This window comes from Humulus lupulus, chromosome 9 (genome assembly GCF_963169125.1).
Source record: "Humulus lupulus chromosome 9, drHumLupu1.1, whole genome shotgun sequence".
In the NCBI taxonomy this organism is placed as follows: Eukaryota; Viridiplantae; Streptophyta; class Magnoliopsida; order Rosales; family Cannabaceae; genus Humulus; species Humulus lupulus.
In genome coordinates, this window is record NC_084801.1 from 152351773 (window position 1) to 152423861 (window position 72089).

Consider the following 72089-nt stretch of genomic DNA (forward strand, 5'->3'; position numbering starts at 1 on the left):
CAGAGCGAGTTTCTCGCCATGGGATGCTCCAGTATTTTTCGTTAAGAAGAAGGATGGATCCCTTAGGATGTGTATTGATTACAGGGAACTAAACAAGTTAACCATTAAGAACAAGTATCCACTACCTAGGATCGACGATTTATTTGATCAGCTACAGGGAAGAACAGTGTTTTCCAAGATAGATCTTCGATCAGGTTACCATCAGTTAAGGATTAAAGAGGAGGACATACCAATGACCGCTTTCCGAACAAGGTATGGACACTATGAATTCCTGGTTATGTCCTTTGGATTAACCAATGCCCCAGCAGCCTTCATGGACATGATGAATAGAGTTTTCAAGGATTATCTGGACAAGTTTGTGCTTGTATTCATCGACTACATCCTAGTGTACTCTCAGTTAGAGATAGAGCACGAGCAGCATCTACGGTTGGTTCTACAGCGGTTGAGGGAGCATAAGTTATATGCTAAATTCAGTAAGTGTGAGTTCTGGTTACCACAAGCTACATTTATGGGCTATATTGTCAATAAGGAGGGGATTCTGGTTGACCCAAGTAAGATTGAGGCGGTCAGAGATTGGCCTAGACCAAGCAATGTTCCTAAAGTGATAAGCTTTCTGGGTTTTGCAGGGTATTATCGGCGGTTTGTTGAAGGGTTCTCCAGAATAGCTACACCATTGACAGAACTGGCAAAGATGAAGACAAGGTATGGCTGGACGGACAGATGTGAGAACAGTTTCAAGGAGTTGAAGCGGCGACAGATCACCGCGCCAGTGTTAAGCTTGCCGACAGATAATGAAAATTTTGTGGTTTACTGTGATGCATCCAGAGAGGGTTTGGGGTAAGTGCTGATGCAAGCTGGTAAGGTAATAGCCTATGCATTGAGGCAACTAAAGGAGTATGAGCAGAGATATCCCACGCATGATTTGGAATTGGCAACGGTGGTGTTTGCACTTATGATTTGGAGACATTATCTTTATGGTGAGAAGTGCGAGATATACACCGACCATAAGAGCTTAAAGTATTTCTTTACTCAAAAGGACCTGAATATGTGCCAGAGGCGGTGGCTGGAGTTGGTTAAGGATTATGATTGCGATATCCTATACCATCCTGGGAAGGCTAATGTAGTGGCTGATGCATTGAGTCGGAAAGGCCCAGGACAGTTGTTTAGTTCGAGGCAGATATTTGACAAGTTAGCTGAGGAGATGACCAGAGCAGGTATAGAGTTGGTGGTTGGTCAGTTGGCCAACATCACTCTTTAGTCTACACTCCTTGCGAGGATCAAGGAGGCGCAGGGGAAAGATTCCCAGTTGAGAGGTCACAGGGAGAGTGTCTTAGTCGGAGCGACTAAGGACTTTTCTATATCAGAGATGGGATTACTGAAGTACAAGGGTCAGATCTGCATTCAAATGGATTCTGATATCCGGCGAGAGATCTTAGATGAATCGCATACCACTCCCTATTCTTTGCACCCGGGTACGACGAAGATCAACCAGGACTTAAGAGCTCTATATTGGTGGTCGAGCATGTAGCACTACACCAAATACCCATTTCCATAACACATGAATATAATAGAAATGAAAAAGTATTATGGTAAATGTTATATATGTAGCAAATGAAAAAGGCGGTAATATTTTGGGAGCCCGCCACTTATACATTTTTTTTCAGAAAAAATCACACCAATTTTGGACTCACCATTTTCTTCTTCGGCTAAGCAAAGTCCGAACTCTATCTTCGGTTTCATCATCCCTGCTTCAAATCCGAGCTCACATCTCCTCCATCCCTCAAATCTCAGCCTCCTTCCCTCATATCTCCTCCATCTCTCTCTCGTCTCTCTCTATCTCTCTGTCAGTAGGGTTCCATTCGTTTGGTTGTTTCACTCCTCTTCGGTCTTGGCAAGCCAGGTAAGGATATATATTTTTAGGTGTATTGATCTGGGTCATTGGTTTTTTATGCTAATCGAGCTTAATTTGGGAATAAATCTAATGGGGTTGTTTGATTTTCTGTTTCCATTGTTTTGGTCAATTTAAGGGTGTGTTTTTTGTTTTAATTTTGAAAAGGGTGTTTTTCATTTTTTTTAACAATCTCAATCTCATTGAGATTGTTGTGTATTTGGTGAAAGCATTGAGATTTATGTTTGTTGCTTCAGTGCGCATAGGGGACTCGAGTAAATTTGTTGCTTTTACTAGTAGGCAGAAGTTAGGCCATGTAGATATTGTTGGGGGCTGCTATTTGGTCAGAAGGCACAAACAATGTTTCAATCCGTTGGTGACCCATAGTAGAAAGAATCGTTTCCCCATGGTCAGTAATTAGAGGAGTTCAGATAGTGGCGCCAGTTCATCTGAGATTGATGAAAGATTGGTTTTTAAAGATGAGAGTTCTCTTGATGGTGGAGGCAATGGTGCTTCGTAAGACTACTACTTGATGTATTATATGTTTTTGCTTTTATGAAATTTTCAAGTCTTCTGCATTTTATACACATTTTCTTGACTCATCAATGGTTCTCGTCTCTTTATGATAGTGAATTGGCAGAAGTTCCTAGCGTTGTAATACATTCCCCGGATGTCAAGCGTGAGATAATGATGCTTTCTATACCTGCTATTGCGGGGCAAGCACTTGATCCTTTAGCACAACTTATGGAGACTGCTTACATTGGTAGATTAGGTATGATTCATTGATTCGTTTAAGATTCTTACTACCTCTAGATTGCCTAAGATTTTGATTTCGTCTGACGGTTTTTCTTCTCCTCTATGGTTTTGAAATTTTGTTCTAAATTATTTGTAGTAATATTCTGAATGCTTTTAGTCTCAAGACTGAATTTATAGATATCCTTAGGTCTACTCTAGGTGATATCTTGACTATTCCTTATGTTCTACATTTTCCTTTTTTCTTAGGCTCTCTGGAGTTGGGTTCAGCTGGTGTTTCTGTGAACATCTTTAACTACATTTCAAAGCTATTTAATATTCCTCTTCTCAGTGTTGCCACTTCTTTTGTTGCTGAAGACATTTCAAGAAGTGAAAATAATTCTTCTGCTTCAAGTAAATTTAATGCCCTTGTAATTTATTATTGTATAGAAAAGTATTGTTCCAAATTAAAGATTGAGATAGAAATTACTATCCTTCTATTTTTTGAACTGATTGTTGTGTAGAGATGCACTTTCTAAACAACAGTAGCAATGGTAGTAGACCTTTTGCTATAATAGCAGAAAGAAAACAATTACCATCCGTGTCCACAGCTTTACTGCTAGCTGTTATGATTGGTACTTTTGAGGCTTTAGCCTTGTCTTTGGGATCTAGCTTGTTTCTAAATATCATGGGAATATCATAAGTAAGGCCCTAAACACTCAGCATACTTGGCATATCGTCTAATAATCTAGTTTCTTTTATCTCTACATGAAGAAATGCGCATAAATGCCTATTTGTTAGTATTATTAGGTACTCCATATACTTTTGGTTGTCGTAATATACTTGTATTTTGTTTAATTGGGTAATGTCATTCTTGTAACGGCGGGGATAATTTTGCTTGTTTTTTGGAGGCCTTTTAGGCATTTTTTAGTTTTCTTTTTTCAAGTATATAAATCTCAATTTAAGAATAGTTGTAGTTCTAAAAATCAGTTTCTTAACAGGATTCACCCGTGCGGGCTCCTGCTCGGCGTTTTCTTTCACTAAGGGCTCTCGGTGCTCCTGTTGTTGTAGTGTCTTTGGCTCTTCAAGGAGTTTTCCGTGGGTTTAAGGATACAATAACTCCTGTTTTATGTCTAGGCAAGTGTTATTGTAATTACACGCAAGTGATATATGTCACTATTATGTCTTCAATTTGTTGTCCTTGCGTTCTTTTCCATTTCTTCAAAGTCGAAGCACTCTTCATGTCAGTTCATGTGGGCTGTGTATGCAGGTATTGGGAATCTTTTAGCTGTGATTTTGTTTCCCATACTTATGTATTCTTTCCAAATGGGTGCAACTGGTGTAGCAATTTCCACAGTTGTGTCTCAGTACGTGTTCTTTGACTAGCATTGCAAATTTTCTTTAGTTTTTGCTGTGATAATCCCTTGACATAAGATCTTGCTCAAATGTTTGTATTTCAGATATGTTGTCACCTTCTTAATGCTATGGTTTCTAAATAAGAGAGCAATACTACTGCCTCCAAAGATGGGATCATTACAATTTGGAGGATACATAAAATCTGGTAAATTTGGTTTTGTTTTTCATTTTTTTCTTAAAATATTAAAAACTAAAAATAATCCTTATGTTATTGAACTTCCCTATTTTGTATGAAGATGCTTTCTTGTCTTACAATTTGACTAAAGCATAACTAGTCAATTGATATATAGTATGTTCTGTTTTTTAGTTTACTTTTCTTTAGCAAAAATATTACATGTTTCTCTGTTTCAGACATGTTGACCTTTTTTTTTGCCTGTTATAACTAAGGTCTTATATTTTTATTTGATTCTTTCATATATTTTGGAATTTTATAGGTGGTTTTCTTCTTGGAAGAACTCTTGTTGTTCTAACAACCAAGACTTTGGGGACATCAATGGCTGCTCGTCAAGGCCCGGTTGCAATGGCTGCTCATCAGATATGCATACAAGTATGGTTGGCTGTTTCGCTTCTGGTTGATGCCCTGGGTGCATCTGCACAGGTATTATCTCTTTCTTTGACTTATATTGCTTGCTATAATGTTTTGATCCTACTAAAGTTGCCCTTGTTTTGGACCACTAGTTTTGGCAAAGTTCTGCTTATTATTTATTTATTTTTATTTTTTTGCTCATACTGGTCAATAATAGAGGGATACTTTAGTTTTAAATCTGTTGAAATTTCTCTCTGCATAGTCAGTGTCTGCACATGATTTGTCTCTGTTGATTTATGAGTTGTTTACTTGTAGGCTTTGACTGCAAGTTATGAAATGAAATGAAATCAGTTTTTGGTTTTCACTTTGGCTTATATAATTTTATGTATGAATATTTATATACATATATTATATATGTATCCAATAATGATTTTTCTATGGTTACTTGCGAAGTGGGAAATGAGTCAAACTAAATTGAAAGAAGAAGAAAATTTTGGTGGTTATATGAACTAGCAAAGTAATTTGTCTCCCTATTTTAATATATATATATATAAATTTGAAGATTTTTATTTTTTTATTAATGGGTTTTTAGTACACATCACGTATTACATTTCTATTTTTATTTCTTTCTTTATTTTTCTCCTCTTCTTCATTTTCCTTACAATTGTTATGAATTACTTTTGGTTTGTGCACATGCTCCTTTTGATGGTTTATGTATTTGGCATAAGTAAAATAATAATAGTTAGTGGTAGTTTATTTTTGGAAATTGGTGAGAAGATGTGTTTATTAAAAATCGATTAAGTCATGGAGCTTTATTGGGTCAAAACATGATAGGTCTGTTTCCTATTCTATTACTAAGAATGGTAAAGTTGATATTGATTGATAGTAAGATTTTCTTCTATGATTTTTTGTCTCATATGCATTCTGATTTTGTTGGTTAATTGGTTATGGTCATTCTTACTAATCAACTGAGTTGAGGATGTTAAACTTTCAGGGATCAAAGAATCAGAAAGAAAAAAACATATAAAACTCTGCAGCAACAATCTACTGCAGTAATCTTGTTATTCACTTTAAAGTTAAGACTTCATTTTTTTATTATCTTTTCTCTAGTCCATTATCCCTTTTACTAGATTTCATGGGAATATTCATATGTTAAAGATTCTCTATTTTCTGTTTCTAGTTTGTTAGTTTTGTTAGCTTCAGTTGTATTCAGTTATACTGTTACAAATTCCATCTATTTTGAGTTTTTAGATTTTTCAACTTTTTTTTTTTTGATCGAAAAAAGGAGTATATTAAAAACACAGAAAGAAATTACAACTGCCAGATTTGAAACACCACCAAACTTACAACAAACTCAAAACAGAGACTAAAATACAAGCCAAATCATAAACTCCTAACCAACTCTGCAATTGATCTATTCTTAGCCAAACACTATTGACTCAAACAGCCAAAAAATCTAGCTTTCAAACTCAAACTTATCATTTTAACTAAACAAAGAGGAGTGCTGGAGCAAAGAGAAAAATAACATGCATTTCTATTGCACCAGATGCCATAAACCGCAGCAGCCAATTTTTGGACTTCCCTTCTAACCACAGCTTCCATTGAACAAAATTCTTGGGCCAAATGGCAGTGCCTAACCATTCTTTAGTCAGCTCCCAAACCTGATGAGAAAAGCTACAGTCAAAAAACAAGTGTTGATGAACTGTTCTTGAGTTCATTTATCAACTTTACCAGTTTATTTTGAGTTTTTATTTGGGCATTTACCAGTTTATGTTTAAAGATCATATTTTGATTGCTATTTTGAACTGTTCTTGAGACAAGATACTTTGATTGATTTTTGGCTCTGAAATATACTGGTATAAATGTTGGGAATGCCAAGTTTCATTAAAATCTCATTCTTTCCTTACCAAAACTACTGTGACAAGCTAGGGTGAGATGGGGGGCCAATGTTTTAGAATGGTGCCACTACAGAAGAAAAGCATGTCTGTTAAAAAAAACCATTTGGGGTTGTAATAAGATAGTTTTATTTTTGAAAAATAATTTGACTTAAAAGAAGAAAAAGCTGAATGGAGAATAAAAGAACATCAACCATCCAAGAATGAAAACATATACAAGTTAAGCTAAAAATATTCAGTCCCCTAAGGTAAATTATTAAAGTTGTTATGGTTTTAAATTTTCATTTTAGAAGAACAAATACACAAACTAATATATTATCTTTAAAATAAATTGTGTAGAGTATTGCACTAGAAAAAAGACATAACTTTACAGAAGGGAAGAATGCTTGCTACTTGCTTGACTGGGCAGATGTAATTATTGCTGAAGGTCGTTGGGATTCTAGTGATCCAAAGATAACTGTACATGGAAAGCCTCTTGGACCAGAATTTATGCGAGTATGAGTTGATGTTGATATTCTACCAGAATCTTACTTATTTCTTCCTAATCATGCGATGCTTACAATACAAGAAGCAGTTGGTTCCACAGTTGCATGGCCTTCTAAAAAAGTTATTCCAAGAGGTACATTTTCATACTCAAAAAATAACCAATGTCTTATAATTTAGTGTTTGGTTTCTTTGTTTGCTTTGGTGTAGTTGTGAAGTCATTATTTTGTATGTGGTGTCCTTTCTTGGATATAATTTCCATAGAATTTTTCTTGAAGTAATCAATGATGCTAGATAATAACAATAAAATATTTCTTTGTTTATTTTGCAGATGTGACAAGCGAAGTAGAAAAGGATACTTAAGACTCCTTGAAAGTAGTAACTTTATTTATTTCTTTGTGTTGAAAGTAGTAACTTTTAACTATGTTGAATATTTAAGACTCCTTGAATACTTAAAGAACATTTTGTTGTTGATGACAGTGTTGAATGTTTTAAACTAATTTGTGGATTGTTAATACAATGTTGAATGTTCTTACTTTTTGTTATTTGAAAATCAAGTTCATTTGATGATACTAGTATAACAAATAATGCGTTATACTAAAGTCTAGTATAACACAAAAAATGTGTTATACTAAACTATAGTATAACACAAAAAATGTGTTATACTAAAGTGAAGTATAACACAAAAAAGTGTTATACTAAAGTATAGTATAACACAAAAAAAGTGTTATACTAAAGTGTAGTATAACACAAATTTATAAGTATTGAAATGTGTTATATAATCGACTATAAATAACATAATATAACACTTATCTATATATTAAAATAACACAAAAACTGTGTTATCATTGATAGTATAATAACACATATGTATAACAATGATAACGTGTTATGTAAAGTACCCTGACCTACGATAACATAGTCGGTCTTAACACATCAAAAAGTGTTATGGTATGTTTTGATAACACATTTTTGGTGTTATTAAAAGCATTTTTTCTTGTAGTGAAGAGGGATGTGGTGGATTATGTGGCCAAGTGCTTAACCTGCCAGCAGGTTAAGGATGAGCATCAGAGGCCAGCAAGGTTGATGCAGCCTTTGGGGATCCCAGAATGGAAGTGGGAAGATATCACTATGGATTTTGTGGTTGGTTTGCCGAGGACTGTAGGACAGCATGACTCGTTGTGGGTGATTGTGGATAGGTATTCCAAGTCCGCCCAGTTTTTGCCTGTTAGGACAACTTATACTGTGGAGCAATATGCTGAGTTGTATGTGAAAGAGATTGTTCGACTCCACGGGGCTCTGAGGTCAATAGTATCCGAAAGAGACCCCACCTTCACTTCCAAATTTTGGGAGAGTCTGCAAAAGGCTATGGGCACGTAGTTACGGTTTAGTACCACTTATCATCCTCAGACGGATGGATAGTATGAGAGGATGATTCAGATATTGGAGGATATGTTGCGAGCTTGTGTGCTAGATTTTGGGGGATCGTGGAGTAAGTATCTCCCTTTCATCGAGTTCTCGTACAACAACAGTTATCAGGCGACCATCGGAGTCGCTCCGTACGAGATGCTTTATGGAAGGAAGTGTAGATCACCTATTCATTGGGATGAGACAGATGAGAGGAGATATCTGGGTCCAGAGATGGTTCAAAGGACCAATGAGGCGATTGAGAAGATTACAGCACGTATGCTCGCCTCCCAGAGTCGACAGAAAAGTTATTTAGACCTGAAACGCAGGAGCGTGGAATTTAAGGTTGGTGACCATGTGTTCCTTAGGGTTTCACCCATGAGGGGTGTGAAACGGTTTGATGTTCGGGGCAAGCTGAGCCCTAGGTTTTTTGGCCCCTTCAAGATTCTGGAACGAGTTGGTGAGGTAGCTTACAGACTAGCGATGCTTCCAGCTTTATCAGGGGTTCATGATGTTTTCCATGTATCCATGCTCCGGAAGTATATGTCAGATTCGATGCATGTTCTAAGTTTTGAGTATCTGGAGCTTGATAAGGATTTGTCCTATGAGGAGAACCCGGTTCAGGTTCTTGACTGCAAAGATAAAGTCTTGCGAAGCAAGAACATCGCCTTGGTGAAAGTGTTGTGGAGAAATAGCAAGGTTGAGGAGGCGACTTGGGAACTTGAGTCAGAGATGAGGGAGCGGTATCCCGAGTTGTTCAGGTAATTTCGAGGACGAAATTTCTGTAAGGAGGGGATAGTTGTAACGACCCGAATTTTCTAATAGGGCTTAGGGCCTTGATTAGTGTGCCTAGAGGGCAATAAATGAATTAATATGTTAATATATGAATTAATGTGAATATATGATAATGATGCATGTTTAGTTGAGTTAAATGTGCATGTGGGCCCCGTCTGGATATTACGGGTATATATGCGATATATATGTGATATATCTGTGCAGCACGATCAGAGACAGTCTTGGGGAGCAGTTAGCCAGAAAGTCACAGCAGGGTTGAGAATCCGACTCGGGGCGAGTCGAGGGGTAATTTGGGCATTAGTTATTATATGGGGTTATCGAGTTACGAAAATAAATATTTGGAGATATATTTGAGGATCGAATGTCTAGGAGGGAATATTGGGGAAATTTACCATTTTGCCCTCAGGGACGTTTTGGTACCCCGAGCCTTGAGGTAACCACATAGATTAAGTTAAATAAAACAAAGGGAAGAATCATTTAGAGGCTTGTAGAAACCAACACCCACTTTCCTCTCCAGCTGAAGATAGGTTCTCATCTCTCTCTCTTTCACTCTCTAAGGCATATCAAAGGAGAATTTTGTTGGAAGCTAGTTAAAACCAGGAATTGGGCTGGGAAAACCTTGGGAGCTAAAAGCTTGAGGATTAAGGATCAAATTCAGAGACTAAACTAAGCAAAGGTAAGCTCTAACCATGGGAATTAAGCTTGAATTTCTGCTATTTTTTTCAGGATATGCATGTGAATGGAACTTGATCTGTTCTTGAGTATTTTAGTTGAGTTTTGGAGCAGGTTTTGATAGGTTTTGATGTTGATATTGAGCTAGAACATTTGTATTGTTTCTCTGGGATTGTTAGCTAAGTTTTGGGTGAATTGGCTTGATGTAAATGTAGACAAATGATGAAGATTTCTGGGATGGTGGTGAGGGCTGCAACCCTAGGATGGGCATGCCGCGACCCGTGTACGCACGCGAACATGGGAGGCCGAGAAGCTTCATGCGAACTGCGGCCCGTGTGGGTGACAATGAGGTGGTAGCCTCTGTTTCAAGGCTAGTCGTGGCGCCTGTTGGTAGGACCGTAGCTCTTAGTGCCAGTTTGTGTTTTTAAGGGTGTTTAGGTTTGGGAACTCAATGGTTAAGGCTCGGGATGGATTTTATCACCCGGATTGATAGAATTCATGGTCCCGGAGGTTAGAGATATGGCTCAAAGTTATTTAATGGATTAGAACTTGATGGATGGATATTGTTAATGTGTTGTGACTAGGGTTTCGGCGAGACTCAAGTTAGAGGACTGTGCTCGGGACATCAGTGCTTAGAAAGCTCGGGACTCAGGTAAGAAAACCCTTGTTCCCATAGAGCTTGTATGCAGGGTTGAGCCCAATATGTCTGAATTGCAGGGCGTAGCCTTTTGATTGAATTTGCTAGTATTCTGTACTTGTTTATTATGCTATGAATGCAATTATGTGAACGATCGGTAAGAGCTGGGAATGGTGTAGGCTGAGGTCGGCAGGGGCCGGGAATGGTAAAGGGCCGGAAACGGCGTTAGGCACATTGAGTGCAAGGTCGAGTACGGCAAGGGGCCAGGAGCAGTGTTGAGCATGTGGAGTGCAAGTTTCCAGGGCGAGTCCCTAAAGGATACCTGGGATATCCTCACAGTGTAGACCACGAACCTAGGGCCTAGTAAAGTGCCTGGGACAGCTTGGCCGTATGTGTTTAGCCTATTGATGGCCTGTTTAAATGATATGTGTTGATTTTTGCATATGTTATCTGTTATGGGTTTTCTTGCTGGGCTTCGACTCACAGATGCTCTGTGGTGCTGGTAAGGGCAAGGAGAAAGCCAACCAACCATGAGAGTAGCAGGCATGAAGCGGCGTGTACATGTTTGGCTAGCCTGGCTGCCACAGCCAGTGGATTTTTGGAGATGTTTGTAAATAAACATAGATTTTGTCGTTTAGTCGACTTGGTTCAATTTATATATTGTAAATTTTTCTAAACTGTATTTTGGGATCCCAGGTGTTAAACATTTATGATTTTCAATGAAATGGAATTATTTCTAAACGTTTCCACTGGTTATGGCTTAATTACACTATTTAACCTAAAACCTCGATTAGCGAGTTGTATGCACATTTTTAAACTCACTTAGTAACGGCTCTAAGGAAGTAGGGCGTTACACCCGCGAGGTATTAGCTTGCTCCATTATTTTTACATTATAGAAAAAACACACTTCGGATTTGAAGATTACTATGAGATTTTGAGGATGAATGTAAGCCTGCCATTTTGCTCTGCAGATCTCAAGGCAAGTGCCAAGCCCCCTTCTTGACCATTGATCAAGCATCGAATCCAATGGCTAAGATGAGCTTATGGTTCTTATAAATAGACCTTCATCTCAAGCCTAATATTTACTTTTTATCTTCTTCGCTTGGTGGTTTTAGTGTCTTCACCTCCTCCAAGAGGTAAGGGGTTCGACTCCTCACAAACTCCATTTTGGTTGTCCTTTCCTTTTATTATTTGAATTCATTTCTCTTATGCAACATCCATATAGATGATTAGACACTAAAAATCCTCTCGACTTCATTTTTCTAGACGCATATCTTCGACCCTTTGCATTTGTTCGATCGCGGTGGTGCTTTTGACCCTTGTCCTCCTTTCGATCGTGATGGTACTTTCGACCTTTGGCCTCCTTTCGACCGTGATGGTATTTTCGACCCTTGGCCTCCTTTCGACCATGAAAGTGCCCAATTTTTCTTTCTTAAGGTATACCTTCTTTCTTTCTTATTTCATTGTGTCTAAATTAGCACTACTTGGGATGGGTTGCCTTGGCCGGAGCTCTTTATGAGCTAATCCACACACATGTCCTTTCTTGTACCCTGTAGTTGGTCATTTAGAGCGCTTGTGTCTAGAGGTTTTGAGCCTATTCCTTTGTGTTCTGTAGCACTCCCTACACCTACACGTGCACACTTATTACCTATGAGATGAGGTTGCGTGGCATGTGAGGGATCATCTGGCGTTCCTCCGGGGGTTAAGTTTGTAGACTTATCTTTAGACTCGGAGTTCCCCGAAAATAACTCTCACCAAGACTATGACACTTTCAGGCAAGCCGGTATGCGTCACCTTGAGCACATGGCTAAACTTAGGCGTAAACTCTCAGTGGTGGAGAGAGATATAGATTCGGTTTTAAGGGGTGATGGAGTTCCTTTATCTTTTGACCCTAGTGACCACCTTACAAACCATAGGGTGAGCCATTTTTATCTACATATGGAGTTGGAGTTCATGGAGGAAAACCTCCCACCTGAACCTCCTGCCCCGTTCTCCCCTTATAGTTGTCATGAGGTCACTCCGGATTCCCCTCAACCCATGTTTTTTATTCACCCTTGCTGAGCGCTTCCACTCTCAGCGACCCGATGGAAAACTCTTGCTAGAAAGAAAAAATGGAGGGTAAAGTGCCCTGTTTCTACCTCACCTTTTCCCTTTGGTTTTGTAGATATGGAAAAGAGAGTGCAGTGCCAAGTGGCTCCCGAGGGGCCAGATTCTGGTCCTCTATTTGCGTCTTCTATTGTGTCCAATGTGTTGGAGAATCAGTTGTTGGAGCTATCCGCTAAATAGCATATTGGCAAGGAGTACAAGCTGTATGTTCCTTCCAATAACTGTCAGGCCGATAATCCCCCCCAGGGGTATGTGGCCATGAGTGAGCATGTCCTGAAGGTCGGTGGGACTATTCCTTTACACCCGTTTTTCGTCATGGTCCTTATCCATTTCAACCTTGCCCTGCTCCAACTGGCACCTAACAGCTGGCTGACCTTAAGCTGCCTATACATGGCATTTATCGAGCTTAACCACCATGCTCCTAAGGCTCGAGAGGTGCACTTTATGTATAACCTCATGCCAACCCCTAAATCCAAAGGCTTTTATTTCTTGTAGAAATCCAATTCCCAGGTTTCCCTCATAGAGGGCTTTGTATCCAACTCGGGGTCCTAGAAGCAGGACTTTTTCTTCATGAAAGGTCCCCTTTTTGTACATGAACACTTTCGCTGGTCCCTAAGTAAGTACTTCAAGCTTGTCTTCCTTTTACTTTGAATTTGTTATTTTGGAACTTGTGCCCATATTGGTAATTGTGTTGATTGTGCAGAGGATTTTGGTAACCCTAACCTTCCTGAGTCGGAGGCAGCACCAGTTGACACCTTCCTCGATGCCGACCCCGCTAAGAAAATGGTCGCCCGCCTCTTCACCGTGGCAAACCTAAACCGCTACGGCTTATCCATGGTTTTGGATCCTGATGTGTTGTGGCATATTTCTGAACGAAGGAAGAAGGCAACTTTAGTCGAGCCTCATTCGGACAGGGGTGACGCGGAGTGGGTGCCTGAGGAGGTTGCCCTAGAACCCAGACGCCCACCCCGGTCATCTTCGTCTCCCAAGGGGATCCCTCATTTGGTCCCTATGGACCGTGACATGGCCTCTCACTCCCGCGGTCCGCAGGCCAAGCCAGGGTGCTTCGTCATGCCTTTTTCTGAGGAATACGATGCTCTTTCTCATGCTCCCAGCATTCTTGGTCTGCCGGGGCCCCATTTTTCCGATGTTCCTATGTCCCCTCCTCCTTCGGTGAGTGGGTCATCTGTCCCTGCTCAGTCGGACACCCCTGATTCAGAGGGGACACCCTAGGTGGGTCATATGGCGGCCTCTTATGGGCAAAGGTATACCTAGGTAGCCAAGGGTATTCCTGAGACCGAGTGGAAAGGTCTTGGGAATTTTTCCATGTCGAAGCTTGGGGAGACTCTTGTGCGCTCCACAACTTGGGTGAGTTCATGCGTCTCACATTGTTCTTACTGTTACCTCTTTTTTTTTGGGGGGGTTCTTTGTTTGCTCATCATCATCACTTTTTTTTTTTTGCAGGCTTCTCTGGTGGCTGAACGCTTCGCCGACTCAGCGCAGGACTTCTCTTTGTTGAACGCTGAAAGGGATCGTCTAACGGTCAAGGTTCAGGAGCTTGAGAGGGAACTCACTGACACCAATCTTAAGCATGCAAAGGCCCTAGCGAATGCCTCTTCGTCGTCAAAAAAGAAGAGGAGAGCAGAAGCCAAGGCCGTGATGTTGGAGGAGAAGGTCACTCGCCTGGAAGCCAATCTTGAGGGAGTAGAAGCGAAGGTTGCAACGTTGCAGGAGATGGTCACTCTCCTAGAGGCGAATTTGGGTGAGATTGAATACAAATCCATTGAGCACACCCTCTATGGAATGTGGATGCAAAATCCTAACTTCGATTTCTCCTCCTTTGGTAAGCATGTCGTCACCAAGGTGGGCGAGAGGAATGCACGTGACGGGAAACCTTGAGATTTTTCTTCTGCAATTTTTAGGCTGATAGACATGTGGAGGAAAAATCCTAACTTCCATCCTTCAGGTTTCTTTTCCCCTTCACCTGTTGGTTCACTCTCTTCTACTTCTCCCTCCTCATGGGGTCGATGTGCAAACTCAACTATAAAATCTACAAGCACCTACCCGTTGATTGAGGTTCTTGGGGTGTAGGTGATGACAAACTGACTTAACTTAATTGACCATTTTAACAACCTTCTCGAAGTCTCCGGTTTATGCTAGACTTGACACAAAGGAGTGTTGGTGAGCACTTCAATAGCATGAGCGTGAAAATAGGGCCTTACCTTTCGCGAACCCACTATCAAGGCATATGCTAACTTTTCTATTTCTGGGTACCGGGTTTTTGCGTCTACCAATCGTTTTTTTACATAGTATACGGGCTGCTGATGCTTCTTTTCTCCTTTGACCAGGGCGGCGCTTATAGCATATTCTGATATGGCTAAGTACAGGTATAGTTTTTCCCCTTTTTCTTGCTAAGCCAAAAGAGGTGGTTTTCCAAGGTGTTCCTTTAGCTTAGGGAAGGCTTCCTGACAATCTTCATCCCAAGTGAAATTTTTTATACCTTTTAGGATGTTGAAGAAAGGGAGGCATTTTTCGGTGGATCTAGAGATGAACCTATTAAGGGCTACTACTCTCCCTGTTAAGCATTGCACCTCCTTCTTGCTTTGTGGTGGGCTCATCTCCAATAATGCCTTGATTTTGTCAGGATTGGCCTCAATACCTCGAGAATTCACCATAAAACCCAGGAACTTTCCTGATGAAACTCCAAATGTGCACTTGAGCGGGTTCAGCTTCATTCTGAATTTTTGGAGGGTGTCAAACATCTCACTGAGGTCGTTTGTGAGATCTTCTTCCTTCTTTGTCTTTACCAACATATCATCTACATATACTTCCATGTTTCTTCCTATCTGATTCGCAAACATTCTGTTCACCAACCTTTTATAAGTAGCACCTGTGTTCTTTAACCCAAAAGGCATCACTTTGTAGCAATAAAGCACCTTGTTTGTTATAAATGAAGTGTGCTCCTCGTCGGTCGAGTTCATGGGTATTTGATTGTACCTTGAATATGCATCCATGAAGCTAAGTAGCTCGTGTCCCGCCGTGGCTTCTACTAACTGATTTATCCTAGGAAGCAGGAAGCTGTCCTTAGGGCAGGCTTTATTGAGGTTAGTAAAATCCACGCAAGTCCTCCACTTTCCATTGGGCTTTAGGACTAAAACTTGGTTGGATACCCATACTGGGTAGAATGCTTCTCCGATGAACCCATTTGCCTTCAACTTGTCAACCTCTTCTTTTAGGGCCGTGTATCTTTCTGGGTCTAGCGCTCTCCTTTTCTACCTCACAAGTCTTGCTTTTGGGTCGATGTTTAAGTGATGGCACATGATTGATGGGTCTATCCGCACCATATCCTCGTGACTATAGGCGAATACATCGAGGTTGACTTTCAGAAATTCTACCAGCTCTTCCTTCACGATACCCAGAAGGTTTCTTCCTACCTTAAACTTCTTCAATGACTCATTCATGACTGTGACTTCTTCCAACTCCTCTACTAGCTCGGCCCTGGGTTCCTCCGGGACTCGCGAGTCCAATTCGTGCGGGTTTGTGCTTCCATGCACCACCATTGCCATAGGCACTGATGAATTTATGGCCGTGCGGAGCGATGTGTTATAACGTTCCCTCGCTTCCTTCTGCTCTCCTTTCATGCTTACTATTCCCCAGGAGTCGGGAATTTCATGGCTAAGTGGTACACTGAAGTTATTGCCTTAAATTCTCTTAGGGAGGGTCTCCCTAATACCGCATTGAAGGCTGAGGCACAGTCTACCACGACAAAGTTTGCCATCATGGTGGTTTGTCTGGGTTGTTCCCCCATTGTGAGGGCCAACTCAATTGCGCCTATGGGTTGTATTGAATCTCATGTAAATCCATATAGGGAGGTATTGCAAGGCTTTAGGTTCCTGATGTTCAGTTACATCTTCTCAAAAGCGGGATGATACAGGATGTCAACGGAGCTTCCATTATCCACCAAGACCCGATGCACCCTCATGTTAGCAAGCTGGACAGTCAACACCAAGGGATCATTATGAGGCAAATTCACGCCCCGTGCGTCTTCTTCAGTGAAGGTTATCAAGTCGTTAATCCCCTTAAAACTCTTCGGGGGGCGCTGCTCCAAACTTAAGATGCATGGCAGTGGACTTCGCCTGGCTTCCCTAGCATGTTTGTCTCGCCCCTTCCTTGATTCTCCTCCGCACCCAGGCCCTCCAAAGATGGTCCTAACTTCTCCTTGCACCTCTGGGCCTACCTCCCGTACCCGTGGTGAGGATGTTCCTTCTTCTGGCCTTTGGTTTTCTTTGCAGACGTATCTGCCCAAATGTCCCCTGCGTATAAACTCTTCGATTTCTATTTTCAAATGAGTGCATTCTACGGTGGTGTGGCCAATATCTTTATGATACTGACAATATTTATTGGGGTCTCTTTTTTATTGGTCTTTTTTCATTGGTGGGGGCCTCCTGAAAGGAACCTGATTTTCATTCGTGACGAAGATATGTTCCCTAACGTGTGTGAGTTCAGTATAAAAGGTGTAGGGGGCCTGTTTGTGCTCATCAATGCGTTGGGGCTTCTGAGGCCGATCATCTCTTGACCCTTTGTAGACCCTCTTCTTCTTTGCGCTACCTTGACCTTCCTGGATTAAGGATTTTGGAGGGGACCTGCTTTCCCGGCCTTAAGGCTCTCGTGACCATCCTCAACACGAATATATTTATGTGCCCGTTCGTAGCATTCGTCCAAGTCAGTGACCTCCCTCTTAAGCATGTTATCCCACAGCTTACTACCCGGGCGTACTCTGGCCGCAGGCCATTTTTAATTCCCCACAAGTCAAGCTTCCTACTTTTGTTGCCTCCATATTGAACCTATGGATATAGCTTTTTAGACTCTCATTTTCACATTTTTTTCACGTTAACGAGGCTGGTGCCTGACATTGTGTAATCATGCATGGTGTGATGTTGTTGGAGAAATTCATCAGAAAATTGTTACCAAGACTTGATGGACCCTGGCCAGAGTCTTTTGAACCATTTGTATGCAGGTCCCTTCAACATGACAGCAAAGCAATGGCATCTGGCCCTATTACTAATTCCCCTTAATTTCATCAGGGTGTTAAATGCGTCCAGATGATATTTGGGATCTGTATTTCCTTCATATGGGGTCATGTGAGGCTTCTTGAAGTTGGTTGGGAGCCGAACGGCTTGGATTTCCTTAGTGAATGGAAATTCATAATCGAACTCGTCATCGACGGCTTGCCCTCCAAATGCGGTGATTATCTTTCTCCGGAGTCTCCTCATTTCTGTGTCTAGGTCTTGTCTCCTTTTGTTCAAGGAGTCTCTTAAGGTGGACGTGTTAGCCTTTCCCTTTCCTTTGTCTTCTCTGGGAGCCATAGGAGGTGTAGTCCTTTTGAACATCCTTTTCTTATTGAGCTCTTCCTTTAAGTCTGAGGGTGTTTTCCTTGAAGTAACTTCGACTTCGTTACGAGGGTTAGCGTTGATCTTCTGCTCTGGCCTCTAAGACTGTTTCGGTGGTCCAGGATGTTCATGCTGCTTCGTCCAGGGGGTATTACTAGTGGAGAGTCAAGTCCTCCCATTGTCCATCGAGACTGTGGTTTCTGCCCCTTCTTGGCCTATCTCTTTTCTCCTAGGAAGAGATATGCTTGATTTCCCCTGTAGCAGGCCATTCAACACCTCTTGCATATTCTCTAAGGTGGTTTCTAGCCTTTGGTTCTTCCAGTGTAATTTGCGTGTCTCCTCATCGTAAAATCGAGACCTAGAGCTTGAGCTTATGGAATGGAGTCGGGGATCCTCGTCAGACTTGCGCATCAATGGGCCTGGATACTGCCGGTCGGAGTTCAGCAACTGTGGTGGCTTTGGGGGCAAGAACTCTCCGGCATCTCTCGCAGGAGCAGCTACTGATCTCGGACGGTTCTCATCAGGTGGGAGTGTCGGGGACGAAGCCTCCCTTTCATCCTCAGGAACCCCGGGCTCCTTTGGTGTGTTCACATTTTTGGGTGGCGGAGGATTCATCATTGAGGCCTTTAGCTGATCTCCATCGAGGTGGACCTCAACCTCCCGTGGTTCTCTCAACCGCTTAGAGCGTCTCGGCATCTTTTCTACCGGAATTAATGGAAGAACAGTGGCTTGGCACTTATCCTTCCCATAGACGGCGCCAAACTATTGACGGCGGAAACTCATTAACAAGATATAGATGGAAAACTCAAAGAATTAATCAGAACTTAATGAATGCAAAATAACTTATAGAAATTTGGGAGAAAATTGTAAGTGAACAGTATAAGAAAAACTCGTATATGGCTCTCAGAATAGTCTCATATTGCAAGAATTTTCCAACCAGTTAGATGGAGAGGAGAATATCCATTTATAGTGGGGCTCTATTGGCTCCTGATACATCGTGGTCCCAGGGGACAAGATTGTACGTATGTACATTGTCAGGGTCGTGGCACAGGTCATAGTGGAGCAGAAGGTTATCATGTCAGCTTCAGTACATGGTCAGAGTCGGTGGGATCGCCTCCACTTTATTACTAGAATGTGCCTCCACTACTTGCTTAGTATGAGTGTCAGAGATTGGTTGGTGCAGACCACAACAGGTACCTCACTCATACGACCACTACTTTTCTAGCGTGTATATTAGGATCAGACATCCAGGGTCTTAAGGGTCGTACCCCGTACATGCTTCGTACCTGTATGATTTGTTTAAGTTAAACTTAGGATTTTACCTTTCTATACTAAAGTCTTTATGGGTCCTCTTAGGATACATGCTCTCAAGGTGCACGATGCGAGGGTGTCTCGTGTGGGTGCAGCGTGCGAGACCGTGGGCTGCGCGCGAGGGTGTCTCTCATGGAGAGCCCGTGGGCGTCTCGCGAGGTGATGCATGCGACAGGGTCGCGAAGGGCGTCTCGCATGGGTGCAGCACACGAGACTGTGGGCTACGCATGAGGGCATCTCGCGTGGAGAGACCTTATGCCCCTCACGAGGTGGTGCGCATGACAGGGTTGCAAGGGGCATCACGCATGGGTGCAGCGCGCGAGACCGTGGGCTGATGGCACGCGTGGGCATCTCGTGTGGCGAGACTTTTTGTGCCTCGTGAGGTGGTGCTCGCGACAAGTTCGTGAGGGGCGTCTCTCATGGGAGCAACCTGCAAGACCATGGGCTAATGGCGCGCGTGGGCGTCTCGTGTGGCGAGATAATGTGTGCCTCGCGAGGTGGTGCGCGCGATAGGATTGCGAGGGGCATCTCGCATGGGTGCAGCGCCCGAGACCGTGGGCTGATGGCTCGAGGCACCTAGATGCGCAGCTGGTGGCGTGAGGCACCTAGGTGCACGGCTCCTGGGCACGAGTCTTTAGGATCTTCAGTGAGGCAGGCGAGGCGAAGTGTGCCTGGGCCTCACGTAGGGCGAGACGGGTCAACCTCCCAAAGGCCTTGCATGAAGCATGGGTCTTTTAGGATCATATTTAATTTTTGGTGTTTACACTTGCCCCCCAGTCTACGAAAGAGTGTAGACTTCAAGGTGCGATGCATTTGGGATGCCCGCGAGGTATTAGCTTGTTTCTTTATTTTGACATTATAAAAAAACACACTTTGGAGTTGAAGACTACTATGAGATTTTGAGGATGAATGTTAGCCTAACATTTTGCTTTGCGGATCCCAAGGCAAGTGTCAAGCCCCCTTCTTGACCATTGATCATGCATCGAATCCAATGGCTAAGATGAGCTTATGCTTCTTACAAATAGACCTTCATCTCAAGCCTAATATTTACTTTTTATCTTCTTAGCTTGGTGGTTTTAGTGTCTTCACCTCCTCCAAGAGGTAAGGGGTTCGACTCCTCACAAACTCCATTTCGGTTGTCCTTCCCTTTTATTATTTGAATTCATTTCTATTATGCCAACATCCATATAGATGCTTGGAGACTAAAACTCCTCTCTCCTTCATTTTTTCAGACGCATATCTTCGACCCTTCGCTTTTGTTCGATCAGGGCGGTGCTTTTGACCCTTGTCCTCCTTTCGACTGTGACGGTACTTTTGACCTTTGGCCTCCTTTCGACCGTGATGGTATTTTCGACCCTTGGCCTCCTTTAGACCGTGACAGTGCCCAATTTTTCTTACTTAAGGTATACCTTCTTTCTTTCTTATTTCATTAGCAGTACTTGGGATGGGTTGCCTTGGCCGGAGCTCCTTATGAGCTAATCCACACACATGTCCTTGCTTGTACCTTGTAGTTGGTCAATTGGAGCTCTTGTGTCTAGAGATTTAGAGCCTATTCCTTTGTATTTTGTAGCACTTTCTTCACCTACACGTGCACCCTTATTACCTACGAGACGAGGTTCCATGGCATGTGGGGTCGAGTTTGTTGACTTATCTTCAGACTCGGATTCCCCCAAAAACAACTCTCACCAAGACTTTTACACTTTGAGGCAAGCCTGTATGTGTCTCCTTGAGCACATGGCTGAACTTAGGCATAAAATCTAGGTGGTGGAGAGCGAAATAGATTCAGTTATAGCGTTGATGGAGTTCCTTTATCTTTTGACCCTAGTGACCATCTTGCAAACCTTAGGGTGAGCCTTTTTGATCTACAGATGGAGTTGGAGTTCATGGAGGGAAACCTCCCACCTGAACCTCCTGCCCCGTTCTCCCCTTATAGTTGTCATGAGATCATTCCGGGTTCCCCTCAACCCTTGTCTTCAATTCACCCTTGCTCAGCGCTTCCACTCTCAGCGACCCAGTGGAAAAGTCTTGCTAGATAGAAAAAATGGATGGTAAAGTGTCCTGTTTCTACCTCCCCTTTTTCTTTTGGTTTTGCAGATATGGCAAAGAGAGTGTCGCGACAAGTGGCTCCCGAGGGGCCAGATTCTGGTCCTCTGTTGACGTCTTCTATTGTGTTGCTCGTTGTCATCTCTTTTATCTGTCATCTACAACATATAAATCAATTAGTATTATTTTAAATTAATGCATTGCACAAATAAATAATCACAAGTATTAAGTGATTGCACAAATAAATAAACATAGGTATTATATAACTTACTGAACATGTTTTCTTCCCTTTTTTATTTTCTTTTTGGTCGATTCACAATCGATCCATATTCCTTCTTCGATGTCGTTTCTAAGATAATCACGATTATCTATATCGCTATCGCTATCGTTATCATTATCCTGAATATTCTCAACTTTTTCATGTATTGGTTGTCCAACAATGAAATAGTCATGATATAAATCATCATTTTAATCGTCATCTTCTTTTTCTGAGAACTTCCTCTAGGAAACTGATCAAATGACCATTTATCATTAACTGGATCACTTTTATAAAACACTTATTTTGCTTGGGCAATCTTGATAATAGGATCGTTCTTGCTTCCCTTCTTACTTGAGTCAACCAAGTGAATCCAAGTTCGTCAGTTGTAACTCTAGTATTGTTGTCTACCCAGGAACATTTAAGAAGAGGAATATGAAATAATGAATAATCTAGCTCCCATATTTTTTCAACAATCTCGTAGTATGTCATTGTGCCTGAAATTGGGTTATTATCTTTTGCAATGGCAAAATGTATAGCTTTTGCAACTATACTTACTTCACTACTTTGAACCAGTCGAGCATCATCTCTTGACTTAGTATGTTATCGTTTCCCCCTGACAATGTAAGCTTGGTGATTTATTACATCAATTCTTGCTCCAAGAGATATTATCTTCAACTCAGTTGACACTCCATGATTTTTTTCTCCTAACTTCATCAAAATTGTATTCTTCTGCCACCGACAAAACGTTTTATTATGCTCATCTATAACCCATTTCTGTTTATTTTAACCTTGTTTGGAATCATCGACTGTAATAACTCCATGTGATCACTAAAACATAAAAAAGAGTACAAACAAGTTTAAACAACAAAAAGAAAATCACTACTCTAATATATATGATTGAAATATATTCTCTACTTACATTATATATGATTGAATCTCAGGATTATTTTGCATCACAATTAATTGAGCTTTATCTAATTATGCCCTAGATACAGTGATCATTGTTCTGTTCCCCCGTAGTCCTTTATCAACCCATTTGAGTTATTCCCTGGTTTGCTGATTCTGATTACCTCAACCCCACTCGTATATTCTGAGCAAAATTCTACTACCTCTTTCGATATACAACATTCAACCATACTAGCTTCAGGATGATACATCCATCTCGCCCAAACTGATCCACACAACTTGGCTTCACTTACTAGATGAATCATTAAATGTATCATAATGTCAAAGAAGGATGGCAGAAAAAACATTTCAAGGTTGCATAGAGTTTTCACTACTATACAATGCAATACATCCAATTTTTTCATTTCTAATTCTTTTCCGCATAAATGATTGAAGAATATGCAAACATTTTTCCAAAAATCTCGAACTTTTTTTAGTAAGACTTACCAGATAGCAATCGAAAGTAATTGTTGCATTGACATATGACAATCATGCGATTTCATACCCATCAACTTCAAATCCCCCATGGATACCAAGTTTTGAATGTTGGATTAATAGCCATCAGGCACTTTCATTTCTACAAATGATTTACATACAATTTTTTTCTCTTCTTTGTACAACATGAAACAAGAAGGAGGTAAATATGTGTGTTCAACTTTCTCTTCAGGTGTTAAATCAGTTTGTATACCCATTTCAACAAGATCTAAACGACTAGTTAAACCATCCTTAGTTTTACCAGAAATATCAAGTAATGTACTTTCGCACGCATTTTTTTCTATATGCATGACTTCCAAACAATGTCGAACAAGTAAACCTTTCCAGTAAGGAAGACAAAAAAAAATTGAATTCCTTTGGCAACATCCATTTACTTTCTTATTTTTCTTCATTTTTCCAAACTTGAAATTAATTTTCTCTACTTCTTTAAGAATTTGTTGCCCCGAAAGTGGTGAAGGAGCAACACCTTGTTCTTTATCACCATCAAATGCTTTTTTTTTCCTATAACGTTGATTTAGGGGCAAGTATCGTCTATGACCCATATAACACATTCTGTGCTCATTCGACAGACGAAGAGCCCTTGTGTTAGTGCAACATATTGGACATCCCTGGTAACCTTTTGTGCTTACCCTGATAGATTACCATAAGTCGAGAAATCATTCATAGTCCACAACAAAACAGCTTTTAAGTTGAAGACTTCTTTCTTAAAACTGTCATATGCCTCAACACCATTCTCATACAAATCTTCAATTAATGGTGCCAAATAAACATCTATATCATATCTCGGTTGTTTAGGGCCTAAAATCATTAATGTGAGCATCAAACACTTTCTTCTCATCACTAACCACGGGAAGATTGTACATAACAAGGAAGACATGCCACGAACTATGTCTACTACTTAGAGATTTGTGTGGATTTACACCATCAGCAGCTAGACCTAGAAGAAGATGTCTTGCTTCAGTTTTAAATTCTGGATTTAAGTTATTAATTTTTTTCCAGGCCTGCTAATCTGCAAATTGTTGGAGCTTACCATCTTTCACTCGCCTAGTTTCATGTCATATTAATTTTTCATAGTGTTCTACACTTCGATATACCCGCTTAAGCCGCGGAATCAAAGGCAAGTACCACATCACATTTCGAGGAATAAGTTTCCTAATCTCCTTACTCTTGTTAGGTTTGTAGCGGGGTAAATGAGATTCTGGGCAAGTGTCCATGTCTGCATACTCTTTACAATATAACATACAATCATTCGACATGCATGGATCTTCTCATACTTCAACCCTATGCAATTTAAAGTTTTCTTCACTTCATACGTAGACTCGGGGAAGCAATTATCTGATGGCAAAATCTCCTTAAACACATCTAAAAATTGACTAAAACATTTATCGCTAACTCCATTTTCTACTTTTATGTTTTAAAATTTCATCTTCATTGGTATTCTTTGTTTCAGACAACTATTGAATAATGGTTTATCTGCATCTATAACCAATTTATCAAAATTTGAAGGATCATCAACAAACTCTTCTTGTGCTTCATCGTGCAATTCCATAGGATGATCATCAAAATCACTATAACCCAAATCACCAACCCCTCGCCTCCCATATGGATATGGATTGTTATTATTCAATGATTCTCCATGCCAATACCATGTACGATAACTTGTATCAAATCGCCAACAGAATATATGATTCTTTATCATGGTAATATTTCCTTTTAATCTGTTACCACAATCTATACAGGGACAATGAATTATTTCTGGATCACTACAATTTGTTTGGAAAAAATCTAAAATTTGGTTAATCCGTCTTGAAATTGTTATGTTTCTCTATTCTCAGGAATCCATGATTTATCCATAATGATCATATCTACCTAATTCCTAAGTCAATAATGAAAAGAAAATTAATATTGTTATTGAACAAAAACATGTTCAATTAATAAATTCTAAAATGAAATGGGTAGAGTTTCATCTATTTCTATAACATATCCAAAATTCATATGTATTTACAATTACATATATTAACCTATAAAACATGTTAAATTAATATATTAATCTTAAAAAAAACTGGGTTGAGTTTCTTTTGTTTCTATAGCATATCCAAAATTATTAGTATCTATAAATTCAATTCAAACAAAAAATACAACAAACAACATGCATGTTCTCAACCATAAGCCACTACAGCATACAGAATTCGCAGAACCTAATTCACTAAGACACACATGTTCTCAACCTTCTGTTATCTCTGCAACACACAATTTTATCTCAAAACCTACTTCATTACGGATGAATATCTAATATATTCAAACTCCTCTAAGAATAGTTTGTAAATAGAAAAAATAAAAATTATGTAGTAATTATTACTCACCTTCAAAATTAATCTTCAACAATTTAAACACACCTCAAATTCAAACAAATATTTCCTACAATAAAATTTTAAACATTGGTTAGTAAATATATGGTAATTGAATTGATCCTAAAATAATATAATTAACAAAAATAAACTTAATAAAAATTCATTATGTAAATAATATAAGAAATTATGTAAGAAATAATATTATAATATAAAAATTAAGTAAATAACAATATTATAATATACAAAATTATGTAAAATACAATATATTTTAAAGATTTAACATAATTAATAGTAATTTTATTTAAAAAACCAATAAATTAGGTAAATAAAATAAAAAATACCCAAAAACCGAAATATATATTTAAAAGAAAATCAAGTTTTAGTGATCAAAACATGTTTTGAACAATGAAAATGTCTTCTAATCCCAATAAACTTTCAAAAACATTAGAAAAAAAGCTTAAAATCCACCCTATAAACATACATTGAAACCCCATTAAACTCACTCAATTTTTCTTCATTTTTTCCCTAAAACTTCAAAATAAATCAATGGTGAAAATGAAAGAAAATGAAAAAAATAAAGTGAAATGGTGAAAATTTAACTTACCTGTGGTTGGGAACGAAGGTGAAGCCATGCGTTCTCTCTTCTTTCTCGTGTGCAAATGGAAAATGAGGGGAATAGGATCTCGAGTTAGTTTTGCAAGGAAAATGGACTTTTCTCCGCGGTTCTGTAGCAAAACCGCGGAGAAAATTCCGCGGAGAAAAGTCGTACACTTTCTCTGTGGTTTTTTTTTTAAGAAATCGTGGAGAAAAGTCACCGCCTCCTCACACTTCAAACTTTAGACTGTGTTTTTTTAAAACCGCAATAGAATAGTACGTGACTATTAAATGTGATATTTTAGACTCATTGAAACTGTTTCTCTGCGCTTTTTCTTTAAGGTTGAAAAAAAAGCACAGAGAAAGCCTATATTTGTAGTAGTGTCATGAACTATAAATCATATCCCTAACCATTCTTTCACCTCATTTTTACTACACAAAACCATCACATAGCATATAAATCCAAAATCAACAACCTAACATGCTAGAAAAATTGCAAAAAAAAAAAATAATTTTCATATTTTATAAAGCGCGCTCATCTTGATCGTTATTCATTCACACGACACCCTACATCACACATGCCTAGACGTCGGAACCTCCCACATCACTGTGTGTGCCAAGAATAATCGTATTACCTACCTGAAAGGGAGGAAGTAAGAGGGTGACCTAAAAGCCCAGTAAGGAAGTACCAACAATACAACAATATTCAAGAAAAAGCACAAGGAAAAACATATTTGTATCATAAACTCATGGCGAAACATATCACATTCATACTCATAAATCATAGTCATAATCATACATCATGTGACCATGGCATCCCTATTGTCCATGTCACATCATGAGGTAACCAATAATAACATAAGCTGGCAAGACCTCCTCTATAAGGTAAATAAGATCTCAGGTCCTTGAATAACCTCGGCGGGTCCACCCTATGAGTTACGTCATATCCTTAGTAACTCACTTGTGTTGTCACTTTCAGTACGCTAACAACCTATTGCTTTTACATACAACATACAAGCAAGCATAACAACAATTCATAACATAATTTAATAACTCAGACTTTTCATAAGTCTTGGCTTATCATAACATATGCTTTCCATAACACTTTAACTATTGCAACATAACAAGTTATACCTTTCATAACATAATTCATAGAAAATTCTAACTAACTTCCTTACCTCAAGTCTAAGAAAAAGGTAAAGTGCGGGTACGTCACAACGAGCCTAAAATCATAATCAAACGTTCGTTTTTAAAATCACGTAAGAATACACATGCCCAACATACATACCCCAAGTGTGCATGGGACATGCACACGTGGCACAAGTTGAACTACAACTCTATCCACACAACAATGTCACATAAAATTATAGAGAACAATGCCAATACTAACAATTAATCCTCCATGGTTACAAAACAAAAATCATACATTTGAATAATAGGCGTATGTTTGAACGTAAAAATGAACTTGCATATAACATGCATACATGAGAGTGCTCTTAAAAGTAACATTTAAGTTGATAATTCTACTTGTTCATTTTATATCCATTTTCTAAAAAATCAGCAAGTATAAAATATTTGCCACTTAAATTATTACTTCACTATTCCTTTAAATCACATATTTGTCATTCATAAACTTTATTTCAAATATTTATTTTACTAAATAATTCATTAGCTTTAATTTCGCACAAAATAATAATCTCATTTATCATTTAATAACAATTAAAATAATCGCTCCTGTGTTGTCACAAAACAACACAAACAGCTTATTCATTTCTGGAATAACACCAAGATCTTAATAGAACTTCTTTAGCTAGACTATTTCCTTAGCTGCTTTTGACGCAGCTATGTATTCAGCCTCCATGGTGGAATCTAAGATCGCAAACTGCTTTATGCCTCTCCATATCACAGCTCCACCCCCAAGAGTAAACACCATTCCAGAAGTAGACTTCCTATCATCGACATCAATCTGAAAATCTGAATTGATGTAGCCTACAGGGTTCATAACACCACCACTACAAGAAATCTGATCTTTACCTACCAATATATATTGGTAGGGAAAGTAATGTTTTGCCTACCAATATTTATTGGTAGATAATATTAGTAGGTAAATGCTAGTCCATTATATTATATTTCTGAACAGAGCTTTACCTACCAATAATATCAGTAGGTAATGATCTTTACCTACGTATATTATGGAGGGAAATTTTTTAACCATTCCCGCTCAATTTTCCCCCCGTTTTTTATTTTCATTATATTATTTTATTATTATAAATGCTTATTTGGAAGCTTATGTGGAGTAAATAAGCTGACATTTACCTACCAATTTCTTACCTACATATATATATTGGTAGGTAAAAATATATTTTTCCCACTAATATTTATTGGTAGCGAATATTGGTAAGTAATTACGTGTCATTAGTATATTAACTCAGAAATGTTATTTCCTACCAATATGGAGACTTTACCTACATTTATTTTTCAGGGAAAAAGTTTACAATTCCCGCTCAATTTTTCCTCCCATTTTTGCTTACTTTTTATTTTATATTTTTATAAATGCTTATGTGTAAGCTGATGTGTTATAATAATGATGATGTGTTAAATTTGTTGTAATATGTGTCTGCCATGTGGCCTGTTTTTTTTTTTATCAAATTAACAAATACATTATATGTTATATATTATATTTTATAACCCTTTCACGCACCCTTTTCTTTCCTGCTTCCGTTCCTTGTTCTCTCACAGCCCTGTTCTCCACAGCCATTCCGTTCCGTTCTCACAGCCGTTCTATTCCTTGTTCTCTCACAGCCGCACGCCGCACCCTTTCCCTGTTCTCTCACAGCCAAACCCTTATCACAGCCGCACGCCGCCTCTTCCAGTTCTTCCTCAAGACCTGTATATCTGCAACTCCTAGGTAACAAGGTATCACCCACGACTATATTTCAAATTTTTTTCATTTTCAGTTTTTTCTTATTTCAGATCAAAGAAAATAGTTTTGAATTTAAAAGCAAGAACAGCTTCTTGTCTACATCTTGAATCGACAACGATCCAGTCGTGTATCGAATGTTTTGAGGCAGTCTCTTCATTTGCGATAGTGAAATGATATTCTAGATGCTGGAGAATGTCTAGCTCACTCGCCCATAAATTTACTTCCAAGTTTTCCTCTTGACTGTGGGACTTTTATGGGTTTGAATTATATATAGACATATAGACTTTTATGGGTTTGAATTGTATATAGACATATAGACATAGGCCTACAACACATTCAGATTTAAATTTATATAATTGCAAATGAAAAAAAGTCAAATATTCAACACTTTTTAATATATATAATCGCCCATAAATTTACTTCCAAGTTTTCCTGTTGACTGTGGGACTTTTATGGGTTTGAATTATATATAGACATATAGACTTTTATGGGTTTGAATTATATATAGACATATAGACATACCTACAACACGTTCACATTTAAATTTATATAATTGCAAATGAAAAAAAGTCAAATATTCAACACTTTTTAAATTTATATAATTGTAAATGAAAAAAGTCAAATATTCAACACTTTTTAAATTTATATAATTGCAAATGAAAAAAGACAAATATTCAACACGTCCTGTGAACTTTATTTTTTTTGTCTGTTTAATCAAATTATAATATATTAAACACTATTAAACCATAAAAATATATGAAAATCGTTGTGAATATTTTGGTATATTTTGTATTCTGACTATACTAGTATACATACACTCGATTTGTTGCTTCTTCTATGTGCAGGTTCAACAAGCTTTTTCAAACCTGGAGAGGTAATTTCAGTGCTTTTTTGGGTACAGGAATCTTGTAAACATGCTAGTGTTATTCTTTAATGGGTGTTTACATTAGTTCAAACCTTCGCAGTGGAAATTACCAACATATGTAATATCTAACTAAGTTATATATTGTATTAGTTTATAATAAAAATGGCTGCTTTAAGAAGTCATTGGCAGCCAACATATTTGATTATGCATGTATTTGTTTGCTCTTAAATTGTAGCAGTAGCATCCTTTGGCTAAAAAGCTGTTTTCTCAAACTCTTGATTCTTTACTGCTGTTGTTGTTTGCAGGGAGCGTGGTTATCTTGTTACTGATGAAGAGTTTGAGGTAATTTTTAACTTAGTTGCTTTCGATGAAAGCCAAGTTGTAATTGTATGTTGACTAGTGATTGGTGGTGGCACTTATTTGTCCAGTACTTGTAGCTACTGGTATGAGAGTTATTATTAGCTCATGTTCTCTCTCTCACTCTCTCTTTCTCTCTCGATTTTCGTGTTGTTAATTTCCTATTCTCAATTGCTGCTAAATATTGGTTGCAGGCATTGGTAAAAATTAGATTCTCGTTGGACTCTCCTGCTTTTTACACTGTCTGTGAGGTAAATCATTTACTTGCACTTCATGGATGGATTCTAAATTTTCTTAAGAAGCAGTTGAAATGATCTATTTTTCACTTGTGGTACATGGAAAAAAGTTGATGCATGTGCAAGAATTTGGATGATTTTTTAGTGCGGATTTTCTTAAAGAGATCAGTAGATGCTATAGATTTACTTGGGATTTTCTAATGATGTTTATACATAATAAGTTTATGGCTGTCATAGCTCATTCTTTTATAATTTGTGCAGAGTTTTGATCAAAAGAAGAATGGAAGATTCAGATTAGATGATTTCATATCTCTTTGTATATTTTTGCAGTCAGCTCGGTAAGTTTCATATCTCACAGGAAAAGTCTTCTTCTTTTGGACTATGAAACAGTTTTGCTTGATGGGATTCGATTTGGTTTTTTTTTTCGTTTTTATTTTGGTTACTACCCTTTGAATACATGTATTCACTGGTGCTATTTCTTGTAATTGCCAAGATTTTTCCTCTGTTTATTATAAATAAAATGGAAAGAAAAAATCTCAACTTTTTTATTTTTATTTCTAGACTCTCCAGTCAAAATGAATTTCTGAAAAATCCCCATTGATTTGATTTCATTGAGTGTGAACCCAATCCCAACGACCAACTTTTAAGTAACTTAATATTCTGACCCAATGTATGTTCATTTCAACAACATTTTAAAAGAAAAAGCTCTTCTTTTTTCTTTTCTACTTGCATTGCCATTCAAAGTTAAAAAATTGAGACAAATGCAAAAATTGGGTATGAACCTGTATATGTAATTGAGTTGGTTGGATTCTTGAATACTTGAATTGGGTCAAATAGAGGAGTACTATACTAGTATACATATGTATGCAGCAAAAATAATGTATGTTGTGGAATATCAAACTTGGAGTTGTTTATTTCTCTATCGATTCCTATATTGATTCTTTATATTTGTTTGCAAGTTATGTTTTCTAAAAAATTTGTATAACTTTCAGATCTGATTTTATTTTAGTTTTGATTGATTTTGAATGTGTAAATATGAACATGATTGAATTCTTGTTGTTTTTATTGTTTATCATTATTTTCAATCAGAATTTAATTGTAATATGAATTTCTTGTAGTGCTTTGAGGTTTTGGACTTGGTCTGGGTGGCTCTGTGATTTTTGAATTAGGCTTGGCAGCTTTAACACTTTTGGAATTTAGCCTTGGAAGCCTTGAGGTAACATTTTTATGATTTATAGTGATATCAAATCCTTACTAATCTGAAAGTTTGATGATGAATCATTGTCCTGAGGCACTTTTTGGTGCTTTGTTTATAGTTTTTGTGATTGGTTGTTTATGCATTTGAATTTGTCTACGCTATTTCTTTTGTATTTTGTCTTTGGTACTTTGTTTATGAGTTGTTGTTAGTGGCTTTCCCTCTGTTGTTTATGTACTAAGATTGATTAAAAGTCTAGTTTCTTTGGAAGAGACTACAAAATAATAAAATAAAAAATCAGTAAATTAACACTATTTAATAAGCTTACTGTCATTTTCTATTGGTACTTAGTTTAGAGTTCAGAGACAAACTGTTATGGTTTATTTGCTTTGTGAAATATTAATAATTCATGTGGAAGAAGAAAAATTAAAGCCCCTTGTTTACTGGGGTGGAAAGAATCTTTAAAGCCTCCTCCTGGGCAGTAGTAGTAACCTTTGAATATGTACAAAAATATGTGCACCACATATATATACATACATATATTTATATGTTTCTATATAATGACAATAGTTCTTTCAATTCATTATATATTTTTTTTTTTTAAAAAGAAAGAATTAATAATAAAGATGCATTCATGAATCCTTGTTAGATAGATCAAATCCCATGTTACCAAATTGAACCTCCACAAAAAATGCAACGTCCATGAGAGGTGCTTGCTAGCAACAACTTCCATGATTCTCAGTTTAGCTGCCCCAAGTAGCTAAACCATAACAATTTTCATTGTTTTCCTCATCCTTTTTAGCCTCTCCATTTTCATTTCACTTCCCCCAAATCAATCTCCCACTTTCTCTTCTTTCTTATTTTCCTATTTCATTTATAATAATCTACAAAAGAGAAAAATCTTTAATATTTACCATCCTTTCTTATTCTTTTTCTTGCTCTTGTTCTCCTCTGTGTTCTTTCTAGAATTTGGGTTCATCATCAGCTCTACCAACTACAACAAGGGACCCCATTTTGTTGGTTCATGGATCGTCATTGGATAAATATACCAAATAAACTTTCAGCAGAATATGCTGGTGGAATGAATGAATTCATTAGTGTTGCAAGACACTCCATGGACTCCAATGGGATGGTTCTATGCCCTTGTTGTCGATGCATGAATAAGAAATCACAATACATGCATGTGATAAAGTTGCACTTGATCACTCATGGATTTCTTAGTACTTACACAAGGTGGTATCACCATGGTGAGAAAGTAGAGGAAGTATAAGATGATGGATTATTTGATACCGAGGATAATGTCGAAGATTCGGATCAGAGTGATGATTTGGCGGCAGGTCTTCATGATGCTATTGGTAGTAAGTATTTTAACATTGGTCCAACTAGTGACTTCAATGATGAATCTCCACTTAATGTGGATGACAAGTATGATGCATTGTTTGAGTCACTTCATAAGCCTTTGTACAATAATTGTAAAGGTTTCTCTGTCTTAAGCGCGGCGGTGAAGTTGATGAATCTCAATGTGCTTAATAAATGGACAGATAAATCATTCGACGGTCTTTTGGAGTGTTTGAGAGAGATATTGCCCGAGGGTAATCAGTGCCCAGGGAATTATTACCAGACAAGTAAGCATCTTTGTGAGGTGGGCTTAGGCTATGAGAAAATTGGTGTTTGTCAATACGATTGTGCATTGTTTTATGGTGAGAATGCAAATGCAGTGTCATGTCCTGTATGCAAGTCTAGTCGTTATGTACGAAATCAAATCCCACATAAACGACTTAGATGGTTCCCAATCAAGGCACGGCTTAAGAGAATGTTTAGTTCGAAGCACACTTCTAAAGATATGCGATGGCATAAAGAGGTACGAAAAAATGAAGCTGGGATTTTACGTCATCCTGCTGATGGGGATGCTTGGAAGCATTTCGACAATGTGTATCCTGACTTTGCAGCTGATTCTAGGAGTGTACGAATGGGGTTGGCGTCAGATGGGTTTAACCCTTTCTCTAATATGACATCAACCTATAGTTTGTGGCCAGTGATATTAATTCCGTACAATATGCCACCCTGGGCTTCTCCTAATGGAACAAACTATCTCATGTCTTTGTTAATTCCAGGCCCTAAATCTCCTAGAAAAGATTATGATGTGTTCTTGATGCCATTAATTGAAGAGCTTAAAGAGCTCGGGCCATTATATGTAAGTAATTTAAATTTTTATTTATTATATTTATTATATTTCTTACTGATAATTAATTAAATATATTATTAGGATAAAATGATGGAGTTAAGGGGTCAACATCCTCCAGAAGAACTGTCTGATAAAGAGATTATGGAGTGTGTACTTGGACGTGATTCGGTATACTTACGAGGGTGGGGGCGGTCTCCTAGTGTCACAACTTCTACTTCACATCGTGAAAATATTGTGGGTAATCAACCAACTTATGAAGAGTTACTTGAACGACTTAATGATACAACTTCCTGCCTTAATGCTACTAACGAACAACTTAGTGTAGTTGTGGATATACTTCGTCATAACAATTTGATGGCACCGCCTCCACCACCTCCAACAGACCAAGCTTCAGATGAAAATTTAAGAGAGTCGCCATCTATTTCAGTTCGGGAGTCACAAGATGATTCTTAGTTTATTTACATTAATTTACTAAGGAATGAACTTTATGAAGTTTTTTTTATTTTGGTAGGGGTAACCTTAAAATGATAACTTTATGACTTATTTTAGTATTGAACATTATAAAGAATTTTAGCATTAAACATTTTATTATTGAATGATTTTTTTCTAGTTTATTTCTAATATAGAACATTTACAAATAACTATTATTATCTTTTACCTACACATAACCATTAAATTTGAACAAAATATAAATTGTGTAACAAACCAATAAAATAATGCTATGTGGGCTAATAAAATGATACCACGTAGGATGCCACATATGATGCCACGCAGGATGCCACGTAGGATGCCACATATGATGCCACGAAGGATGCCACGTAGGATGCCATATATGATGCCACGTAGGATGCCACATATGATGACACGTCATCAGACATGTAAAACTACAAAAACCATGTCAGCATACACGTAGGATGCCATGCCATCAAACACGTCATCTGATGACTCATCAATTGATTTATAACTTAGTGGGGTCCACTGATTCTTTTACCTACCAGTGTTAATAAGTGTAGGTAAAGACTCTTTCCCCACTAACTTTTACCTACCAATCTCTACCAATTCAATATTGGTCGGTAAACCATATTACCCACCATTAGGCTAGTTTTACCTACACTTACAATTGGTAGGTAAAGACCCCATTTTCTTGTAGTGCACCCTTGTACACTAACATATAATCCCTAGTCTGCCTAAAATACTTCAGGATATGCTTCACCCAAATCCTTAATCTGGAATTGAGTGTTCAGACAATTCTTCACATCTGATAATTTCTTAACATTGTTTCCAATGAGTAGGATATCATCTACATAGAGAACCAATAATATCACTATTTGATTTGCCTTCAACTGGTAAACACAAGTCTCGCTGATATTTTGATCAAAGCCATAAGTTTTGATTATTTCATCAAACCTAAGGTTTCAGGAACGACAAGCTTGCTGAAGTCCATAAATAGACCTATTCAACTTGCCAACTTTTCTTTCTTGTCCAGCTACTTTAAATCCTTCTGGCTGATCCATATAAACAACTTCGTCAAGCTTCCCATTAAGAAAAGTTGTCTTGATGTCCATTTTCCAGATCTCATAGTCGAGAGCGGCTGCTATGGATAGGAGGATGCAAATGGACTTGAGCATGGCTACCGGACTACAAGTTTCTGCATAGTCCACGTCTTCTCGTTGGTTATAACCCTTTGCCACTAATCAAGCTTTATAAGTTTTGATATTTCCATCAACACCTTGTTTCTTCTTGTAGATCCACTTGCACCCAATGGCCCTAAAGTCACTAGGTGCTTCCACAAGATCCCAGATGAAATTTGAGTAGATGGGCTCCATTTCCTGTTTCATGGCTTTGAGCCATAGTTCCTTTTCAGGGCTAGCCATTGCCATTTTGAAAGACAATGGATCATCATCACTAGTGTTACCAACAACCATATTGGTTTCACCATCCAAACCAAAGTGAACTAAGTTCCTAGAAACCCTCCCACTACGACGAGGCTCTATGACTATTTGCTCAGGGGCAGTGGTACTTTCTTCATTTAAATCGACTTGCGTTGGTTGGACATGAAGAGTGGGAATTTCATCATCAACTCACGTTAATGATGATGGAACATTGGTTGGAGTCAATTCTTCAACCATCTCCTCTAAAACTACTTTGTTGCGAGGTTTGAAGTTTGGACATAGTCATTTTCCAGAAAAGTAGCATTCGTAGAAATAACCACTTTCTTTTCTGAATGACTATAGAAGAGTCCACCCCGAGTACCTTTAGGATAGCCAACAAACATGCAAACTTCGGTTCGCAATTCTAGCTTTCCCTCCTTTTTCCTCAGGACATAGGCGGGACACCCCTAGATTCTATAATGATGTAAATTAGGTTCACGACCATTCCAGCGTTCTAAAGGTGTTTTGGGAATTTATTTGGACAGCACGACATTCAGAATGTTATTCACGGTTTCAATTGCATGTCCCCAGAATGAAGTTGGTAAAGTTGAGTAACTAAGCATGCATCTAACCATTTCCAATAAAGTTCTGTTCCAGCGTTCCACTACACCACTTTGTTGCGGATTACTCAGGGCAGTAAGTTGTAATAAAATCCCAAGTTCAGTTAAATGATCTTGGAACTACATATCCAAATATTCTCCACCTCTATCAGATCACAAGATCTTTAATGTTTTACCTAATTGGTTATGAGCCATAACTAAGAATTCTTGAAACTTTGAAAATGTTTCTAAGTTCCTATGCATTAGGTAAAGACATAAGTATCTAGAGTACTCGTCAATAAAAGTGACGAAATACTCAAAACCACCCCTGGCTTGTACATTCCAAGCTCCAGAAACATCTGAATGCACAAGTCCAAGTGATTCTTTGGCCCTATCACCCTTTGCAGAGAATGGACGCTTGGTCAGTTTATCTTCTAGACAAGATTCAAAGACAGGTAATTCCCCTAAGGTGAGTTCCCTCAAAGGCCCATCCTTTGTAAGTCTTTGAATTCTATCATAGCCAATGTGACCTAGTCTCAAATGCCATAAATACGTCATGTTATCGTTATCGGCCTTTTGACGTTTATTGGTCCTAGGTTTAGCTACTTTGAATAAATCATTGTTAAGAGCAAGGGGTTCATTAGGTCACAGAATATAAAGCCCATTTTCCAAACATGCAATACACAATTGTGATCCATTGAAAGAAATAGATATATTAAAACTTGTGAAAGTCATAACAAATTGTTCTAACTGCGACATGGAAATTGAAATTAAGTTTCTACTAAAATTCAAAATAAAATATACATCTTTTAAACTTAAATATTTATTTTCAAACATCAGATGAGCTCTTCCTCTATCTTGGACCATAACGAACGCTCCGTTCCCAACTCTAAGCTTTAAGCCTCCTTCGTCCACTTCTTCCCACGATTCAAGAAGCTGTAAAGAGTTACAAACATGGTTAGTAGATCCAGAATCAACAATCTAAATGGATTTATCATTCTCTAAAACGCATGTTTCTAAGATAAATGAACTATAATCATTACCTTTGTTTTTCGCTGCTAGAAACTTGGGGCGATCCTGTTTCCAATACCCCTTCTCTTTGTAGTGAAAATACTTACCTTTACCATGTTTGTTTTTCTTGTTCTTTCCTTTAGGCGTCTATGAATTCGGTTGTGCACTCATCTTTGCAGCCTTTCCAGGCTTGGGGTTGTTGTTTTATCCACCTTTCCTTTTGTTTCCAGCTTTCAAAGACGAAGCTTGGTTAGCTTCAACCTTAGCTAGATCAGCAGCAGTAGTAATAGTTGTCTTATTTTCTCCTCCCTCACTTGGTCCACCCATGATAGACTCAAAAGTCTGAAGCTCGTTCATGAGCTGCGTCAGACCATAGTTGAGTTTATTAAACACATAGTTGGTGGTGAATGGCAGAAAAGCTGGAGAGAGACTATTGAGGATTAAGCCGACTTGAGTTTCCTCATATATTGTTGCTCCATGCAGTTCTGCATCCTGAAAGTAGTTTGTCATTTTGATCAGATGATCGCGTACATGTTGAGAAGGGGCCATCCGAGCATTGGCGTATTTCTTGGTGGCCTCAAAACGAGTCTGCGCTGACTTGGCACCAAACATGTCTTGGAGCTGATCCATGATTTCGTAGGCTGTCTCGACATTCTCCATCTTTGTCTTGAGAGTGTCGACCATACTATTCAACATGTAGTGTCACACCTTGTTGTTAGTCTCCTGCCAACACTCATATTTATCTCTTACAGACTTAGGAGCTCCTTTAGCTGGAACTTCTGGGGATTCCTCAGTCATGACGAACTCCGTGTTCTCACCAATCAACACAATGTTGATGTTTTGCTTCCATTTAAGGAATTTTTCTCCAATGAGTTTCTCCATCGAAAGTTGAGAAAGGATGGGAGTAGACACAGCCATACTAAAATCTACCAATTATCAATAAAATAGAAATCAATCACTTTTGCTCAATAAAACTTCTATTCACTCTAATTTCAAGAAATAGTACAACATATACAAAAATATGTAAGATATGAAAAAAATACCAAAAACAATCATATCTCTATTTCTTTAGGTTTTTAACTAATCTATGATATCCTTATCCCAGTTGGCGAGAGTCAAAAATACAACTAATTAAATAAAGTTGTAAACTTATTTAATAATGAAATCCATTATTAACAACCTACTATTCGATGAAAATAAGAAAACAAAATCTCTTATTTTATGAGCTAGACCAATGGTTTCGATAATCAATAGATTTAAACCTAGTAGTCACCGTAGGGGTGAGTTTAGTAGAATTTGACCTATAATTATCTATCTTTTGAAATATAACCTTGTCAAAATAACTAATGAACACCTTCCGTAGGGGGACGAATCAAAGTGTCTCAAGGCCTCATTAAGCCATTGACCTTGTTATACCAACGGTGGAGATCGAATATTATTCTTATAAAATAAGCTCATTTTAAAATAGTTTTTTTTATTATTAATTTTCAAAAATTAATGACTATGGTTCTCCAAAAAAATTGAAAAGATTAAATTTTTAAAACCAAAGTCCTATAATTTCCTATTGATTCTAAAGTGTCATATTGAAACAAATTCAATTAATTAGAATTAATTTGTTGCTAATCAATATTTAGGTTTAACTAATGTAATGAACCTATACAATTTAGTCCAACTCAGGTAAATGGGCATTAACGGTTGGGCTTGTATGGAGGAGGGTTGGGACCAGTATGTCATTCCCACTACTAAGGCCCCATTAATTCCATACAAGGACCAAAAGAAAGGAATTTAAACATTAGTTTTATTAATTGTTATTAATTGATTAGGTCCACTATAGTCATGTAAAGCAAATGGGCATTCACAAGTAGAATCACCCACAAGAGAGAAATTTAAACTCTACATTTTCTAAAGGGCCCAAATAAAACCTATCATTTTATGAATATTTAATTTGGAAAAAATCCATATATCTAGCAAATATATAGGCCACTATATGTATCTAAGCCCAATTGCAAAAATACCACATAAAGTGCAAACAAACATGTTATAATTGGATGGGCCTAATCATGTTACTATATGAGCTAGTCTATGAATTTATGCAAAAACACTACAATTTATTTCATTTGTAAAAATACCACAATTAATTGTCAAGAATTTAACAAAAATTCGAATTAATTAAAATTTTACAAAAAATAAGTCAATTTAAATGAAATTTATCAACAATTAACAAAAGTTAATTTAAATTTCATTTATCAACAATCAACATGGCTTAGGTTGATTTGAAAAATATTAATTTAATTTAAATAGGATTTATTAACAATTAACCAAAGTTAATTTAAATCTCATTTTATTAATTAGTTTGAAAAACGTGATATTTTTTAAAATCTAACAAGATATAATTTTTTAAAACAAATATCATCTGCTATTTTTGAAAAAATATCTTAAACAGTTAAAAAAATTCGAATATCTATAAAAATATCTAGTTAACAAATTTTTAAATTTCATTTAATTTAAATATTAAAATCTATAGAATAATCAAATATTATTATTTTCAAATATCTGATAACTTAATTCTAATATTTTAATATATTAAAATATTTAAAATTAATTAGTGAACCTATTTTTAAATTTGAATTTGAATCTTTGTAGAAAATATCTATTTTTAAAAGATCAAACAACAAAAATACCATATTTCAAAAGGGATATTTTTAAATAATAGAAAATATCTGATATTTTTGTATTAACCTATTAAAAATACATTAAAAAAAAAATTTAAGAAAAAAAATTAACGCTGGCCGCGGCCAATGAAAGTTGGTGGCTGTGGCCACGGGACGACTCTAGGTATTTTTCATGCACTAGTCGCGGGCTGAGGTTTATGGTGGCCGTAGCCACTACCTGCTGTTACCCAGGCCGCGGCCATTGCCCGAGAAATTTTTTTGATAAACTTTGTGCAATTTTTCAAGCCAAAATTGTTTTCTAAATAATTTTTACCATGATTTACATCAAATAAAGCATTTATATAAAAATTATTTGCAAAGAAAATACAACAAAATAAACCAAATATGTTAATAATCACATAAAATTCAATATGCATCGTAAAAACACATGAAATCCACCCAATTACTCAACACATCAAATAATTCAATTTTACCATGTTCATGCATGAAAATAAATATTATCAAAGGCTCTGAGGCCAGTTGTTGGAAAAACTTATACAAGATCTTTATTTATTTTCATGTAGATCTAATATTAAACAAGTTAATATGAGACAACCTAGAACATGTATCTAAAATTTAATTCAAAGAGAAATAATGATAGGAACACTTACATTATACGCAACGGAATGGTTGAGTCCTTCCTCCTTCAATTTCTCTAACCCTTGTATCCTTTCTGTCGTAGAGTAATACCAAGAAACTGAACCGTTCTTCAATTTTCTTTACAGCCTTCCACAGTATCCTTAGAATCACCTAGACTAGGGTGGGAAATTCTCAACACATGAGATAGATACAGAGAGAAGAAGAGAAAAGAATAATGAGGCTTAGAAAAGGACTTATGTTTGTAGAGAGAATCTAGAACCTAATAGTTCTTCTCATCTTCTCAGAAACATGTGATTCAACTTATGTTTTCAACTCTCTCTTAGCATTCCTTTTATAGACTCAATTTGGTCATTTATTTAATTAAAAAAATCAATAAAATAATAGCCAATTAACAGCCCTAGGTTGAAATTATCATGGGCTTTAAGCCCGTAATATTTCTCATTTGATTATAAGCCCGTTGGACTTAAAATCAAGGCATGTATTATTTTCTATTGATTTAATTAATTAAATAATTATTCAAATCATTTATCAAATTAATTATTTATAATTTGAACATTGATTTAAACCTTTTTATTAATTTAGATACCAATTTATCTTAATTAATAACTCTGCCCTAATTTCTCTTTTCTTCTCTAAATTGCATAACTCTATGAAACTATCCAAAATTGACCTGGTCAACTTTGATAATTCTAATTGATAATTAAATCAATTAATTGAGACTATCTAGATGATTTTATCCAGGGTACAATGGGGACCATGGGCCTATGAAATCAAGCTCCAATAAGTTATCATAAATCTAACAAATAAATTTACTAACTTATTAATTCCTCGTGACTCCACTAAAGACTCGGAATTGCACTCTTGAATTCATAGAATGCTCTATAAACAATATAGATATGTTATTAATTATCCATTGTTACAACCATAATTGTCACTCAATCCTCTATAGACGGTCTACAATGAGATGTGACTAAAATACCGTTTTACCCCTCATTGTATTTTATCCTTAAAACACTTAGTTCCTTGTAAATGATATTACAGTAAACTAATATTAATTACTGAAATGAGATCTCTATCATTTAGCACCTTGAACCAAACTAAAAGGATACCATTATTTCATTTCTTCATTAGAAGCTATAGATGTTCATATATAGGATTAACACTCCCACTCAATTATACTACCGAGTTCCCAAGATGTAAGAATGGGCTAGTCCGTAGGGTAAACTAATAACGAAAAGAACTCAAATAATATAATCAGTTAGAATACTAATCACTCAAAATTGAGATTGAATTAACCTATGGTCAACTTATGATATGAATAGAATAGATAATAACGGTATGTTTTCCTATCCTATCTACTGTCAATATCGGTTTGGTCCGATGTTATAAATACATCCGATCTTATCTACTTTGCTAATGTTCTAGAAAGAACATAACACTACAATGTGTAAGTAGATCCTATCGTAGATTGACAAGTCAGTGTAAATCTTGTGTATTGACTATTCTTAGGACTAACTTATATTTTAACATATAACCATATTTATATTCCATTGTGATTACATCACTATAAATGCGATTAGCTATATGCTCGAAAATTAATAGAAGTTTATATTAAACAAATAATCATGAAAATAAAGCATGTGAGCAAAGTGATTGACCAAGTCAAAAAATTATTTCTATTATTTTATTGATAATAAATGAGATTACAAAGAAACTGGGTTTTAATTAGGGCATAAAACCCAAACAGGTTGTAATTTTTGGATTCAAGAGTATAAAATTCTATGTAGGATAAGGCCAAGGCATGTGTAGAGAATGCATGTGGGGTTTTGTTTATGTTTCTCTTGATGTTTCTATGAACATTGTCATGTTATTTGGGAAATAGGAACATTCTAGGGTTCATGTGAATGTATATGAGGTTATTGGTATTTTTATGTTTATATCATGTGGGTTTCGGCCTATAGGGGTTATTGATGTCACATATACTCATTCGCAACATGATAGGTTATTTTGTTAGATTTGGCAATTTGTTTTAAGTCCCTTACAAATGACGATCTAAGTGTTATATGAAGTTTTGGTCCAAGTAATTGTTTAAACATGATTTAATAGTGGGTTTTATGTTAATTATGCTTGCTGTTTTTTTTATAATTTGTGAGTATAATGGTGAAACAATGTTTTTAAATGCACGTGATGCCTCAAATGGTATTTGATTTTTAAGTAAATAAAAGGGCACATTTTTTTCACATGTTAATGGTATTTTTGTAAACGTAATACAGGCAGATTTTTTTGTGAATTTTATGAAACAAAAATACAGTTTTAATCCAAGTTTGTAATTTAATTGAATAAATAGTTGCTGGGATTTTGGGATTTAAAATAAGAAAGGTCTCTTAAATGAGCTAAATAATGCTAGTGCAATGAATAAATTAAACCCAAAACAATGTATATGATAAATGTGGTATTTTAAAAATGTAAAATTGTATTTTTCACATTATTATTTAGGTGCAGTTTCTTTTTATTTTAATGTGAAAAAGATTATGGTTTAAATTCACTTGTGATTTTTAAACAAAATAAATGGCTGCTGAAACTTTGATTTATTAAGCTAAAATAATTATTTGATTTAAGATTAATGAGTCCTACATCTAAATAATTTAAGTCTTAAATAATATATATGAAAATGTAATTTTTCACACTTTATTTATAAATTTTCACATTTGAAAACATGTAGTTTTTATTTTAGAATAGTAAAGTTATTTTCTAAAAGAAGCAAGAACCTTATTAAGTATTTCTAATAGCTGCAAAATTGTCACATATTTTTTATGCTATTTAAATAATAAATATAATTATTATTTTATGAGAAATTAGTAAAGGCTTAATGGATTACTTTATAAAGTAAATATGATGTATTAAAATTTGTTTAACAATTTTGGGAGTTAGAGAAACAAATAATGGTAATTAAATTATGTTGCTGAATTTTGATTTAAGAGACAAGAAATAAGTATGTAGGAATTATTGTTATAAACGCTAAATTTTAACAACGCTCCCACGTATGCATGTCGCATGCAAATGAATTTTTACATTCAAATTATATGCCTATTGTTCAAACACATGACTTTTACTTTGTAACCATGAAGGGTTAATAGGTAGAATTAACATTATTCTTTTACGATTTTATGTGAAAATGTGTATATTTCGAATTATTGGGCAACTTGTACCACGTGTGCATGGCCCATGCACATGTGGGGTAAATGTGTTGGGCATGAGTATATTTTATATGATGCTAAGAGAAGACGTTTGATTATGATTATAGGCTCGTTGTGAAGTTTTTCTCATTTTTCCTTTACTCGAACCTGAGGTAAGGAAATTAGATAGCATTTCTATGTTTATACTATGAAATGGTGAGACTTGTATGCTAAAAGGAATATTGTGCTTTGTTTTGATGATGAACTATGTGATATGGAAAATGTAATTCTATCTTGAAATGTTATGACAAGTATGATTGCAATATGTATTTCTTTTGTCTTGATGTGAATTGGATTACATGTGTTGTATGATGAATGAGAAGAGAACGTTGTTAGTGTGTTGAACGCAACACAACAAATGAGTTACAAAGGATATGATGTAACTCAAAGTGCGAATGCTTACCTGAGATCTTGTTGACCTCATAGAGGAGGTTTTAACAGCCCTATTATATTGGCTACCTCAAGATGTGACATGGACTATAGAGGTTCCATGATCACAAAGAGTGTGCTTATGTTAAATGAATGTGATGTATGACTGTTTCATTTTGAATATGAGATATGAGCATGATGATATTATGAATTGTGTTGTTATGTTATACATGTCTTTGTCTTATCTTTGATTTTGTTGTACTTCCTTATTGGGCTTTTAGCTCACCTCCTTACTTTCCCCCTTTCAAGTAATAAATAGGGTTTCTCTGTGGCACGCGCTGTGATGTGGGGAGTTCCGACGTCTGAGTGTGTATGGCGTTGGGGTTTTCTATGAATGAATAAATGATCAACATAAGCACCGAGTTTTAAGGAATTATGTTATGGACTTTATTTTAAATATGTAAGTGGGCCTTAAACTTTTTTTTTATTTTCTTTAAACATTGCATATGAACAATTTAATTTTATTTCAAACTATTGGGCCCAAACTTGCATGCTTTTATCAAGGCCCCACTAAATCTATCTTTTAATTGGTATTTTTCTAATTACCTATGATATAAGTGACATTTTTACAAAGTAATAGATTAGGGCACTTTACAAATGGTATCAGAGACGAGCGTTCAAGTTTCCAAGGACCCTCCACATACACACTAAAGACGAGAAAATCTCACCTCACCGCGTCGTAAATACTTGCTCTAAATGTTATCTATACTCTTTCATGGTATTAAATTTTGTAGTTTTGTCATTGCAGTATAGAAAGATGCCTCGTATTATTAGAACCACTAAGAAACAGTTACTCAAGGTGATTCGCGCGATACCTAATGTTCAACTCGACGAGGATCACTTGGAGGATTGTCGTACTAAAAATAACAACGGTGGTTTGCGATCGTATTCAAGGAATGATTAACAAAAGAGTGATGTTGTTGTGGCCCACAAAACAATACTGCGTTTTAAGGGAATCGGTGTCTATATATCCTGAGGCCCTCCTCTACTTGACCATAGCATAGAAAGATGTTGTTCAGGATGATTTGGATTTCAGCATCATCGAATAAACGATTTACGACCTCATAGACAATTACGATTTTAGTCGTTTGGAGACAGTCATGGTAAAGAAGGACGATGAAGAGATGGAAGAACGATATGAAAAGGTGCATGATTTGGAAGGGGAAATGGCGGGCGTGTCAAGAAGTAGTGCACGCCTTACCAAAAGTGAGTGCTAGGATGAGAACATTGGCTAGCTCTCCTGATATCTTCAACATTTCGGAGGATGTTAATTACTACAACTCAGGGGACGATTCCATGATTGAGGACTAGAGTTTATCTCAAATTTCCTTTCAATAAATGTTAACAATTAAAATGGGACTTTTCTTAAGAACCCTTAAGAAATTATGGCTTTCATTATGGTTATTAAACAATTTATGGGATGTTTGACTTTTGGAATAATTTCTTAACAAACTTTGAATGTTATGGTTTAATATTTTTCTCTTGCAAACTATAAATGGTGTGGATGTGTAATAGAAGACAACTTTCGTGAATATCTATAAGAACCAAAGCATTATGCGATTAATCCTCTCTTATGACTTTCTTTTGGTGCCTTAGAATCACATAATGTCAATGAGAGGAAGAGGATCAAGAGGAGGCAGGGGAAAAGGGAGAGGCCAAGGAACAGTGTAGCGTCCCAGAATTTTAACTAGTTAGCTAGATAGTAGTAGTTGTAGTATTTTAGATTCCGTGGATTTTGGTTCAAACCGGGACTTAGTTGGAAACTCATAGCAATAGTTATGAATTTTATAAGTTTAAACTATAGTTTAAGAATATTAATTATAACATAAGGTTTGATTAATATTGCTGGTCCTAGGTGTATTATTTATTATAACATAAGTTTTAGATAGAGTCAAGAAGAATATGACACTTGTCATAAGCATGATTATTAGGGATTCGAGTTTGTTATTTTATGGTTAGTTAATAAATTTGTGGATTAGCTTGTTATTTAGATAATGAAATAGATTTTCCCGTAACTTTAGGATACTGTAACTTCTGACCTATTTTTGACCCAGTTATATTATGCATTTCGAAAAATAATATTTCTAGAAAGTTGTAGATAATTGAATTAGCTTTCTATCGGTATAAAGATAGTCTAAATCGAAGTCGTACAACTCTAGTTATATTGATTTTACTACAGGTGAGTTTAGAGTTACGAGATTTAGGAAGTTAGAAGTTAGGATTCTATTTTTTATTTTATTTTTAAAACAAGCTTTGACTCCTTAGACCTACATTTGAACGATTTGACCCAGTCCTAAGCCTTTGACTGAAGAATATTCAAATATTTGCAATTAAATTCATTATTTTTATTCAAAGCCAAAAAGAAGATCTTTATTCCTATAACTCTATAAATAAGACTTAGAACCTAGCCCTTCCATTCACTCTTCAGCTGTGATCAGACTCCAAGGTGCTAGTGAGACCTTAAGAGTGATAAACACTTGGGTTGGGAAAAATATTTGCCATTCTTAAGCTTTATCAAACACTTGGGAAGTGAGGATTAGAGTGTTTCGGTATTGGAGTTAGACCAATCCATAAGGTCATCTGAGGTACCCTTATTCTTAAGCTTCATTCTGTTTGATTCCTTAGTTTCTTTAGTTTTCATTCAGGTTATAACTTTTGTTATGGTTTTGTGGTTATCATTTTTAGTTCTTTGAACTTAAGGTGTCTTTTCAGTAAGTTTCCTCTTGGTGGTTTAGTTCTATTCATTCATCTCTGTCCTTTAGAAATACTCACTATTTTTATTGCTGGTTTTAGGAGTGTTCCAAGTTCCGCATTTGTTCTCAATTATCCCGGTGTTGGTAAGGAAAATTAGATAGTTTAGTATTATGATCTTGTTTATGTAATGTATGATATAGTTTATGTTTGTATGACCTAACAATTCAGTTACAATAAAGGGGTAAGTGTGTCTGGAACCTAAGGTGTCCAATGATGTATGATGGACTATGTCCGGTAGGCTCAGTTGCCAAAACTTTATGACGGACCTATGTCCGGTGTATGACAGACTTTTGTCCGGGCCTTAATTGCCACCCCTGTATAAGCACTTATCTTTTTATTATATCTGACTTGTTATTTTTTAGTTAAGATTATGATATATGACCTATAGTTATGATTTATGATCTATGACCTATGACTTATGACTTAGAGTATGACTTGTGATCTATGACTTAGATTTATTATTTAGAATTATGACTTAAGATATGATATAATCTAGATGTTTGTGTTTGTATGACTTTGGTGAATATATGTTATGTTTGATTATATGACTAACCCTTGTTTGTATTTTCCTTACTGGGCTTAGAAGCTCTCTCATTATGATGTAATTTTAGGCATGGATTGGTTAGCAAAACATGGGGCAACAATAGACTGTTAGGGTAAGACAGTCAACTTTCAACCAGAAGGCGGAGAGCAGTTCACTTTCAAAGGAGAAGTTTCTCGAACTCGCATACCGATAGTCTCCGCTCTCAAAGCTCAGCGATTAATAAATAGTGGTTTCCAGGCATTTCTAGCTAGTGTGGTGGACAAGTCACGAAAGATGTAGCTTGAACCAAAGGATGTACCTATTGTATGAGAATTTCCCGAGGTGTTTCCAGAAGATCTACCGGGATTACCTCCGAGTAGGGAAATCGAGTTTGAAATAGAATTGGCACTTGAGACGGCACCAATCTCGAAATATTTCTATAGAATGGCGCCTACTGAGCTAAAGGAGTTAAAGATACAATTGCAGGAACTTTTAGACAAGGGTTTCATCCGACCGAGCTATTCGCCTTGGGGAGCACCAGTGCTTTTTGTCAAAAAGAAGGACGGGAGTATGAGGATGTGCATCGACTATCAAGAACTTAATAAAGTGACGATCAAGAACAAATACCCTTCACCTCGAATAGACGATCTTTTTTATCAACTACAAGGATCTACAGTATTCTCGAAGATAGATTTGAGGTCGGGGTATCATCAGCTAAGAGTACGAAAAGTAGATATCCCAAAGACGGCTTTTCGAACTAGATATGGACACTACGAGTTTCTGGTAATGTCTTTTGGCTTAACAAATGCACCAGCAGCATTCATGGATCTTATGAACCGTGTATTTAAGGACTACCTGGATAAGTTCGTTGTGGTGTTTATAGACGATATATTTATCTACTCAAAAATGAAAGCCAAGCATGAAGAGCACCTGCGACTGATGTTGGGACGACTCAAAGGTCATCAATTATATGCTAAGTTTAAGAAATGCAAATTCTAGTTAGAGTAGGTGGCATTTCTAGGACACATTGTGGCTAAAGATGGCGTGGAAGTAGATCCAGCCAAGATCGAAGCAGTGAAGGACTGGCCCAAACCTAAGAATGCAACGGAGGTGAAAAGTTTTCTGGGATTGGCAGGATACTACAGACGATTTGTTGAAGGGTTCTCCAGAATAGAATCACCCTTAACAAATTTGACGAGGAAGCAACAAAAATTTGAATGGACAGAGAAATGTGAAGAAAGCTTCCAGACGTTAAAGGATAAGCTCATAACAGCCCCAGTTCTGTGCATTCCAAACGATAAGGGCAAGTTTGTAGTGTATTGAGATGCGTCAAAGCAGGGACTTGGATGCGTTTTGATGCAAGATGAAAGAGTGCTCGCCTATGCCTCGAGACAGCTTAAGGAGTACGAACAGCAATATCCAACTCATGACTTAGAATTAGCAGCGGTGGTTTTCGCTCTAAAGATTTGGAGGCACTATCTGTACAGAGAAAAGTGCGAAATCTATACGGATCACAAAAGTCTAAAGTACTTTTTTATGCAGAAGGAGCTTAATATGAGGCAACGAAGGTGGCTGGAGTTAGTAAAGGACTATGATTGTGAGATCTTATATCATCCGGGAAAGGCTAACGTCGTGGCAGACGCACTTATTAGGCGGAGTTGCGGAAGCTTGTCAACAATTAAGGAGATAGCTCAACACTTACAAGATGATATTAAGAGGTCCGGAATTGAGCGAATAACTGGAAAACTAGCTGACCTCACAATCAAGTCAACTCTAATGGAGGAAATAAAGGAGAAACAACAAGAGGACGAGTTTCTTCTTAAGATGAAGGCAGCATTACAAAGTTCAGAGAATGCTGATTTCTCCTTGACAAGAGAAGGCATGCTATGACATAGAGACTGAGTATGTGTGCCAGAAAGTGGAGGATTAAGATAAAGTATTATGAAGGAAGCGCACACTACTCCGTATTCACTTCACCCGGGATCGACCAAGATGTACAACGATGTCAAGATAATGTACTGGTGGCCGGGGATGAAGAAAGACATAGCAGAATTTGTAGCGAAATGCCCTACATGTCAACAAGTTAAAGCCAAACATCAAAGACCCACTGGAACTTTGCAACTATTAGATATTCCCAAATGGAAATGAGAAGATATAACGATGGACTTCGTGACGGGTTTACCAAGGACCACCAAGCAGCATGACTCTGTTTTGGTGATAGTAGATAGACTCACAAAATCTGCTCACTTCATACCAGTAAGAACAGTTTATAATGCTGAGCAGTACGCAGAGCTTTACGTGGCGGAGATAGTAAGACTTCATGGAGTTCCAAAGACGATAGCCTCTAATAGAGGATAGGTTTTCACATCAAAGTTCTGGGAAGGTTTAGATCGTGTAATGGGCACTAAGTTAAAACTAAGGGAATTTCACCCTCAAACTGATGGCCAGTCAGAACGCACCATACAAATATTAGAAGATATGTTGAGAGCGTGTGCTTTAGACTTCTCAGGATCATGGAGCAAGTATCTTCCATTGATAGAATTCTCTTACAACAATAGTTATCAAGCGACGATAGGCATGGCGCCTTATGAGATGATGTATGGACGAAAGTGTCGATCACCACTTCATTGGGATGAGGTGGGTGAAAGAAGATACTTAGGACCCGAGGCTGTAAGAGAAGCAACAGAGGCAGTAGAAAAGATAAGACAATGAATGGTTTCCGCTCAAAGTCACCAGAAAAGTTATGTCGACGCGAAGAGACAAAATGTTGAGTTTTTAGTAGGTGACCAAGTCTTTCTCAAAATTTCTCCGATGATGGGGATTATGCATTTTGGAAAGAAAGGAAAGTTAAGCCCGAGGTTTATAGGTCCTTTTGAGATATTGGACAAAGTAGGGCATGTATCATATCGGTTGGCTTTACCGCCATCATTAGCTTAAATGCATAACATTTTTCATGTATCGATGTTGAGAAAATACATATCAGATCCATCCCATGTGCTCGATTCCCAGGCTCTAGAGTTAAAACAAGATTTCAGTTATGAAGAACGACCAGTATGTGTTCTAGAACGGGGAACTAAGGAGTTAAGGTCCAAAAGTGTTCCTATGGTTAAAAATTTGTGGAGAAATAACACAGAAAGAGAGGCCACATGGGAATTGGAGGAATGTGTAAGGGAGCGGTATCCCGAGATGTTTGGTAAGTAAATTTCGAGGACGAAATTCTTTTAAGTAGGGGAGAATTGTAGCATCCCGGAATTTTACTTAGTTAGGTAGATAGTAGTAGTTGTAGTATTTTATATTCTGTGGATTTTTGTTCAAACCGGGACTTAGTTGGAAACTCATAGCAATAGTTATGAATTTTATAAGTTTGACCTATAGTTTAAGAATATTAATTATAACATAAGGTTTGATTAATATTGCTGGTCCTAGGTGTATTATTTATTATAACCTAAGGTTTAGATAGAGCTAATAAGAATATGACACTTGTCATAAGCATGATTATTAGGGAATTAGAGTTTGTTATTTTATGGTTAGTTAATAAATTTGTGGATTAGGTTGTTATTTTGATAATTAAATATATATTTTCCCGTTACTTTAGGGTACTATAACTTCCGACCTATTTTTGACCCAGTTATATTATGAATTTCGAAAAATAGTATTTCTAGAAAGTTGTAGATAATTTAATTAGCTTTTTAACGGTATAAAGATAGTCTAAATCGAAGTTATAAAGATCTAGTTATGTTGATTTTACTACAAGTGAGTTTAGAGTTACGAGATTTAGGAAGTTAGAAGTTTGGATTCTATTTTTCTTTTTTAAAAAAAAAACATGCTTTGACTCCTTAGACCTACCTTTGAACGATTTGACCCAATCCTAAGCCTTTGACTGAAAAATATTCAAATATTTGCAATTAAATTCATTATTTTTATTCAAAGCCAAAAAGAAGATCTTTATTCCTAGAACTCTATAAATAGGACTTAGAACCCAGCCCTTCCATTCACTCTTCAGTTGTGATCAAACTCCAAGGTTCTGGTGAGACCTTAAGAGTGATAAACACTTGGGTTGGGAAAAAGCTTTGCCATTCTTAAGCTTTATCAAACACTTGGGAAGTGAGGATTGGAGTGTTTCGGTATTGGAGTTAGACCGATCCATAATGTCAGCTGAGGTAACCTTATTCTTAAGTTTCATTCTGTTTGATTCCTTAGTTTCTTTAGTTTTCATTCAGGTTCTAACTTTTGTTATGGTTTTGTGGTTAGCATTTTAAGTTCTTTGAACTTAAGGTGTCTTTTCGGTAAGTTTCCTCTTGATGGTTTAGTTCTATTCCTTTCTTCTCTGTCGTTTAGAAATACTCACTATTTTTATTGCTGGTTTTAGTAGTGTTCCAAGTTCCCCATTTTTCTCAATTATCCCGATGTTGGTAAGGAAAATTAGATAGTTTAGTATTTTGATCTAGTTTATGTAATGTATGATATATTTTATGTTTGTATGACCTAACATTTCAGGTACAATAAAGGGGTAAGTGTGTCTGGACTTAAGGTGTCTAATGATGTATGACGGACTATGTCTGGTAGTCTCGGTTGCCAAAACTTTATGACGGACCTATGTTCGGTGTATGACGAACTTTTGTCCGGGGCTTAATTGCCACCGCTGTATGAGCACTTATCTTTTTATTATATCTAACTTGTTATTTTTTTGTTATGATTATGATATATGACCTATAGTTATGATTTATGACCTATGATTTATGATCTATGACCTATGATCTATGACTTATGACTTAGAGTATGACCTGTGATCTATGACTTAGATTTATGATTTAGAATTATGACTTAAGATATGATATGATCTAGATGATTATGTTTGTATGACTTTGTTGAATATATGTTATGTTTGATTATATGACTAACCCTTGTTTGTATTTTCCTTACTGGGCTTAGAAGCTCTCTCCTTATGATGTTGTTATTTCAGGAAATTAAGGATAGAAAGGCCGGTGGCGAGTGGGACCTAAGAGCTTCGTGATGTATTCGTTGGGGACCATATAGTCGAACAAGATCAAGCGGGCCAAATTATTTATTTTAAAGTTTGTTTTATTTAAATGTTGCTCATTTTTATGTTTAAGACAAGTATTTTATTTTTATAAAACCATGGATCCATGTATTCATTTTTTAAGTTTTTATTAAAGAAAAGAGCAATATTTACGATTATGACCCAATGCTATGTTCTCGGTAGTCTATGAGAAATTAGGGCGTTACAAATAGGTGCCTGTAAAAGTTCTAACACTATAAAAATTCCTGATCTGGAAATGCCACCAACCCTACCAGCAACCCCAGCTGCACCGACCGTGGATTTGGCCACATGAATAGTGAGGTTGAGGGAACAATTGAGACAGAGGGATGAGGAGTTGGCTCAAGCCAGGAAAGTACCCTAAATGCCCCAAGTACCGATGGCACAGCCTGAGCCTTCATTACCACCACCTGCACCACTGCCTATGGCTTATGGATTTAAGCAGTCTATGAACGCTTCAGAAAGCAAGCCCCACCTAGTTTTGAAGGGAAAGCTAACCCTATGGTGGTAGAGGAATTGTTGAAGTCAGTGGAAGCCATCTTTGTTCACATGGAGTTGAACAATCATCAGAGGATATCATGTGCAGCCCACCTCCTCAAGTTGGATGCAAGAATATGGCAGGATGTGGTAAAGCAGACTCGTGACCAGAATACTATGACCTGGGCAAACTTTGCTCAGGCATTTGGAAAGAAGTACTACAGTGCAACTGTACTAGATTCCAGGGAGGACAAGTTCGTGACTTTGGTTCAAGGGAACCTTTCTGTTACCAACTATGCATAGAAGTTTGATAGGTTGGCTAGGTTTGCACCTGAGGTAGTACCAACCAAAGCCATGCGGGTCCAAAGGTTTATGAGAGGACTTAAGCCAATGATTGCTATAGAAGTCAAGATGATTAGTACTGAGGTGGTTAGTTATGCTGAGGTATTGGAAAAGGCACTTGAAGTAGAATACTTGTAGGACCGTATATGGAAGGATAGTGCTGCTAGAAGGGAGGCCAACAGAAACAATGACTGCCATGAGGGCAATAAGAGGAAGGCTAATGAAGGGCAGAACAGTGGCAGTGACAAGAGGTCTAGACCCCCGACCACAAATAACAACAATCATAACCACCACAACAACCGTAACAGTCCCAACAATGATTGTAACTATAGAAATCACCAGAACAACAGAGTTGAGCACCCCAGCTGCCCTAAATGCTCACGACGACACTTATGAGAATGTCAAGCTAGCACCAACAAATGTTACAAGTGCACTCAGGCAAGCCATCTGAAGAAGGATTGTCCACAGCGTAAAGTGAGACAGGGCAGTAACAACAACCTAGTGTCGGCGAGGGTTTTTGCATTGATCCAAAAGGAAGCATCCAACAGTAACACCGTGGTCATAGGTAAGCTCCCTATTTCAACTATTTTTATGTGATTCTAAGAGACGACATTTAATTATGATTATAGGCTCGTTGTGAAGTTTTTCTCATTTTTGCTTTGCTCGGACTTGAGGTAAGGAAGTTAGATAGAATTTTTATGTTTATGCTATGAAATGGTGAGACTTGTATGCTACAAGGAATATTGTGATTTGTTTTGATGATGAACCATGTGATATGGAAAATGTAATTCTATCTTGAAATGTTATGACAAGTATGATTGCAACGTGTATTTCTTTTGTCTTGATGTGAATTAGATTACATGTGTTGTATGATGAATGAGAAGAGAAGGTTGTTAGTGTGCTGAACGCAGCACGACAAATGAGTTACTAAGGATATGATGTAACTCAAATGGGGAATGCTCTGAGGTTACTCAAGGACCTGAGATCTTGTTGACCTCATAGAGGAGGTTTTACCAACCCAGTTATATTGGTTACCTCAAGATGTGATATGGACAACACAGGTTCCATGTTCACAATGAGTATGCTTATGTTAAATGAATGTGATGTATGACTATGTTTCATTTTGATCATGAGATATGAGCATGATGATGTTATGAATTGTGTTTTTATGTAATGCATTTCTTTCTTGTCTTATCTTTAATTTTGTTGTACTTCCTTACTAGGCTTTTAGCTCACCCCTTTACTTTCCCCCTTTCAGGTAATAAATAGGGTTTCTCTCTAGCACACACTATGATGTGGGGAGTTCCGACGTCTTAGTGTGTATAATGTGGGGGTTTCCTATGAACGAATAAAATATCAACATAAGTGATGAGTTTTAAGGAACTATGTTATGGACTTTGTTGTCCGTATTTTGTCTTCTGACACGTGACAACCCCTAGTGACTGACTCAGATGTTCATAGACATCATCGGGCATGTTACTGCCTGAGGCCTCTAGTCGGAGCAAGGGTCCTCCTAGGTGAGACCTTTCCTTTGAAATTGAGTCGTGGGTGCCTTATTAGATTACTCTCCGAAATTTTCCCTCGAAGTTGGAGGTTCTCCTACTTGGGCAATTATGGCGAGGGCTCTCCTCCCCCAGTCATCTCCCAGGTCTGAGCTTCTGGTTCTCAGACCTAAGTTAAGGCACAATATGTCAACAAATGCGGTTTAGTAGAGCTAAAGGATCGTCTGAGAACCTTTATGGGCAATCTGTCAGCAGTGTTGTCAAGTGTACAACTCAACAATTTGCACTCCCACTATGCCATCTGATATGAAGGTACTTACAACACGCCCCGAGAGTACATGGGGCGTGTTTCCTATAAAGTATGTGCTTTTCTGCAGTAGGCCCTGCAAATCTCGTTTGGGTTGTGGTCTTTATTCAATGCATCCCAAGGCATTGAATTGGTATTAATCCCCCAATAATGGGAAGAATGTGTATTAATTATTGATGAATAGTATTAACGACCCCAGCCTCTATAAATAGGTATGGGAGTCTCATTGTAAAGAGTTCCGTATTTTAGAGAGAAAACACCTTGTACTCAGAGCAATCTAAACGCTGCCTGAGAATACACCATTGTAGCTTGCCTTCACAAGCTTCCAATTCTCTTAATACCAAAGACGCGTGGACTAGGGTTCTTTTATAACCTAAACCATGAAAAAATCTTTGTGTTCTTATTTTTTATTTCTTTAGTCTCTCTTCTTAAGGTTGATAGCGAAAAAGGCAGTCAACATTTTGGTGGTTTCATTGAGAGCTTGAAGAAAGTATTTGAAACACTTACTGCCATGGTAACTACACGAAGAAATGTTACAGATGACGTGCTCCCTCCTACCATAGTTGAAGGAGGGTAATCCAGTCGGTAGCCACCTCAGGATGTGCCTAAGATGATGGAGAAGTACGACGAAGATGCCGAGTACGACGGCGAAGATGATGGTGTCAACCACGGGTATTATGAGGAAGAATACCCTCAGCCCATGGACGCAAAGGAGACACCAGATGTGGTGGTGCTCCGTGAGCAAGTGGCCACCCAGCAACAAAAGATTGATGCTCAAGAGGGTAACATCGCCGCCCTACAGGAGATGGTACTTTATATGAAGGCCACTCTTGCAGCCCAGGGGTTGTGAGTGGACCCCAGTGGCAACGCACCTGTTGGGCACCCAACTAGCATACCACTTGCGCACCCCATTGGAGTACCACATGTCAATGCAGGTGGAGTGCCTCCCGAGCACCCGGCTATAGAGGCGCGAGATCCGCCAACTAAGGTGCCCGTCGGGCACCCAGCAGAAGTTGGGACCCCGATGCCACTGCTGGACCGTGGTAAGAGAAAGGCTAACGATAATCCTACTCCAAAGTATAAGAGGGCTCGTCAAGAACCCAGGGGCCACCAGTTTCCTTAGCGGGAAGGAAAATGTAATGACCCAGGGGCCCGGGGACACTGCCACGCAGTCAGCTCCCAAGGAGCTCAGGGTGTTCCGCCCTGACGTGCCCATACGGACAGCGTGAGGCCTGGAGCTAGTGTCCCCTCAGGACCTAACCAGCCTTGTAGGGATAACAATCTAGGGATCTTCCCAAGGAATGCCCCATAAAACCAAGAACGTGGCATCAATATCTCAGTAAATTAAAATTTCGAGTCAGATGGAGAAACTAAAGTGGCTCGTCCCGAGGGTAATGGTGTGTTTCGAGGATAGGCTGACCTACGAGACAACCTCAATGCCCAAAGATGCAATAAGGTAGGAAGAAGCGAACCCATTGGGAGAGGTCCGTCAAACCTCCAGGATAATCTCATCTCTCGGAGAAGAGATAACTTGGATCAGAGCGTCAACCAGGATCGTGACCCACTCCGTGCTGAATTAGAAATTCTAAAGCGAATAATGCTTAGGATTGCCAAGTGACAGGGCCATGAATCTGACTCAAAGGATGAAGACGTGGAGCCATGTGCCCCTCACATCGTTGAGACCCCGCTGCCACTAGGCTTCGAAGTTCCATCCATACCACCCTATGATGGTGGCTGGGATCCCACAGACCACCTGTCTAAGTTCAACAGGTTAATGTAGGTGCATCGTGTCTCTGACGACGCTAATTGTCATGTGTTCCTAATCACCCTGATAGGGCCAGCAAATGAATGGTTTAAAAATCTCTGACCAGGATCCATTCAATCATGGCATCAGTTATCATCCGCCTTCTGTAGAAAATTGATAGGAGTTTAGAAGGTAAACTTTGAGGTCAACCCCTTGGCCAACATAAAGCAAGGGCCCTTCGAGACCCTCAAGGCCTACATAACGCTTCAAGGAGGAAGTAGTGAGAACAAAGGGCCAATGATGGTGTTACAAGCTGCCATCCGCGCAAGGTCCCCGCTTTGGGATGATCTCCAACGGAGGGGATGCCAACGTCTCGACGACTTCATTCATCGAGCACAAGAATACATCAACTAGGAGGATGCCCAGATCGGGGCATTCAGAGCATTCGTTGTTTTCCACACTTCAGCCGCACTTGGCCTGGTGGCTTTAGGAATCCAATATTCCCCCTTTGTTCCCATCAAACAATGCTCAGGGGGAGTCCAACCCAGCCAAAGCGCCCTAGCTTCCAGTTATAGCACCATGCCCACTCCTGGATTCAGTATGGCTCCAGCAGGGTTTGGTGCAGTGCCCACTAGATATAACACTTTTTAGCCTGCATTCGATGTTGTAGTTGTTGCCCCCTCCAAGCTTGTCGAATCTAGTCGAGCTCCCCACAGCTTTTGGCGCGGGGGGCAAGGTAAGGGCAGGAAACCCAGGGGAAGTGAAACCGCACAGGCCGAGCAGGGAGTCACATCAGGTGAGAAGTATGTCTCACAGTATTCCAAGTACACCAACTTGGTAGACTCCTGAGAGAATATCTTCATGGCCACAGCACAACACGTTCACTACAGGAAGTTGCAGCTCGTCCAAAGAGACATGGATAGATGGGACCCTAGCAAATTTTGTCTTTTCCACAACAACATAGGGCACCACACAAATGAGTTCCGCTAACTCAAGGATGAGATTGAGAATCTCATCAAGCTGGGACACCTCCATCAGTATGCTAAGGGTGGAGCGCAATAAGCACGACCTCTCGTGGCAGGACTGGTGGTCCTACCTGTTGCACCACAGGTCCCAACAGTAGCTCCTGTTGCTTCCCAACTTCAAGCGGCCCAAGGACCTCCTCTGGTAAATGGGCGGGTAGGAACTATCTCAGGAGGGCCTCTATTGGGGGGTCACTTCACGAAGCTTGCAGAATAGGTATGTGTGAGCTTTGAATCACAATGATGAGGTGATGGCTTTGGCCCAGCTGCCTACCCAAATGCAACGATTGACCGACCAAGTAATAACATTCTCTGAAGACGATGCTCAGAGAGTGCATTTCCCACATCATGACCCGTTGGTTATTGAGAGCCAAATCTCCAACAAAATGGTAGCGCGGATTCTGGTAGACAACGGGAGTTCAGTGAACATCCTGTTTAAGTCAGCCTTCGAGAAGATAGGACTGACCACGACAGACTTGTCCCCGTGCACCTCGACACTCTATGGATTCTCAGGAGAGGCCCTCATTCCGATGGGACAGAAAAAGCTGCTCATAACGCTTGGAGAAGTGTCTCTCCAGGGCTTCAAAAACTATACCTTTGTGGTGGTGGACTGTTCCTCGGCATACACCATCATGGCACGACCTGCACTGTTGGAGTTTGAAACTGTCACCTCCATCCATCATCTGTGCATGAAGTTACCCATGGATGCAGGAATTGGCACGGTTCATGGTGACCAGAAAAAGGCAAGACAGTGTTACAATGTCTCCCTCAAGGCTCCCGTGATGATGGTAAGGGAGGTAGGCCCGAAGAAGTCCGAGGCCTCAGAGGTTCAAACTGTCTAAGAGACAAGGCCCTACGAGTTAGATCCAAGGGTTCAAGAAGAGAGGTCCATCAAACTAATAGAGGAGGTGCAGGAGATAGTTCTTGATGCCTCCACCCATGATAGAAAAATAAAAAGTTGGGGGAAGTTTAAAAACGGATGTCCGAGAGGCATTGGTCGACTTCCTCCGAGAAAACCAAGACATGTTCGCGTGGTCACATTTCGACATGACTGGTATTGATCCAAATATCATATGGCATGCATTGAATATCGATCCTAACATTGCCCTCGACCAGTAGAAGCAACTGCCATTTAATCAAACTCGGAAATAGGCTCTCAAGGCTGAAGTGGATAAGCTCCTCTCCAACGGGATTATCTGAGAAGCCCAATACCGCAGGTGGCTATCCAATCCTTTTCTCTTGCCAAATCTGAATGGCACTTGGAGGACATGCATTCTCATACCTTAAAATAAGGCTTGTCCGAAGGACTGCTTTCCGCTCCCCAAGATAGACCAGATGATCGATGCCACCTCTGGTTACGAACTATTGTGGTTCATGGATGCATACTCATGTTATAACCAGATATCCATGCACATCACCGATCAAGATTACACTAGCTTTCCAACCAATAAGGGTGTCTATTGTTACATTGAGATGCCTTTCAGGCTGAAAAATGCTGGCGCCACCTACCAGAGGCTGGTTAACAAGATGTTCAAGAACCAATTGGGGTGGAACATGGAGGTCTATGTGGACAATATGTTGGTCAAGTCTAGGACCGTCCCTGACCATGTGGGCAACTTGACTGAGGTTTTCACGATGCTCCACCAGTTTGAGATGTGGCTAAACGCCCAAAAGTGCACATTTGGGGTTGCCTCCGGCAAGTTCCTAGGTTTCATTGTCAGTGCTTGGGGAATTGAGGTGAACCTCGAGAAGATCTAGGTCCTAATCGAGATGCCATCTCCCTGGAAACATAATGATGTTCAAAGCCTAAGAGGGAGGATCGCAGCTTTGAGCCATTTTGTCTCCAAGGCAATGGATAAATGCATCCATTTCTTCAATGTTCTCTGAGGAAGTCAGAGGTTTGAATGGATGGAAGAGTACGAACAGGCATTCTAACAGCTCAAGGCGCACATGGAAAACCCTCTGATTATGTCCAAGCCAGTAGACGGAGAGCCTCTCCTATTCTACATGGTTGTCTCAAAATATGCCATCAGTGCGGCATTGGTAAGGGAAGAAAGCCGTGTTCAGCACCCCTTCTATTATGTTAGCAAAAGACTCCTCGGGGTAGAGTTTAGGTACCCACTGATGGATAAGTTAACATTTTTCTAAATGATGGCTTCTCAAAAGCTAAGACCCTACTTCTAGGTGCATCCGATTAAGGTCCTCACAAACCACTCCCTCAAGCAAGTTCTTTAGAAGGATGAGTCATCGGGAAGGCTCTTGAAGTGGTTGGTGGAGCTGAGTTAGTTTGACATCACCTACCATCCGAGGATTGCCATAAAATGTCAGGCACTCACCGATTTCATCACCGAGTGCACAGGGAGTCAGGAGAAGGCTGAGGGTACCATAGTGGTCGGACAAGCCTAGAAGATGTTTGTGGATGGGTCTTCGAACAAAAATAGCACTGAGGCAGGACTTATTTTAGTTTCCCCCGAGGGGCATAGGGTGCATAGTGCCCTCCGCTTTGGGTTTAGTGCCTCTAAGAATGAAGTGAAATAAGGAGCCTTAATCGTTGGGCTCCGTGTGGCACTGGAGCTCAAGGCCGAGGGACTCGAGATCTTTAGCGATTCCAAACTCGGGGTAAACCAAGTTCTCGGAGAGTACCAGGCCCAGGGAACAAAGATGGTAGCGTACTTGGAAAATGTTCATGGAATGTTGCATAACTTTCATAGAGTCACTATTTAGCAGGAACCGCGTGAGTAAAATTCCAATGCTGACGCCCTGGCTAAGCTGGCCACGACCAAAGATGCTGAGTTGATCAATGTGGTCCCCATTGATTACTTGGAGTCTCTGAGTATCTCGGCTCCAGACGAGGTGGAATCTATACAACCTTAAGATGGGTGGATGGAGCCAATAGTTAAATACCTCATCTCTGGGGAGTTTCCCCAAGATAAGAAGGTGACTCGGAAGTTGTTGTATCAAGTGCTAAGGTACATAATCATGGATAACAGGCTTTGCAGGCGAGGTTATTCTTTGCTCTTGCTTCGGTGCGTGTCCAAGCAAGAAGCCAGTTTAATACTCTGGGAGGTACACGAAGGAATTTGCGAAGATCACGCTGAGGGGAAGAGCCTTTCCAAGAAGATCTTAAGGCAAGGATATTTTTGGCCCACCATGAATGCAGACGCGATGGATCACATCAAGAAATGCGACAAGTGTCAGCGCTTCACCAATATCCCTCAAGCGCCTCCAAATGAGCTTACGCAGATGACCAACCCATGGCCTTTTGTTGTCTGGGACATTGACCTAATCGGGTCCCTGCTTATAGGGAAGGGAGGAGTGAAATATGCCATAGTGGTCATTGACTACTTCACGAAGTTGGTCGAGGTCGAGCCACGCGCTACAATCACCTCCGAAAAGGCTTTGGATTTCGTCATTAAAAACATCATTTGCTAGTATGGCTTCCGAGGAAGATAGTCTTTGACAACGAATTGTAGTTCAACAGTGAAGTGTTCACAGACTTCTGTCAACAACATGGTATCATCAAGAGCTTCTCTTCCATGGCCCATCTGTAGGACAATGGCCAAGTGGAAGCAGTTAACAAGACACTCAAGTCCACTTTGAAGAAAAGGCTGGAGCAGGGAAAATGAGCTTGGCTCGAAGAATTTCCTAGGGCAATGTGGAGCTACCGCACCACTACCAGGACCTCCGCTGGCCATTCTCCCTTCTCGATGACCTACGGATATGAGGCTATGCTCCCAGTTTAAGCAGAAATCTCCACACACCGACGGGATATGTATAACCTGACCACAAACCATGTTTTACTTTGGGAGTCCCTAGACCTCATCGAGGATCTACGCGACGCTTCTCAGCTTCGAGTAACATCCTACCAACAGAAGGTAGCTAGGTATTTTAATTCCAAAGTGAAAGATAGAAATTTTGGGGTTAGAGATCTAGTGTTGCGGACAGTATGAAAGATAGAAAGACAGAACGTATGACCCAACCACAAACCAAATTGGGAGGGCCCATACCAAGTCGAGAGCGTTGTGTGTCCAGGAACATACAAGTTATCCCAACTAAGTAGGGAGTTGATTCCTCACACATGGAGTGCCAAGCATCTCTGTCGGTATTACCAGTAATATGAGCAAAAAACATTCTTTATTTCGGTAATAACTCTTGTAGCCTTTGGGTGTGTTTAATGGGAACTATGTATGTAAAACACGGTAAGAAATTTATTGTCTGCTTATATTCTTTGGTTTCCATTATATTCTATTAATGCTATGTAAAATCATCTGCTCGCCTGGACAAATGACCGCAGACTAGTCTCTGATCACTTGGGAGGCATGAAGTTAGGGCAACATTACGCCTCACAGGGAACGACCTAGGAAACTAAACTTGTCAACAGGAGTAAGCCTAGCGTCGCCATCTTGAGAATAGAAAATCCTAGGAAACTAGTCAGATCTAGCCTAGAAGGCAGCTTGTTCCAGGCAGAACTAAGCTTAGCACCTAGGAGCTAGAAAACCCAACTAGCGCGAGAATAGACTTTTGTCACCTCTCGTGGACACCAAGCCCGAGGAGCTCTGACCAAGTCTCTTGATCTTGAGATGTGAACAGAAGTCTGAGTACCCCATACTTGGCCTCAGGAAATTTGTGACATGGCGAGCTTGGCTAGTCGACAAGTGAGGTGCCCCTAAAGTCACTATATCCCATAGCTAGAAAACCCAGTATACGCAGACTTAAAAATTTCAGGTTACCTCCCGAGGACAGTGCATGCCTAGAGAGTAAAAATCGAATCCTAATTTGCGAGAAACAGGGGGATGCCCAGTGCACGCCCCGAGGACAGTGCGTGCCTGGAGAGTAATAACCAAATCCTTATTTGTGAGATATGGGTGGATGCCCAGGCCGTTTATGCTTGGGCACCTCGTTAACATCTTCTCCCGAGGAGGTGCGAGATGGTCTGGAAGTGATGACCTATGCACTTGGAAAGTAGTGTTTAAACCCCCGGTCGACCTCCCGAGTAGTGCGTACTCGGGGGCAGGCGATTTCACGTGCAAGGACCCCTAAAAGCCCAAATCTTTGGATTGCAAGGGCATAGGACTCCGAGTTAGGACCAATGGTAAATTTTGTGTCAAAGTTACTTCTAGGATTATGAGCCTACAAGGGACTAAAAGCTGGAACCACTTATAAAGTAGTTTGAGTTCTTGTTCTCGTGACATTCGTGTTACATTGAATTTATAGATCAAGTGTTGAAAATGGTTTGAGTTCTTGTTCTCGTGACATTCGTGTTACGTTGAATTTATAGAACTAACTGTTTAAAAACAAACGCTAGTTCTTGTTCGCGTGGTATTCGAGCCACATTGGATTTATAGAACCAAGTGGTTAAAAAGGTTTGAGTGCTTATTCTCGTGGAAATTTAAGTTATGGTGAATTCATAGAACCAACCCAATTAAAAAGCAAGGCAAGATACATAATTCTTAAACGGGCAAATAACTACAACTATGCTCGGGGGCTCGAGAAATTTTTTGTTTGAACCCCAATAAGTTTGGCACACAAGCCTAAGTGCAAAATTTATAAACAGTCCTCAGGGACCTCCACCACCAGTTCAATGATCGGATCTCCACTCGGGGCACCCTCTTCCTGGGTTGTTTCAGCAGCTAGAGTAGCCTCGGCCGTTGGAGCCACTTTGATCACCTCGGCAGCTGGAGCTACTTCTGCAGCCTAGGTCTCTTAGAGGCACTCGTTGAAAAGGATTCTATACTTCTCGGGTTCTCCAGTGAAATCCAAGCTCATGTCTTGGTTGTGATACCAGGCCACGTAGAAGGCATCCTCGACGATTGTCTCGGTTTCTCTTTCCAGCTTCTCCACTTGAAACCGAGCAGACTTGTTCAACTCCATGGCTTGGAGGGCTTTCCTTTCCCATATCACATCTTGATCAATGGCTTCCTTAGCCTGCTCCTGGAGTTGCGAGGTCTCGAGGACCACTCAGGCGACCTCAGTTGTGGCCTTCTAAGCCTCCTTCTGGGCTCGCTACATACTCTCAGTGGCCGTCTTTTTCTCCTCTTTGGCCCACTACATGTCCTATGTGGCCTTCTTGACAGCTTCCTTAGGCTCCCGAGTGCGTTTTCGCTCGACTTCAAGGGTAACCTTGGCTCAGGTATGTTCTTTCCGAGGGCCTTTCATTTTCTCCTTAAGGGAGACAATTTTTTCCTGGGACTTCTGTAGTGGGTACGACTTCTCCATCATGATGTCTCCCAAGCGCTGGCAGGCCAAGGCGGACTACAAAATGAAAAAGTAAAAGAGGGAAAGTGTTAGCCTAATAAATCCGTGTTGAGTTAAATTCAAGCGTGGGCATGAGTAATTTCCCGGATAGAGGCGTACCGGTACGAGGCCACAAGAGAGGCCTCGTTACTGTCACTTAGTTTGGAGAAGCTTCGGGTGATCAACTCGCACATAGTGGAGCTGACCCCTGAAAGAGCTTGGTGGTGAAAGGAGCAACGATCTCCCCTAGCTTGGCAGAGAACAAAGTTTCCAGCTCAACCCAGCCAATTGGAGGGATGATAGGCCTCTCTCAGGGTGGCTTGAGTTGGCGAAGGGCCTCGGCCATCTCGTGCAGGGCCTTGTCACCTTGCTCTAGCCTTGCTTCAAATTGTTGAAGTATCTTCTCGTATTGCTCCAACAAGGCCCCATCATATATCTTGGGATACACCAGGAGACGAATTTGGGGTGGCACCCCCTCTTGCTCTGAGCCTTGAACTGACCATTGGTCTGACTCTTGGACCTCCACCTGCCCCATCTCTTGAACCACCTCATCTGACCCGGGCGAGGAAGGGATCACCACGATCGAGGGCAAGTCGACTGCACAGACCTCCGCTGGGGGAGTGGAGACTCTCTGCCTCTTGGCCGGAGGAGAGGGTTCTGGTTGCTCCCGAGGACACGACGACCCCTCTCCTGCCAAAGAGCTTGGGGTGATCCTAGCCTTAATGTGAACCGAGCAATATCTGCCGATCTCATGTGAGTTGTAGGAATAAATTAAACAGTTAGCGTACATTCTTTACACTAGGGTAATGCAATAAAATAAGCTGCTTGGACGCCCACCATGAGTTGAGCCTCGGTGCAAACAATGAGGGTGTCTTATCCTATCTCCGACCTCAAAACTCATGTTGGTACCATATTGGCAAACCTAGCTCGATTTGAAAGACGTCACTCGGTCTAGAGGTACGAAGCCTTGAGAAGTTGCCTGCCTCTTCGGGCAGTAGAGATACACGTCTATTAAATCTATGTAATCCTGGAATTCTTCCCTAGTCCAGCGCCTATGTGAAATGTGACCACAATGGAGGAGGGCTGGAGAAGCCCAAACATTCTCGGGATTTATCCTATCACCTACTCGGGAAGCATAAGTCAGGGTGAGAGGAGATTTACCTAAGTCGGGGTGGAAAGCTTCCATCCCTGCCTGAAGCTCTTCCTCAAGCTCCCGATCCTCTTGTCCCGATCCGCCAGCCGTTTCTATAATGCCCTCTTGGCCAGCCCGTCTATGTAGCTAATGTGATGGGACGCCAACTCTTGAGACTTTTTGCACTGGCGATATTTGGTCAACTCTAGGTTGCTGAACCTTTGTTCTATGCTGAGAAGCCTCGATATAATGAGGTTTCCTTCAGTTACCAGGATGCTAAGGTCCAAATCTCGCCTAGAGGTGATCCTCGAAGAGTCGAATGTAGTGGGTTTGGTGAAAGGACCTATTCAAAATGAATTGACTAAGAGTCGAACACAAAAATTCCCTTAAAATGTGAAAGATAGCACGTTTGGGAAGATATTCACCAAATTGGGCGGAGTTGAGATTCAGGGTCGGATTACTGCGAGTCAGGAAGTCGTTCGTGAAGAATAAGGCATCCTTGTAATCTCAAGAATGATTCTCGTTATGGTGAGGAGCCTTGTAGTCGTATAACGAGGATGCATACTTCACCAGGGCATAGTAGTCATCTCGTTTGGAGCTCTTCTTCCGAGGAGTGGTACAGAAGTTGTAGAAGTAGAGGATGTCTACCGAAGAAGGCCCGGGCCATTTCTTCTTCCAATACAGAATGCACATCCCCGCGAGCACTCTGTATCCCTTGGAGGAAAGCTGGAAATGGGCTATCCCCACGAACTTCAGAAAGTTCACAAAGTACTGTTTGAAGGCTAAGATAGCCCCTACCATCAAGTGGGCCTAGCTTCAGGCACCTAGGCCATTGACGCTACGGTGTGCTCTCTCGGACTCGCGATAGAGGCAGATGAGGCACTTGTCCCCAACCAAATAGTACCTCATGACAGCCTTGATGGCATCAGGGTGTCGAAGCAGAGTGTGGTAATCCTCTACTTCGAATGCATCGCCCTTGTACTTTTGGGTACTGTGTGGAAGCGGGGCCCTGTTAACCTCCTCCCCAATTAAACCCCTGTCTCCGAGCATTTCGAGCCTTTCTGCCACTTGGGTGTCCAGAAGAACACCTCAGCTTACTCTTGGGCTCCCGTCCTTGTATTTCCTTCGAAGGCATCTTGTGCTCGGGCCATATTAGAGATCTCCTGATCAAATAAATAAAACCTGAGTTCGTATAGTTGTAGGAGTTCCTCGGACACTTTAGACATAAAGCAAGCAGTTATTATTCTAACCAAAGGAAAGATGTCCAAAACATGAATGACTCTAAGGATACTGCTCGGGATAAAGAGAAAGGTTTTGGAAAGTGAGGTATCCCCGACGCCTAAGGACAAATCGGGAGGGACGAACCTACCGAAATCTAGGAATTCCCCAAATTCCAGTCACAGGCTCAGAGATGCAAAGTTGACATAAAGACTTTCAAGGGCCATTTTGAATGTCCCTAACATCAAAATGTTCCTAAAATGATTAGTGAAAACTAGAAACATACTCTAAAATTCCATACCATTGGAATTCCTGAACATATATCAAAAAAACCTTCAGCACATACAAAAATAGAAAGGTGATTCAAAGGCACTTACCAGAGATGAAGCGAAGGTAGGTGCTGAGGCAAGTCCTAACCCTGAAGTATCGTTTGTAGTCTGCCCAGAAGTACGACGATTCACGACAGCCTTCCAGAGCTCCTGAAAAAAAAGGTTGAAGATGAGAGGCAAGCAAGAGATAAGAGAGTGTTCTGTGAGAGGTTTTCTTTTGATTTTCGTATGGTTACCGTGTGAGGGTGAAGATGGTTTTCCTGAGATTTTATACCCAGTAAAACTTATGAGAGAAGCTGCTTCCCCAGAACTGTCGAATGGCTTGCCCTGGTGAGATCATGAGGGTGATCTAACAGTCAGGGTTCAAAAGGCGCGAATCTCAATCATTGTTTCTTTGGGAAAATACGCCTCAGGTAGAGAGTACACATTTGGGATCTCAGAGTTGACTACTAATTAAATGCACTGACTAATGGGCCTAGCAATGAGACATTGACACGTGGGTTTTCATTTCAGAGTGATGTCAGAGGAAAGCCCAAACATTTTTCCCTTCATTTTTTCAAATTACCTTTAAGTTAAGTCTCCACTGCCCGAGGACGAGTTGAGACTTGGGGTGAAAATGTTGTTCATATTTTCATATCTGACACGTGGCAACCCCCGCTGACTGGCTTGGATGTTCATAGACATCATCGGGGCATGTTACTGCCCGAGGCCTCTAGTCAGAGCAAGGGTCCTCCTAAGTGAGACCTTGCCTTTGACAGTGAGACGTGGGTACCTTAGTAGATTACTCTCCGAGATTTTCCCTCAAAGTTGGAGGTTCTCCAGCTCGGGAAATTAAGGCGAACGCTCTCGTCCCCCAGTCGTCTCCCAGGTTTGAGGTACTGGTTCTCGGGCCTAAGATAAGGCGTAACGTGTCAGCAAATGCGGGATTTTAGAGCGAGAGTGTAACATCCCAAAATTACCTAATAAGGCTTAGGGCCTTTATTAGGGGGTCGGGATGGAAATATATGAAATTACGTGTTTAATTGTTATATTAATTGTGAATTTGTGAATCATGTGATAATATGATTAAATGCGCATATTTAGGGATATTAAATATGCATGTGGGCCTGTTTCTTAATAGAACGGCGATTTGGTAATTTGGCCCGTCACAAGCTTAAATGTGTATTTATGTGCATATATGTGATATATGTGAGTGACCACATTATTATGTGGGTTTATTTGAACGTTTCGGCACGAGGCGATCCTAGGGAGCAAGTTAGTGGAAAAGTCACAACGGGACCCGATACCCGACTCGGGGAGAGTCAAGGGGTATTTTGGGTAATAGATATTTAATATGGTTATCGGGTTATGAAAATAAATAATTGGAGATATATTTGGAGTTAGAATAATTAGGAGGGAATATTGGGGAAATTTACTATTTTGCCCTCGGGGACGTTTTTGGTACCCCGAGCATTGGGATTAACTTAAGTGACTTAAGTTACATAAGACAAAATAATAGAACACCATTGGATGCGGCCTTAACAGAACCTCTCCCTTATTCACTCTCTTTTCTCCTCAAAACTCTCTTAAGCAAAACCTTTAGAGAACTAAGGAGAATTTTGGGCTAGAAACACAAGGATTGGAGCAAAAATCTTAGGGATTAACTTAGTAACAATTTGGTGGGTTCATTCTTCAGTAAAGGTAAGCTTTAAACTATGGTTTAAGCATTTAAATTTTGAGTTTTCACGGCTGGGTTTTTGTGTTCTTGAGCCTTTGAGTTTCAAAGATAAAATTGAAGTTTTGATGAGGTTTTAAGCTAGTTTTATGTTGGGGTTATTTTGGGTTAAATTTTATAGAATTTAGCTGTTGAAACAGAGATTATTTATGGGTTCGAGGGGCCAAGTCGCGACCTTGTTCTTCACAAGTCACGACTTAGCATGAACAAGGCGCCTTGGGAGGCCTCTGCCTGGGGGGCACGCTGCAACTTGATATGCCAAGTCGCGGCCCGTGCCACTAGACAGAGAGGAGGAAGAGGATGGTCAAGGAGTGTGCCGTGACCCACAGGGGACAAGTCGTGGCCCGCCATGGCAGTTTTGCCTTGGGAGTTTGTATTCCAAATAGAACTTTTTCCTTAGGGCTCGGAATTGTTTTCACTACCCGGTTTGGTGGAACCCGAGACCCCGGAGGCTAGGACTTGGTCCAGAAGCCTTTGATCGCTCAATATTAATAGAATCTTATTTTAAGGTTATGACTTAGGGTATCGCTAAGGGCTCGGAACCGGTATCGTGCTCGAGGGTCTTTCTTGTTTACGCTTGCTTGGACCTAAGGTAAGAAAACTGGACCTAGAATGTGTTGTATGTGATTAGGGATTGGCCCGTCTGTTGTATATTAATATGATAAGGGATTGAGCCCCAGGATTGGTTATGTTAGGTTATTATTTTAGATGCTTGTTGTTAGATGCCTAAGTGCTTATATTCGTTACGTGAATTATATGGCTAGGTCATGTGGCCCCATTATATGAATATGCTTAGTATTATGAAATGGTTATCCAATGGGATTAAATTATTAGCATGAATATGTGCTTAATTTTCTGGATGTGCCTATCCACATCTGTTTCTTATAAGTAAGGTATGAAATCCTGGATCTGGGCTTGACTTATGAGTCAAGGAAGGCAATAGCGCGTTGTGCGCTAGTCGAGAGGCATTGGTCTAAACCAGCAACGTACTATTACGGTGATCGACTGTAAGGTCAAAGGTGAACGGCGGTGGTTGGGCTAGCCCTATGGCTAGTGAGACAGGGCTAAGGACGAGGCCCCAAGTGACTCTATGGTCACGTAGCTAGGGCATAGGCTCGAGAGTTGGCATAAAAGCCAGCTGAATAGGGCAACGGCCCCAGGTTAAACCAATGATCATGTGATTGAAATTTAATGAAATAGGCTATGAATTAATGGTAATGATTATTGTTGAATGGTTATTTTAAAGTTATATTCTCTGTTGTTGCACGTTCTATTTTCTTGCTGAGACTCAGCTCACAGGTGCTTTGTGGTGCAGGTAAGGGAAAGGGAAAGCTTGACCTGCCATGAGTTTGAGAGCTTCAGTGGCGGCGTGTACATATGCGGTTGCTCGACCATCACGGCCGGGGTTATCTCAAAGGAACTAGGGTTATATCCCTGTTTTGCCGCTTAGGCCGGCTAATGTAACTTTTGTTATGTATATACTATTTTTAACCATTGAGTTGTAATATTTTGGGATCCCATGTTATATAAAACTTTTGGAATAAAATTCAATGATTCTTTGGCCAAAATGTTTAACCCTAACCCTTGTCACTAACCTTAGTTACATGTTTTAAGCCAAATGACCCGATTAGCAAGTCTGACACAATTTTAAATACACAGTGTAACGGTCCTGGATTAGGAGGGCGTTACACAGAGGATCGTCTGACAACCTTATGGGCGATCTGTCAATAGTGTTGACGAGTGTACAACTTGATAATTTGTACTCCCACTACACCGTCTGACATGAAGGTACTTACAACTTGCCCTGATAGTACCTGGGGTGTGTTCCTTATAAACTAGGTGCTTTTTTACAGTGGGCCCCGCAAATCTCGTTTGGGACGTGGTCTCTATTCAATGCAGCCCAATGCATTGAATTGGTTTTAATCCCCCAATCATGGGAAGAATGTGTGTTAATTATTGATGATTAGTATTAATGACCCCAGCCTCTATAAATATGGCTGGGAGTCTCATTGTAAAGGATTCGGTTTTTAGAGAGAAAATACCTTGTACTCAGAGCAATCTAAATGTTTCCTGAGAATACACCATTGGAGCTTGCCTTAACAAGCCTCCAATTCTCTTAATACCAAACCTCGTGGACTAGGGTTCTTTTATAACCTGAACCACGTAAAAATCCTTGTGTTCTTATTGTTTATTTCTTTAATCTCTCTTCTTAAGGTTGAGATCCCATGTTATATAAAACTTTTGGAATAAAAGTTGTGGATGCCAAAAATCCACCAAGGAAAAAAAATTTGGTCCCTGGTTCGAATATATGGCTAAAGGTCCCTTAGTCATGCTATCGGGCTCGGACCTATAAGTCTTGTTGATATGGAATCATTTCTGTTAAAGCTTCCCTCGATGAAAGTATGAAGACCCTAGGAGCACATCTCCCTCGGCCAATGACCTCGCATAGGAAGGCCCAATCCCCGTGTGCAGGCCTTCGGGCTTCTCGTGTGATGTAGCTAGGTGCGTGAGAATATGGGAGATTGTCCCAAAGGAATCACCTCATTACAAGTCATGAAGTTTGGCCTTGTTAAGCTAAGGGGGTCAAACTAAGCGTTGCAAGAGGATGGGTGCACAAGGCCCTCACTTAGCGAGGTCCGACATGCCTACGCAAGGTTGATATGCTCAAGGGTCGAGATGCACGCACATGCATAAGGGTTTTCAAAGGTACCCGAGATGTACGCCTACATCCATGCAAAAAGAGCCTTACATAGCGCGACCCTACCTGCCTTAACACTAAGAGATGTCGAGGGCACTCGAGCCTTTTGCCTCACCGCGCTTGCATCTCGCGACATAGCCTCGTGCTAGCGTCTTGCGCAGCAAGGCGCGCCGCACCATGGTCCCACGCACCAAGCGCCTCACACAGCAAGGCACACCTCGCCTTGCCCGCGCCCGCATCTCGTGACATTGCCTCGCGCCAGCGTCTTGTGCAGCAAGGCACGCTACACCACGGTCACGCGCACCAAGCACCTTGCTTCACCCACGCCTGCATCTCACGAGATGGCCTCGCGCCAGCATCTCACGCAGTTAGGCGTGCCGCACCACAGTCTTGCACACCTCGCCTTGCCTTGCCCGTGCCTACATCTCCTGAGATGGCCTCGCGCCATTGTCTCGCGCAGTAAGGTGCGCCACACCACAATCTCGCTCGCCTCGCCTTGCCTCGCGCCCACCTGCATCTCGCGACATGGCCTCACACTAGCATCTTGCGCCGCACCACAGTCCCACACACCTCGCCTCGCCTCGCACGCCCACCCATCACAAGGGACACTAGGGGTGTCGCAACGAAGGCCCCACAAGACCCTTCTCGGCTCATCTTCATGGGGCCTTCTCACAAGGTCCATGATTGCCAAGCACCTTAGAATAATGTATAAGGGTTTCAACACTTGATGTCCTTGGGAATAAGGTACCATGCGAGGATAAATACTTGTGGCTCGATGAGGTCGTACAGGTACGAAATTTACCTGCAAACCAAGAGGAGTTAGAGTACAGACACGATGTCCATGCCAGACAAGTTGTGGTAGTACAAGAAT

At 39.4% G+C, this 72089-nt stretch overlaps 1 protein-coding gene and 1 pseudogene across 1 annotated transcript; both read left to right on the forward strand.

Annotated features, from left to right (window-relative positions):
- The first annotated feature begins 1938 nt into the window (after positions 1-1938).
- Positions 1939-4864, forward strand: LOC133802216 (protein DETOXIFICATION 45, chloroplastic-like; annotated as a pseudogene).
- A 26689-nt stretch (positions 4865-31553) lies between these two features.
- LOC133800665 (uncharacterized) lies at positions 31554-34307 on the forward strand. Its single transcript, XM_062238695.1, has 2 exons — positions 31554-33715; positions 33788-34307. Exons 1-2 carry the CDS (start codon positions 33032-33034, stop codon positions 34157-34159), a joined length of 1056 nt encoding a protein of 351 aa, XP_062094679.1. The 5' UTR covers positions 31554-33031; the 3' UTR covers positions 34160-34307.
- The last annotated feature ends 37782 nt before the right edge of the window (positions 34308-72089 follow it).

What these genes read in the sequence shown, in the direction of transcription:
- LOC133800665 (XM_062238695.1), top strand. Translation starts at nt 33,032, where the DNA reads ATGAATCTCAATGTGCTTAATAAATGGACAGATAAATCATTCGACGGT. An exon ending in AAGAGCTCGGGCCATTATAT is followed by an intron (nt 33,716 to 33,787) that starts GTAAGTAATTTA and finishes ATATATTATTAG; the next exon opens with GATAAAATGATGGAGTTAAG.